The 59581-nt window shown below is 41.7% G+C and overlaps 1 protein-coding gene, 2 long non-coding RNA genes and 1 pseudogene across 5 annotated transcripts; 2 read left to right on the plus strand and 2 right to left on the minus strand.

The window, feature by feature from the left end:
• Positions 1 to 3623: 3623 nt before the first annotated feature.
• Positions 3624 to 36562, minus strand: NFE2L2 (NFE2 like bZIP transcription factor 2). Of its 3 annotated transcripts, none has more exons than XM_065931813.1 (5): positions 36390 to 36562; positions 7463 to 7729; positions 6791 to 6880; positions 5756 to 5947; positions 3624 to 5348 (listed from the first exon to the last, which is right to left on the minus strand). In XM_065931813.1, the coding sequence occupies exons 1-5, from the start codon at positions 36432 to 36434 to the stop codon at positions 4119 to 4121; spliced, it is 1824 nt and encodes a 607-aa protein (XP_065787885.1). In that variant the 5' UTR covers positions 36435 to 36562; the 3' UTR covers positions 3624 to 4118. The 3 variants fall into 3 exon arrangements, with proteins under 3 accessions (XP_065787885.1, XP_065787886.1, XP_065787887.1); XM_065931814.1 differs by lacking the exon at positions 36390 to 36562 and adding an exon at positions 35216 to 35368; XM_065931815.1 differs by lacking the exon at positions 36390 to 36562 and adding an exon at positions 22815 to 22950.
• On the minus strand, positions 30233 to 35208 carry LOC136165420 (uncharacterized). The gene is made up of 2 exons (XR_010662508.1): positions 31102 to 35208; positions 30233 to 30340 (listed from the first exon to the last, which is right to left on the minus strand). It is a non-coding gene; the product is annotated as an uncharacterized lncRNA (long non-coding RNA).
• Positions 35673 to 46017, plus strand: LOC136165417 (uncharacterized). The gene is made up of 5 exons (XR_010662506.1): positions 35673 to 35803; positions 37221 to 39635; positions 41532 to 41707; positions 42660 to 42783; positions 45934 to 46017. It is a non-coding gene; the product is annotated as an uncharacterized lncRNA (long non-coding RNA).
• Positions 43632 to 45020, plus strand: LOC136165415 (protein tyrosine phosphatase type IVA 1 pseudogene; annotated as a pseudogene).
• Positions 46018 to 59581: the final 13564 nt, after the last annotated feature.

The following is a 59581-nucleotide window of genomic DNA, read 5'->3' on the forward strand; positions in this document are numbered from 1 at the left end:
AATCTTGAAAACAGGCTCTTGGGCACAAGGGCTCAGTGGTGGCACACAGGCTTAGTTTCTCTGGCATGGGGATCTTCCTCCATCAGGGATCGAACCTGCGTGTCCCTCCCCCCATTACAAGGTGGATTCTTAACCACTGGACCACCAGGGAAGCCAAAAGTATTTGGTTTCTTAACCTGGAGAAAGGCAGTTGAGCATTTTTCATTGAAGGGTTGGGAAAAGAACACTTTAGTGTCTTTGCATTGATAGTTACTAACATGTTAAATGCTTTCTGAATTGACTCCCCCTTGAGGATTTTTGGCTGTTAACAGGATCTTGACACATTTTGCTTTTATTCAAGGCTGCTTTCATAGAATAATGCAGTGGTTTTGTATTCTGTGACGCTGTAGGTTATAAATTTGAGTTTAATGCTTGAGTTCAGTAAGCTATTTTCTCAGAATGAAAATGCAAAATGTTAAGACAAATTGGACTCTCCCATGTACTGGAATTCAAAGTGGGATCCAGTTAAAACATTAGGTTAATTGAACTTGGAACTGAGTATGAAGTACCAAGGGTTGGGGGGAGAGTAGTAGGTGTAAAATGCCGTTTTTGCTTACTGCTTTTTCAGTCAGGTAGGGGCAAGGGTGCATTAATCTGTTTGCCTGGTGGCACCACACTGGGATCTGCTTGGGAAATAACAGCTTTATCTGTCCTGTTTTTAAAATTGGTGATAAATGTGAATGATGTTACATACGAGGATGTGGACAGCTTAATGAGAAATGGTAGAATTGCAGCACATTCATGTATATAGACATTAAAGTTAACAGTTTGGGCTTATCACAAGGATTACATTCTATCATGTTACAGCTGCATCTGAAAAATAGGATACATGTCGTTTTTGAGTTAACTGCACCAGAAGTACTCTGACAGGTTATTTGCATTTAACCTCAGTTGTCTTAACACCCTTTATTAAGTATTGGAAAATACGCAGTCAGGAGTTTTCAAATAGTTTTGTGACCATGATCAAGTTATTAGGGGTTTCTTTATATGCCATGCTCCCTTAGGCAGTTTGGTGATGGTAGTGGACCCCTTAGAATGTTTTTTATATGCATTAACTATGTAGAATTAATTCTTACTTTGCAAATGGTTATCAAGGATTAGGTTTGACTCAGCAGTATGTGCCCTAGGCATCAAATAAGCCTAGTGCTGAGTTTAACCTTGAAGTTGTGGATAAGGGGCATTCTGAGATACTAGTCTACAGTAATCTAGTGACCTAGTAAGTCTGAAGGTTAAATCTGATAATGGATTTAAAGAGCTAAAGCCTAGTACCTGTTCCATGGTTCCTAAAGATAGTATTTTTTTTTTTTTAAGAGGGTGATGAAGCTAATGCTATCGGGAGGTTTTCCCCTCCGTGTAGACTCAAAGTTCTTGTGGTCTAAATTTTTCCCAGATCTCAGAGAAAAGCTGGAGTGACCTAGTAATATTTTGGGGAATATTTTGTGTATGTTCTGAGACTTAGAAGAATGGGTATGTAAGATTAAGGTACTTTGAGGGGCCACTCCACAGGCTTCAGGAGAAATCTTGCAAGAATTCTATACAACAAATGGATTATCATGAAATTAAGATTTCTAATAGAATGCTTGCTATACCGTGATGTGAAAGGCATTGATACACATTTTGAAATTAGGAACTGAGTTTAAGGCTTAACAATCGGATAGGCGAGTTTAAAAATCTGAGGAGTTAATGATAAATATATTTCAAATCTTGATCAAGAGATGAAATCTACTTTTAGTCACGGGTCACTTAGAATTTGTTAGGTTTTAAAATTCTGGTTCTATGTAATGCAGTATGTATAGTACTTCAGAATAATTTTTGGGCACTGAGATGTGATTGGTTGTCTTAAAAGTATTTCTGGATATGACTTAAAGAATGAATGGGAGTGAAAGTATCTGCTGTCATGCTGGTGGAGTGTTCTTCCCCTGTGGGGGTGAGGGGTGGGGATGGTGGTTAGCAGATGCTAAAGTTAATTCCAGGTGCTCCAGGTGGTGGCTACTGATAAGATTGTTTGCCATCACCCTCACCCAATATTTTATATAAGTGCAATTTATTCAAGATGAGATTGTCTTGAGGTGGGGAAAGGGGTATCTTACAGGGATCTATCTCAATACCATTGTGGGAAGGAGTTTTTGGTCACATAGTCACTAAGTTGTGTCGACTTCTTTGTGATCCCATGGACTACACCCCACCAGGCTCCTATTTATAGGTATTCCCAGGCAAGGATACTGGAGTGGGTAGCGAATCCCTTCTCCAGGGGATCTTCGTGACCCAGAGATTGAACCCCAAGTGTTTTACATTGCAAGTGGATTCTTTATCATCTGGGCTGCCAGGGAAGCCCACAGCTGAGTCTACATTTGAATGCCTAGATTAACCCTCAGTCGTTTTCCATCTCTGAACTTTCGCATCATCTGAGTCAAATTCTTACTAAGCTAGTTTGACTTTAATTCTTTTCTCTTGCTAGTGTAGGGCCAAAGAAAATATCATTAATAGAGTGCTTGCTATTAGCTAGGCTCTGTATTTATTTTTTGGAGTAATTCACTGCATGTTTATCCCCAATTTACGGATGAGTAAGCAGCGTGCTTTGCCTCACTGGAAGTCATTCTTGGAAAATGGCAGCAGCCCAGGCAACCTGGCTCTAGGGCATGTAGACCTGTCTTGCTCCCAGCAGATTGATAGGACTCTGAATAACCTGCCCGTTGTGTGTTCTAAATATGCTTAACCCTCAGATAACTTCTATTTTCCCACTTGAATTTAAACATGACTTGAGTCAGACATTTGATTAGATGAAGTGATGAGTGCTGTGAATGGCGCTGTATGGGTGGCTTGCAGATTCTCAAAATTTTAAAGGTCTTTAATTTTGTACCTGCTATTTATATGTTTAATCATAGAATATGTCCCAAAGTGAACTGATTTTCCCACCTAGACTTCTTAGCCACAGTCTTAGCCATGTCTGGGCAACTCTGTTCTTTCAGATGTTCAAGTACTTGAGTCACCTTCACCCTGCACCCATTCTGTTGGAAACTCCTTTTAGTTCTTAGAAACATGCAGAATCCACTGCCTCCTCACTACTGTAACCCCAGACAGACACCATGCCCCATGTGAGCATTTCAGAGCCTCCCCATTGATCTGCTCCTACCTTTCCTCTTCAGACTATTATGGACACAAGGCAGAGGAAACCTGTTAACTCTGATGTTACTCCTACTTAACACCTCCAGTAGTTCTCTAGTAGGCAAAAGCCAAGGTATGAAGGCTTAGCAAGGATCTGTGCCGTGTCCTAATGTACCAACCTGCCCTTTTCCTCCCACTCCACGTTCGGCCATACAGGGCTTCAGACAGACCCCCAGCCTCACAGCTTCCTGTGTTTAATACTTGTTGCTAATAGAATGCTTCTCCCACACCTTCATGTGTATGGCATCTACCTATTGATATGAATAAAAGAACCAGTGTTTCCATGTCGAGGTATATACAGCATTTTTCTTCACTGAAATATACTTGAATAGAAAAATCTGATAATACACTGGTGCCAATTTAGTGTGATGCTAGATACTGTCATGTAAGATTGTGAATGAACTTCAAGGAAATAATAGAACGGTCCTGATATTCCTTTATTAGTACCAGTTTTTCAACTAAATTGTCTTTCGCCAGAGCTAAACAATTTAATATAAAAAAAATGCCATTTTTTTTGTTCATATGGTATTTATAAAAAAAAAAAGTACATAGTGGTTAGTTTTGCAACAATTTGCTTTTTAGCCAGATGTATCATATAAATCTATGAAGGTAACAAATGAGATAAGAACAGTATAAATAAGGAGTTTTTGTAGTATTTACAGTGTATAGAAACTAGCCCAAATGGTGTTCTAAGAAATTTTAAGTTTACAAAGTTAAAGTGAAACTACTGATTCAGCATACTGATAACTTATTTTAATGCTTCTTAAAAGTTTTATATTTTCTACACTAGTTGAGTATAATTTTGCATAGAATTACTTATAAAGTATATTTCTGCATTTCACATCACAGTAGGAGCTTTTTTAGTATAACAGTACAAAAAAACCCAAAATCACTAGATCAGAAAAGGTCAAAATCTAGTTTTTCTTAATATCTGGCCTCTTGCTTTTGGGAACAAGGAATACATTGCCATCTCTTGTTTGCTGCAAGGAGTATTCACTTGGAGAGTAAGGCTTTCCATCTTCATCACGTAGCATGCTGAAGACTTCAAGATACAAGGTGCTGAGTTGTTTTTTCAGTAGATGGAGGCTTTTGTCATTTTCTCCTCTTTCTTTGAGCAATTTTTCTTTTTCATCTTTTAAATGATCTAAATCTTGCTCCAGTTCCACTATATTTTCCAGTTTTCTTTTTCTGCAATTCTGAGCAGCCACTTTATTCTTACCCCTCCTACGTATATCTCTAATTAATGCAAGTTGAGCCTCATTGAATTGCTCCTTGGACATCATTTCATTGAAGTCCTCAACTGGGAGGTTAATGATCTTTTCTACAGGGAATGGGATATGGAGAGCTTTTGCCCGTAGCTCATCTCTTGTGAGGTGAGCCTCCAAGCGGCTTGAATGTTTGTCTTTTGTGAATGGGGTTTTTCGATGACCAGGACTTACAGGCACTTCTTTCTTTGGTGCATTTGCACACTGGGAATCACGTGCTGGAGCGCTCTTCCCCTGTGATGATGACAAAGGTTGGACTGGGTCCCCAGAAGGCCACACTGACTGTGTTTTGGGACCCTTCTGTTTGACATTTCCAGGGGCACTGTCTGTCTCTTCCATTTCAGAATCACTGAAGCCAAGCAGTGTGTCTCCGTAGATAGAAGATCCCACTGAGTGGTCTGGTGATGCCATGCTTGGACTTGTGTTCAGTGAAATGCCAGAGTCAGAATCATTGAATTCTGCTGTTGTGCTTTCAGGGTGGTTTTGATTGAAGGCTTTACACAGTGATAGATCAGAGAGGTCAATGGGCCCGTTTAGAAGTTCAGAGAGTGACTGGCTTAAAGTAGCAGAGGAGGGCATGCCGTTGCTGGTACTGGGCTCTGCTACAAAAGCAGAATAAAATTCATCACCAAAATCTGTATTTACTGTGGCACTTGAATTTAATGAGTTCACTGTCAACTGGCTGGAGTCTTCAGTGGAGAGGATGCTGCTGAAGGAATCCTCAAAAGCGTTGAGAAAATGTGGGCTGCAGTTACCTACTTCTTTATCCAGTGAGGGCATTGATGAATAGAAATGGTAATTGTCAATTTCTGTCAGTTTGGTTTCTGGACTTGGAACTGTACTAGTCTCAGCCAGCTTGTCATTTTGAATATTAAGACACTGTGGAAAAGAAGTTTATACTATGTAAATCAAGGTTAGGCTATTTTTGATACTCGGTATCTGATGGTTCTCTCTCCCCACCCACATTTTTCACCAGGCTCTTCCAGAATTGAGAGATAATTCCCACTTCCAACAGATCGTTACACCTAAGCATATGTAACATTTTCAGAGTTCCCAGATCAGACTTCAGGTTTATAACCTGATTGATCCTCAAGACATCCCGTCCATTTAACTAACAAAAGTTCACTGAAGTGAGCATGGTGCCCAGGCTATCCTAACTAATTTAAAAGCACCTTCCAATTCTTCCTATAAGTAGGTGGCATATAAATAATAACTGGAATGACTAATTTAAAGGGACTGAATATAAAATAGCATCTTTGGTATTCATTATACTAGATCTTAGTTACCTGTAATTCTGGAATGGATAACAGTTCCTCCCAAACTTGCTCAATCTCCTGCTGCATATCGTCTAAATCTGCAGTGGCTACCTGAACGACCAAAGTTTCAGGTGACTGAGCCTGATGAGGAGCAGTGAAGACTGGGCTCTCGGTGTGGCTGGGAATATCAGGAACAAGTGATTGAAACGTAGCCGAAGAAACCTAAAATTGAGAAGGCATTTGTATATGAATCTGCCACCAACAGTGGGTGGGTACAGTCCAAGGCCATCACAACATCTGAAGTTGGAATTGGCTGCAGTTACATATTTGTCATAACTGCTATTTCTATATGATGAAACAAATCTTTGTCTTGCCCAATTGACTCCAAGTTTATTCCTTAGCTTAACTGCTTTGCCCTGTGCATTTGAAGGTAAACTTCAAAATGCATAAGAACAATCTTTAGAATTTAATTTGTATCTATGTAACACCTAGTACAGTGATTCAGAAAATAAATTATTAAAATTGTTAACCGAACAAGTCTTGGTTTTACTACCCAGCTTGCTTTCTACTCAAAGAAATCCGTTTCTAAGTACCTGTAACAAATGAGTTATTTGCTTCCATGGTTTTGCTGATGCATGCGTGCTTCTGTCTATGCAGGAGTAAACATTTCTTGTGGTTCTGCATTATATGGACAGAGGAAGGTGGTTTTTTTTGGCACCAAATGGTTACCTATAGGCTGAGGTTTCTGCAATAAATATTTGCTACTAAAATGCTGTTTTATCTTTTTAATGGAGACTCATCAAGGCAGGGGTCCCCAACCTCTGGGACCTAATGCCTGATGATCTGAGGTAGAACTGATGTAATAATAGAAATAAAGTGCACAATAAATGTAATGCCCTTGAAATCATCTTGGAACCATCCCCACCTCCCCAGTCCATGGAAGAATTGTCTTCCACAAAACTGATCCCTGCTGCCAAAAAGGCTGGGGACCACTGCACCAAAGTGATCAATGTAGGTTATATTAGACCCAGTTGTAGAGGTCTGCTGTCAATCAGACGTTAATACCTCATTGTCATCTACAAACGGGAATGTCTCTGCCAAAAGCTGCATGCAGTCATCGAAGTACAAATCATCTGCTTTGGGAATGTGGGCTACCTGCACAAAAGGGAAAGACATAGACGAGGAAAAAACTGTTCAGTGTTCATAAAATGTTTACAATCTAGTTAATCAAATACCTCTCTTCAGAAGTCAATTTAGTAAAAAGAGCACAGAATCAAAGCAGACTATCTGATTTCAAATCGTGGCCCCTTCAATTTATTGCCCAGTTTCTGGGCAAGTTATTTAACCTCTTTGAGCTGCAGTTGCTCATCTGTAAAGCAGAATAATGGTAATTCATATAATTGTTGTGTTCATTAAATCAATCAATATTAAAACAGTGCTTGTCCCAGTACCATGAGTAATCCCTACTACAACAGTTCTACTACTGTCAGTACTGTTGCAGCTTCTTGATCCTTAAAATAACAATTTTTTATAGCTTATAAAGCTCTTCCCTGTAATATATATGTCCTAATTGTTATACTCTGAGGTAAGTCAGTCAGGCATTGAATTCATCAAGAGGCTGAGGTTGGGAAGTTTACTTAATAAGTAAAAGGCAAACCTGGAACTCAGATTAACCCCTGGGTCCATGTCCTTTGGGTCCTGCCCCACACCTTCCCGAGAACTGAGTGCCCCCTGTACCTGGGAGTAGTTGGCAGACCCACTGGTTTCTGATGGTATGTGTTGTGCTGGCTGAATGGGGAGGAATTCACCGGTCTCTTCATCTAGTTGTAACTGAGCAAAAAAGGCTTTCTCTTGCTCCTTTTGGAGTTGTTCTTGTCTTTCCTTTTCAAGCTTTTTCTGTTTTTCCAGCTCATGCTCCTTCTGTCGTTGACTGAAGTCAAAAACTTCTCGACTTACCCCGAGATCTATATCTTGCCTCCAAAGTATGTCAATCAAATCCATGTCCTATGTTTAAAACAAAAAAGGAAGGAGAGAGACCATGGTTAAAATGGTTTTAAAATAGTAGATAACACATAATTTATACCACTGCTGATAGTAGGGGCTAGGGAGATTACAAATAAAATCTGAATGGGAACATAAGTCCAGTGTTCTGGAAGGACACAGTAATTCTATCCAGTGTTTGCATGTATTCATTTTTCTTTTTTTTTTTTTAATTTTTAATTTTTTATTTTTATTTTTCAGTGGGTTTTGTCATACATTGATGTGAATCAGCCATAGAGTTACACGAATTCCCCATCCCAGTCTCCCATCCCACCTCCCTCTCCACCCGACTCCCCCGGATCCTCCCAGCCCAACAGGCCCGAGCACTTGACTCATGCCTCCCACCTGGGCTGGTGGTCCGTTTCACCACAGATAATATACATGCTGTTCTTTCGAAACATCCCACCCTCCCCTTCTCCCACAGAGTTCAAAAGTCTGTTCTGTTCTTCTGCGTCTCTTCTTCTGCCCTGCATATAGGGCCATCGTTACCATCTTTCTAAATTCCGTATATATCATTTTTCTTAAAAAAAATCACCTTCAAACACAGCTATCCATTCTTAACATTTATTACTTGGATTTATTAATGAATTGGGAGATGGGAGAGGTCACTAAAAGCAAAGTAACAGATGTTGCACGTTAATGTTCTTGAATCAAAAGAAACCGCACACTTGTTTAATGGATCAGTAAAATTAGAGCAAGCACCCTGAGCCAATGGTTTATCATGAGAAATGGAGTTTGAAGAACATGACTGAATATGTGGAATTTCCTCCTAAACTTGCTTGCCAGTTTACAGAGGAGGAAAAAACTGCAAGTTAAACTCTTGCAGTTGTGAGAAACCACTTTTCTTTTGGTCTTTGCCTACAGTGGATTATCTTCTGCTTAGCACTTCTTGCTACATTTGTCTCCATGGTTACTTATTAAAAACAATTTCCTCTTGATCTGAGTTTTAACTCCTGAGGTACGACCATGTTGGTAAGGTCAAGTCCTAGTAACTGTAATCTTGTGACTGTGGTAAAGCAAGGGGCTGTCAGAAGAATTGCCAAAGGAGTATTGCCCAGTAGGCTCACTCCTGATAAATAACCCTCTGAATAACACAAGCCCAAAAAAAAAAAAATGGCTCCAGGGAACAATGGACGGTAACGCGTTCTAACATAAGGGGAGAATCTTACAATGAGGGATTGGTTATTCTGATTTATATAACAAGGCTAGGCTTAGGCACCATGGCCAAATTTTCTAACTAAATATGTCAAAAAAATTTTTCTGATTCAAAATTTAAGTTTTTGTTAAATAATCTGAATAGGAAATTTAAATCTTTCTATTTAATAGATCATTTACATTGAAGACAATGAGATGGAGATTGGAAAAATCAAGACAGAGAAAGGGAATTGGGGCTGAAGGCCAGCAGACTCAGTGTGCAAACATCGAACTGTGTATTGCAATTCAGACAACAGCTGGCAGCACTGGGCTGCCCAGTGCATTTACAGCTCTATTACCTTCAGCCGCCAAAGGACAGGAACAAGGTGGTTCCTTAGCTGAGCAATCAGGCTATTTCACCCAACCAAGTCCAAGCACAGATCACCCAACCTAGAGGCAGCCCAGCTACTGGAGAGTAGAGGCCACCTCCAGCCGTGATTGAAAGTTGGCATTCGAGTCTTAGACGCTGTGAAATCCTAGCTTTAAACAGTATAACTTAAAAGAGTACAAACCGCACACAGCAGGTATAGTTAAAGCAGTATCTGTAGCTCTTGAGAACTGGCTAGGGTATACCTATTTTTAAGGCAACATCTATTAAGATCTTTCCATATATGCCAAGCGATGTTTTAAGTACTTCAGATATATACAAACCAAGTCTCAAAACCACATGAAAAAAACATGTATCCCTATTTTACAGGTAAGTTTATTGAGGCTTAGATACTACTGGAAAGTGCCAGAACAGATATCTCAGGGGCTTCTCACACGGCGCTAGTGGTAAAAAACCCACCTGCCAATGCAGGACATGTAAGAGACATGGGTTCAGTCCCTGAGTCGGGAAGATCCCCTGCAGGAGGAAATGGCAAGCCACTCCAGTGTTGCCTGGAGAATCCCATGGGCAGAAGAGCTTGGTGGGCTACAGTCCATGGGGTCGCAAAGAGTTGGACACGACTGAGCCACTCTTTCTTTTCACCTGGATTATGTTCCTGACCACAAGCAACAAAATAGAAATTGTGTAAAATTCAGTCATACATGACTTTTCTCAGGAGGATCCCCACTAAAACAATTTCCATTCTAAAAATTGTTTTGCCTTCAATGGGCATGTCTACACAAAGGTCATGTGAAAGAGAAAGGCCCAAGGTATAGAGAAACCTACCCTAAAGTTGTAATTAGGTTGGGCCATATCTTCTTGGGGCAATCTAAATACAGCTGAGTATCCTGTCTGGGCCATTCTCCAAACCGGAGCTAACAAGGTGGTAAGGAGACGTTTGGCACGTTCACACCTACTAAAGGCTCGTACTAAAAATTAAAGAAATGTGTGCTCATACAGTTTCAACTGAACTCTATAGTTTCCTACCCTTCTCAAGAGCGGAACATGGAAAGCACACTGAACTCTTCAGAAGAGTCACAACAGAGAAACCCCAATACTTGTCTCTGTATTGGGGGGCCACGGACCACATCCCGCCCTCACGTTCCTCAGCCTGCCTGGGCCTGGGGCTTCTTGTTAAGAGGTCCCAGGATAAAAACCAGTACCCAGTTTTGGCTTTCCCATGAAAAGCACTGAAGAATTTATGTTGGAAACACCTCACAAATATGAGTCCAAAGTATCCCTAGAACCCAGAACTATATGGGAGGAAAATTTCTAATTTATTCTAAAACTATCAGTGGCAATCACACCAAGAGTTGATGTAACTTCTTTCCCTTTCCCGGCTCTCATCAGATGAGATGTCTTGAATGGGTTCAGATAGTTACGCTGTACATTATTAACTATTCCATCCTACCCCTATAATACAGATTTTGGTGGATCAAATGAAACATGTGGAGGAACTTTCTCTGTAAATGTAAAGTATATGCAAGTACTGATATGCCTCCCAACGGGAATGGGTCCTACTGCTTGCTCTAAGTGAGTGACACCAAACTCCAGGCCAAAGGAGAAGAATGGAGTTGCAGACCTAACCGGAGTGGGAGCCTTGAAACAACACTCGGGTCTTGAAGCTACTTGGTTCCTTTTCAAAGAAGGTCGGAAATTGACCACTGGGCATATGTAATGGGTGTTGTAAATAAATGTAAACAACACACTTTTATGTAAACTTGTATGTACCCAAGTAACACCCTCTCAATTGCTGCTCAATTTCTGATATGACTGCCCTTCAATGCACAGCTCGAAACCAGTTCAGTGTTTTAAAACTCCCCATAACAATTAGGCAAGGGCACCTTGCTAGATCCTTTATCAACAAACAGGAAACATAAAACACAAAATATCATTTCCAGCGATAACATCAAATTGCTCAATGCAGGTTGGGCAGCCTTCATGGAGATTATCACAGACCAAAACAGGTTTCAAAGTGTTCTCAGAGGTTTTGCTCTGTATTTTTAAGTGTATATGTTTGTTCTTGCCATGAGAGCTCTCTGAAAGAAAACATCTGCTTGGAAAAAAAAAGCTGAGTTTTAACCACTTTGAATTCCTAAAACAAGTGTTCTGATGGTTGCTTGTCATAGCCTTGATATATCATACATCGTGTTGTTCAGATTTTCACCTCAGTTTCAGAGGGAAAAAAATCTGTGGGCATTTGTTATTGTACGAAACATTCAAATAATTAAGAACAGCAGAAGTTTGTCCACACACATCTCACTGGCAGGGAGCCCCTCAGCCCCAGGACTGTAGTAAGCTGTCCTGAAAGAGCCCTGTGACTGGGCACGTGACTGACTCCACAAATGACCGATCTCTCTGCAAAGCTCTCAGACTGTCTAAGGGGAGACAGTTGGGATGGTGCCTGTAGCAGACAAGAGCATGACCACGGACAGGGTGGAAGGAAAATGGCTGAGGAGGAAGAAACTGCTCTTGCACACTTCACCCTGAGGCACCGAGGAAGCACAGCTGCCCTTCAACAGGGCGGAGAAGGAGGGTCTGGGGAGGGAGGGGGAATGTATGGCTTTTCAACAGGCATCTCCTTAAGCTTCAAGGTGTTCCTGAGGGCGTTCCGCACTGGGTGTAGCCTTCACGTGCCACAGGGAGCAAATGCCATGCACCACACTTGGTGTCTGAATTTTTGTTGCTATTTTTCTTTTGTGATCCCTGAGTTATGTTGCTAGCTTGGCTTTGACAAAATAAGACAATGTATTAATACTAAGAAATGTTTGACAGTTCACATTAAATCACCATCTGGCCCAGTGGAAATAGTCATATTGGAAAATGTATATATATCATCATTTGCCATCTGGGTAATCTGTTATTCGTTTTATGGGAAACCTGAAGTTGGACTATTAACTTGGGCCACTTTAAAACAAACATCTTTGTTCCAGGATAAACAAAGAAGAAAGCCCTTGAACATAGAATCCCAGAATAATGTCTTTTGCAAGCTAATTTTAGTGCTCTGAATAAACTAGCATTTTATCATGCTCAGATGATTCCCCCCAAATCAGAAAAGATAAAGCAAAGGTATTATGAACTCCTAAATTAAAGCAATTCCGTAAACCAAGGCTTTAGAAAAGCATCTAAAATGAAATGGTTTCTATCACATACATTCACACATATAAATGAAACCTGTACCCACAACCCTTTCCCTCTTTCCCCTCTCCCATTCTCTGTTTTGTCCACAGGATGAAGGGAAGGTGATGGAAGGTTTCCTTCTAAACATAAGTTTCTCTAATAAAGTATTTTTTAAAAATTGCAAGGAAAACTCTATAAACAATAAAACCTGATCCTCACTTCCAGTCACATGGTATAAGTGTTAAGACAATGTCCCAGGTGATTCCTTCTTAAAATCATGTAATTCCACTAAGAAGACAGTAAATCTTTTAAAGTTTATTCTCCTGATATTGATCCCTCCACCCAAATATTAACAACTAGCATTCAGAGTCTAAATTACACCCAGTAATACTTTTCTTTCAGACATTTCAGTCTTTATATCATACCCAGATAGTTATATTATTAACCTAAAAGCCAAATCTGGTTTAATATTTTTTTCCATAGAAGCTACACAAATATTTTGGGCAAAACCAGATGGAACATTAATCACATCCTACCATCCCTTAAGAACACAGGTCAAATTAACAGCTATAGGAAGGTACAGAAACAAGTGAGGGTGTGCTCAGATCCTGAAGAACTGATTAAACAATATAAAAGGTCTTGATTTACAAGCCTCTCCTCTGCAGTATGGATCCTTACCACTAAAGGAAAAGAACACCAAGCAGGTGTGTTTTTAAAATACATCTCGCTGATGACTGTTCTCTTTGATAATATTTATCTGCCTATTTACTTCTTTCCTGCTTCATCACAAGAAGATACAACACAACGAGGTCAATAGTTTTCTCAGAATTCTAGAGAAGGCAGATGACAGGTTATTCTTTATAGTCTGCCCACATTCAGGTACTTTTGATTCTACTGATCTGATTTGCTAATTTCTGAACACATTGCTATAATAATTGTGAAGTAAGTGGTTAAAGACAAAGGTAAAAAAAACATTTATACAGAATCATAGAATGTTACAGGTGGAAGAGGCCTTACAGACACTGAGGTCAAGTGTAAATGTCACTGGGTTAATTTCTGTGTAACTACAGCTCCATTTAAACAAATAACTGGCCTTGCAACCAGTTTATACGTCAGCAGAGACCCCTAATAGGTAATAATAGTTACCACTAATCCGAGTTTTCCTTCTAGAGTAAATTTACTAAGGATTATTTCCTCAGTCTTCAATAACTAGCAGTTTTTAACAGCATTAAAAAAAAAATCTCAAACACACCAAACATGAATTATTCAATGACTTAAAATCCTAGATCACATATTTGCTAGTCCATGAGTTGCAGACACATCCTCCTACGCTTGTGTCTTTCAGCTAGAAAATGGTCCCATTTCCTCACAGTCCAGCTTGTTACTGTGTACATTTTCATGTGCTCCTTCCTGCTCACAAGTTTCTCAGCAGTGATTCAACCTAAGAAACATGATCAAGCCAGTTTACTGGAACTTTCATCCATTTCACTTGTCTGTACACTGCAAAGTGTGATGCAAAGATAAAGCAAGGCCCGAAAGTGAACAGAGGAAGAATTTGGACTGTTTATTTTCCTAAGAGGCATATACGTGTTTGGCCAAAAAGAAACCAGAAAGGACAGTTAATTTCCAAAACAGCAGGTGATCCCACTGCTACTGATTCCAAAAGTGAATCTGAGTTTTCTATGGGAAGTTTCACACCTGGATGCCAGCGGAGTTAATTTCTGCTCGTTTGTAGTATTTTTGCAGGACGCTGCTGTTGGGCCTCAAATGGCCTATGCAAAGGTAAGTCACTATGTCGAGCGGCTTTGTTTGATAAGCAAACTTCAGGACCCATTTTTTTCACCTCCATTTTTGAACAAGCCATGAAGGTATTCAGCTCTGGATGCTGCACTCTACACATGAAAGTAATTTTGTGAATAGGTCTGTTATCACTACTAGAATGATAGAGGAAAACACACACACCTTTGCTTACCAAGAAAACCTTCAGGAGCATTGGCTCTAACTCTAATAACTTCACTCAGCAAACACGCTGACATTTACCAAGTGTGAACTGACCAGGTCATCAGATACCCACCTTGGGTGGCATCAAACAGACCTGCTTGCTCAGCCCCCTGCCCCTGCCCCCACGACAGAGGGCAGAGCCCCAGCATGCTCGGACCCCTGGAACTCTTTTAGCTACTCCTGCCACTTCTAAACCCCCTAATGATACTTCACCCTCTCTGGATCCTGCATTTGTAAACAAATTATTTATTTTAATCTTAAAGCTCCTTTTCAGATTTAACTGCTTACAATTAGCTCTAAAAGGTAAGAACTGGGCCAGGGATTCAGGCCTGCTGTTACTTGCTGCCAGCTCAAGACCTGTGTGCCTGTGGAAGTGACAGTGATGAATCTTAGATACGCATGTATTGTAATATACAGAGACTATCTAAAATACTTAGCTTTTTTTGTACATCCTGTTAAAACAACATTACAAAGGGGGGGGGTCTGCTTAATTATTTCTTAGTGTTAACTTTATTGAGTATGAAATATTTCTCAAAATAATAAGCTACTAGTGGCTAAAATGTCACTTTACCAGAATGGTGATAGTTATAATAAATAGGTAGTCAAAATTAATAAGATTAGTGTACATAAATGGATCATTAATCCAGCTACCCACTGAATACACACACACAGCTCACCTCTCAGGTACCTGGAACTACGCTAGGTGCTGGGGACACAGAGGTCAAGAGGACAGTCTCTGATCTCAGTTTAGAGACATGAGGAGAAAAGCATGTAGGGGCCAAGACAGCACCGAGGAAGTGTCACTAAACTGCAGAGACTTCGCAGGAGTCAAAAGCTCACCGGTCACAAGCACATGAACATCCCACCCACTTAAACAAGGGGCAAAGCTGGGTTTTTCCAAACGTCTAGTCTGTATGAATACTGGAAAGCAAAGGAGGTTTTGGAGGTGGAGAAGACAACCCGTCTCCACTCACCCTGCCTTTCTGGTCTCCCCTCTTCGTGGCAGCAATCCCGCCCCCACCTCCAGTTTCTCCCGAGGCTCAGATTCTCCAGCACAAGGAAAATTCTCAGAGACGTCCTCCTTGCATGTGGACTTCTCAGTCAGTATGACTCATCTCAGATGCCACACTGTCACGGAACGTGGTGACGGGAGGCGCCCAGAGGACGCACATAGCCCCTTTCATTTTTCAAACAGGGAAACTGGTTTAAAGGGTGAAATGACCGTCCCGAGATCAAAGGTCAAGGGTTCCAAAGCTACAATGGTTTACTTTTCTAATTTAACATCTAATTTTATGACTCCTGCCCAGTTATTTGGCAGAGATGGGGGGAAAAATATATTTTTGCTATATCCAGGTCAGGAAGCAACAGAACTGGACATGGAACAACAGACTGGTTCCAAATAGGAAAAGGAGTACATCAAGGCTGTATACTGTCACCCTGCTTATTTAACTTATATGCAGAGTACATCATGAGAAACACTGGGCTGGAAGAAACACAAGCTGGAATCAAGATTGCCAGGAGAAATATAAATAACCTCAGATATGCAGATGACACCACCCTTATGGCAGAGATTGAAGAGGAACTAAAAAACCTCTTGATGAAAATGAAAGAGGAGAGTGAAAAAGTTGGCTTAAAGCTCAACATTCAGAAAACTAAGATCATGGCATCTGGTCCCATCACTTCATGGGAAATAGATGGGGAAACAGTGTCAGACTTTATTTTTCTGGGCTCCAGAATCACTGCAGATGGTGATTGCAGTCATGAAATTAAAAGACACTTACTCCTTAGAAGGAAAATTATGACCAACCTAGATGGCATATTAAAAAGCAGAGACATTACTTTGCCAACAAAGGTGCATTTAGTCAAGGCTATGGTTTTTCCAGTGGTCATGTATGGATGTGAGAGTTGGACTGTGAAGAAAGCTAAGTGCCGAAGAATTGATGCTTTTGAACTGTGGTGTTGGAGAAGACTCTTGAGAGTCCCTTGGACTGCAAGGAGATCCAACCAGTCCATCATAAAGGAGATCAGTCCTGGGTGTTCATTGGAGGGATTGATGCTAAAGCTGAAACTCCAATACTTTGGCCACATTATACGAAGAGTTGACTCATTTGAGAAGACCCTGATGCTGGAAGGGGTTGGGGGTGGGAGGAGAAGGGGACAACAGAGGATGAGATGGCTGGATGGCATCGATGGACATGAGTTTGAGCAAACTCCGGAAGTTGGTGAGGGACAGGGAGGTCTGGCGTGCTGCAATTCATGGGGTCGCAAAGAGTCGGACACGACTGAGTGACTGAACTGAATTGAATTTTTTAATTTGCACCTCTGGTCCCAGCTTGCCAGTCAGCAGATTCCTCTCAGCTTCTATCTCAGCTGGTGTTCGCAAAGTACTTCATGGTTTGCAGGACTGGTCACTGCACAGCATGAGGAGGTAGTTTATCTTCATCTATGGATGAGCACAATTAGGCTCTGGGTCTCCAGCATCCCTGCCCCAAACTGCAAGTTGGCAAGTGGCAGAGCCAGAACCCCAATCCAGATCTGATGTCCAGCCTATGGGTGCTTCCCACCACCGCAGGACAAAGGCTGCAAACTGCTTCAGCCCCGTGCCCCCTGCCGGGTGGGATGCTAAAGCTGGAAGCCAGCTTATTGACGCTCAGCCCACCCGTCCTGACAACTAGGCAAGTCCAGTCAACCTGCACAAGCAGAGTTTAGCATTTAGATCTTCCCATAAAGTCAATACTCACCCCCAGTACTTTCTCTGTATATCTTATGTGGGCTTTCTTACAATGGCCCAACTAAACTGCAAACTCTTTCAGGGCATGACAATGTCTTTTTTAATAGACGGCATGTGTATACAGGATAACTTTAAAAGCTACAAAAGTAATCTGCCAGTTATCTTTCCCCAAGGCAACCACTGGCATCAGTTTTTTGTGTCCTTAGGAAGATATTCTATTAAATACACACCCACAGGCACATATTTCCCAGGTGGTGCTAGTGGTAAAGAATTTGCCCACAATACAGGAGACCTGGGTTCCATCCCTGGGTTGGGAAGATCTCCTGGAGAAGGGAAAGGCCACCTGCTCCAGTATTCTTGCCTGGAGATAGAAGAGCCTGGTGGGCTACAGTCCATGGGTTGCAAAGAGTTGGACACGACAGGGACTAACACATTTCACAGACACACACACAAGTAGTATATAATCATAACATTCTACACTTATTTCTTATTTAATATACTTTAGCGATGGTTCTACATCAGGGCATAAAGTTGTTTCATTATTTTTAATGGCCGAGCAGTATTTTAAGAATAGACTTTTAATATAACAATCTTAATCAGTCCCTCATTGGGCTTTTAAGTTATTCCTAATCTTTTGCTAGGGCAAGCGATGCTACCATGGCTATCTTTGTACATAAATCATTTCAACAATGTGTGAGGATCACCTATGAGACAGACACTCAGAACTGCTGGTCAAGGAGTATACACATTTTTATTTATTATACAATGAGAAATGCCAATTTCCCCCACTCTTTTCCCCAATCATGTGTCCTTCACACCTTGCAGCACATTGGCACATGGTGCTCACCCAATAAATACATAGTAATTGTTGATACAAGGTCTCCTATATTAATTTCAAACTCATTTCAAAATTAGCCCTCTCAGTATTTTTAAAGATAAGACAATAAAACTAAGACTAAAGAGAATATACTGTACATAGTCAGTTGTCCAGCCAACATTTCTTTAATCACCAGTCTATGTCCAGCCAAGGTTATCTTGGTTGGTGCCTTTGGAGCTGGTAAAACAATCTGCAGGGGCAAGAAACATAAAGGCCACCGTAGACACAGGTAGAGGTCAGGCAGTCTCAACAGGTGAAACGAGCAAAGTTGGCAACCTCAGTCCTTCTACCAGACAAGGTGAGTTCCCAAGAAAAAACCAAGTCAAATAAAAATGGAACTACCATATGATCCAGCAATTCCATAGCTGAGTATACATCTGAAGAAAACAAAAACCACTTGAAATAATTTGAAAAGAAAGATATGCACCCCAATGTTCACCACAGCATTGTTTACAACAGCCTAGATATGGAAACAACTGAAGTGTCCATGAAGAGATGAAGGGATACAGAAGATACGCTGTAAATATACACAATGGAATACCACTCAGCCAAAAAAGGAGAAAATTCTGCCATTTGCAACAACATGGATGGACCTGGAAGGTATTATACTTGGTGAAATAAGTCAAGTAGAGGAAGACAAATTCTGTTTTCACCTCTGTATGGACTCTAAAAAATAAAACATACAACTGAATATAACAAAACACAGATACAGAGAACAAACGAGTGGTTTCCAGTGAAAGAGGGTTGGAAGAGAGGGGCAAGATAGGGGAAGAGGATTAAGAAGTACAAACTACTAGTGGTATAAAATAAATAAGATACCAAGATGTAGTGTACAGCACAAGCAATATCATCAATATTTTATAATAACTTTAAATGGAGTATAATCTATAAAAGAGAAAGCAAGTCCAACCAGGCTGACTATATGTACTAGCTCTTTGAAGACCAGGAAAAGGTCTAGGGATGTGTCTCTCAAAAACATGTAAGTTGGCTATTAAATTACACTGAACACACAAGTAACTAAGAAGAGCCGATGGTGATCTTGCAGAACACAGACCAAACACCAAATTTATAAATAAGTATCCCAAAGCCCAGAGATACTAAATGGGTAACTGACACTAGATCTCATCTGACTGAGCTGAACCCAGGAAGGGTCATCTGGTCAACTCACAGAAATTAGATTTCAAACTAGACCTTCCTATTGCAATTTCTAGTCCTTAAATTTCTGAAATGCTAGGAATTACTTTGAAAACAGAAGTGTACAAAACTGTCATGTGGCATTTGACCCTGCAACCAAATAGAACCCTGGCCTATAGAACCCTGTTATCTGACCAAACTATGACTTGCACTTTTATGCAAAGAACTTTCCTTTCCCTACTCCTAATCTCTAAATCCTCAGTGGTATCTAAAGATTGTGCCCATATTCAACACAATAGGACTAAAGGGCTTCCAGTTCTAACCCTGACTTCAGGCAGACCATCTCTGCTACCAAGAGCAAGAAGTGCTTTAAATTAACGCGGAAGCTGAGAAGTCCCAAATCATGGGGTCAAGGCCATGGGCCCACCAAATGCACATTCCAAACTTGACTGACTCATCCATGGGCTCACGAAGACCAAGGGTGACCCCAGAAATAGTTCTACATCTTCTTGGAGAAAGGAAGCCCTTCGAGACATCAGCCCTTCCATTTTTAATGCTTACAGAGCACAAACCACTTTCACTTACATGACTGTGTCAATTAATCCTCACACTACTCTGTGTGAAGATTAGCAAGATGAAGAAATAGGTTCAGAAAGGTTAAATATCAAAGGTCGTCTGACTTGTCAACTGTATCTGTAGCGGAAGCAGCCCTCGCTAAACCTGATGGACAGACCCATAAATCAAATCACCATTTAGTGACTCATCATGGCTCCCTTTCCTCCTCGATTCCTCAAAATAGACAAAAAATTCTGGTTTGCTCTAAGGGTGTTCATTTTAATTGTCGGTGGCTTCTTCCTTAAGTCAGTTTTGCCACGAAGAAAACAATACCATAAAACAGGCCTAAACTTTTACCAAAGGATCTCAGGCTACCTACCTAAATAACAAACACCTGAAGTCAAGCTCTCAGTCTTTTTCTCAAGGACAAAAGCTGTGGGTCTGGTTTAAAATCTCTGGTTTTGGGAAAAGAACTCCTTAAATGAAAATATGAAAGCCAGATGTATGGAGTTTTCCAAAGTAAGTGCTCACACAAAGTGTGGGAATTATTTGTACCTTATTACTACTATTCTCCACAGATGTATCATTATACTGCCCAACAAAAATTTACACGTCAAACATGGAATCGATCATCCTGTCCACAGGAGACACAGTACAAAAATTCTTTCTCTCATTGCCTAAAATAATTGCTTTTTAAATCCTTCTATCTGGAACTGGTGGAAGTTCTTTGCAGCCCTGACGCCCACCATGTTTCCAATACCAAGGAAGCCCAGGATGGAAAGCAATAGGCTCTGAAGCACATTAAGTTCCACGCCCATCCACGGTCATGTTACAGTAACATGTTACAGTAACTTTGAACCTCAGTCTCTCCATCTGCAGAAGGACAGGGTTGGGTTGGGTGAGTCCAAAGATCCCTTCATCTAAACAACTCTGATTCCATAAAGTCAAAATGTAAGCCCGGAACCTAATTTTGAACTTTAGAACAAGCTAATTTCAGCAACCTGTAATAGAGGCTCTAAGGCAGTACTTTCCAGTATAAATTTAATGCAAGCCAAATGTGTGATTTAAACAACTTTAGAGAAAAGGGAAAGTGTTAGTCACTCCGACTAATGTAGTTTAACACTACATTAAAGTGTTAGTCGTGTCCGACTCTGAGACCCCGTGGCCTAGAGCCCACAAGGCACCTCTGTCCACAAAATTCTCCAGGCAAGAATACTGGAGTGGGTTACCATTCCCTTCTCCAGGGAATCTCCCCAACCCAGGGATCAAACCCAGGTTTGCTAAACTGCAGGAGGATTATTTACGGAGTCACCAGGGAAGCCCAAAACGATTTTAGTAGCCTTACAAAAAAAGAAAAAAGTTAATTTGATTTAATCAGTATTATTTATTTCACCCAATATATCAAAACATCATTTTACTTTGTCACTAAAAATTTTAAATTAATGAGCAAGTGACAAAACACTCAACGAATGTAACAAAGACCAAATGACATGATCACATAAAATGTGGTCCCACCAAAATAGTTATATTCAACAGAAAAATATCTCATCCTTCTTCTGTTTAAAATTTTAAATCATAATTCATTAAAATTAAAAAATGCACACCCTCAGTCACACCCGTCCCATTTCAAGTGCTCAAAAGTGACCAGTGGCAAGTGACGGGGCAGCTCTGGGCACCTACAGGGTGGGCCCCCCACATTTCTTAGCGGGGGAATTCTAATGAACCAAACCCCTCTGTACTGCAAATTATTTCCCGAGAATAATGGGAACAGGACACCAGGTCATTGCTCACCATTGTTTGCAAAAAGCTACTTCAACGACCTGAGAGTAGAAGTCTGAGTGTGAGTTTCTAACAGAGCACTGTTAAGGTCCAGAGGCCACATGATCACCAGACTGCTGCAAAGGTCATCCAGGAGAATGGGCAGAAATGAGGGGTTTAGGTAATAGCAAAGTACCACTCTCGCCATGAAAGACAGGAAAAAAGAGTTTTTTAATTTCCCTTTCCCAGAGAACAAAGAGGATAAAGAGAACAGTGAGCAGGCCTGATCATTTCTAGCTCTTTTTTTTTTTAAAAACTGTTCCTAACTCTGCATGTCTTGTAACTAAGTTTGCTTTCCTTCCCCCTGACTTTGCAGGAGCTACACTTCCGCACCTATTTTCCTTTGACTCTATATGCTAAATACATCCTGCATCTGGTGTTTACCCTTAGAACAGCCTGCCCCAGCAGTGACATATCAGAAAGAAGGCAGAGCCACTGAACTGCCAGACTCAATTACTGGGTTACTGATGCCAGCCTATGACTGTTTTTGGACAAGTCCTAACGCCTTTGTTCCTCATCACCTACTCCAGACTGCGAGACCTCATCTTATACAAGCCCCTAGACTCCTCTTGGAGACACAGTTCTTGAGGCATGAGCCTACTGTGTTCCCCTCTCTGCTGGCTGAGAATTAAAGCCACCTTTCCATTTCCTCCAAATTCTGTCTCTGTACTTTTTAATTGGCTTTGGTGGACAAAGAAAGCCAAGATTTTGGCCAGCAACACTATCTGTTCCAACCAAGGATATGAATTAGTCCTAAGTTTGGAAATTACATTTCAACTGCTTCCAATGTATACATTTGCACATGCACAAAATCCACTGTTGCTGTCAACTGTTAGGCAGCAGTTTGGGCCTCTTAAAAAGGAAATGATAATTAGTATATATATCCCATTTCATTCTCTTAAAATCAGTACAGGAGTCTTTAACTTTCTTTAAGGTCAATTTTTTCAGTTAACTTGCTAAATAAATACATAAGGACATCGGCTACCTAGAGAGCCTTCACGTTAAGATGTGAGAAGGGAAGATCACAGTGCCAATATTCTAAAGCTGGGTAAAGGAAAGTGCGACACAATCTAATAACAGTAAGTGCATTTATCGTGCGCTTTCTATGTGTTCAGTCCCTTCCAAGCACTCATCTCCATGACCTCACTGGTACTCAAACCAATTGGCAAGGAAGGTGGTATTATTATCATCTCCTTTTGGGGCAAGGAAACTGAAGCATGGAGACGTTAAGTAATCCTGCCTGAAGACCTACCTCTAGAACCAGTCACTGCGAGATCCACCCCCGGCGGGTGCTACAGGATCACTCACAGGACACAGGCCCTCTTCATACCCAAGGCCTCTTCAAGGAGGTCGCACGCAGCGGTCCTGCTGGGGTCAACTGTACAGGGAGCTCTGGCTGCAAGAGAAAACCCAGAGCAACACCTGTCCTCCCAGAACTGTTTTCCATGTGGGGAAAAGGTGTGTGAGCGCCCCCTGGAAATACAGACATGTCAGGGGTGAAGCAGTAACACTCCCAATACATTCAACTCCTGCTGCATGGGTCAGATGAACATGGGCGGGGCTCAGTCGCTCAGTCCCAGGCTCCTGTCCATGGGATGGGATTTTCCAGGCAAGAATACTGGAGTGGTTCCCACACCCTCTTCCAGGGGATCTTTCTGATCTAGGGATCGAACCTGAGCCTCCTGCATTGCAGTGGGATTCTTTACCACTGACCCACCAGAAATCCCACAGCTGGGTTTAACCTTCCATTTATGCACTCCTACCCCCCAACTCTTTCCGTCTGTATAACTTGCCTATGGAGACTGCTCCATTTCTAGGCTCAGAACCCAGAGTAAGAAATTCTACAACCAGTGAAGGAGTGAGTCTGTGATGGAGTTCACCGAGACGGCTGACCAGTCCCTTAAGCAGGGCGTCCAGTGGATAGGCTAGCGGGCCCCACGGAGGAGACAGGGCAGTGTGGGCCCCTCTGTGTCCCAGGGCACACGGAAGGCCTGGCCATGGACTGGTCTTCCGTCTCTGCAACAATCAGGCCCTGACGTGAGACCAGGACAAGCCATAGGGGAATGAGACGCTTACAGCAAAGAATGACAAGGGGCATGGATTCAGGGAGGGATTTTTCTTCAAGTGGGCCAAGGAAACCTCAGATCCCACACATTCAAACATCCCCGATGAAGATGTATACTTATGATAACAATCTCAGGGCTGCCGTGTGTATACTGTGTGCCACATCCTCATGCCCAGTTCTCTTCTCACCTAATTCTACACTGTACGTAGGTTCAGCCACATCTAATGACGACAAAACTGAGGCACATCCCCCGTACTATCTCTCCAGCTCTCTGGACCCTGGTTCTCTCCCCACATATCAGGGATAAGGCTCCTTAACTCACAGGGGGGAGTAAGGAGTCCACAGGACAAAATTAGTGTGTGAAAGCACACAGCACCTGGCTGGTGGTGGGAAGAGCCCCAGAGACTGCAGCTGCCTTCGCCAACATTGCAAGATGCCCACCTCTCTTAACTCAGGGGGACGCAGAAGCAGAGCCCATGGAAGAGAAAAGACAGAACACTGTCTTGTGTTTTCATTCTTGGGTGAGTACTGCTACTCCCTGGGGCTGGAAGGCAAGGATGATGCTCTTCCCTCTGAATGAAGATGATGAGGGCAAATGGATCGTGGGAACGGGCAAGAAGAGAGAAACTCCCCGGTGTTACCAGGGAAGAAAACAATCCATCCTAAAGGCAAACCGGCAACTTCTGACTCCTCCTTCCTCTCCTTTCATCAATGGAGTGATGGATACGTTGGTGATGAGTTTCTGTTAAAACCCAGGAACAGCAGGGTGTGCAAACTTGAGCACAAATGGTTTCATGATGGAGCTAATGGAAAGAGAAAACTCTACTCCCTTCTTTAAAATGGGGGGGGGGGGGGGCGGTTTAGAAAATTTCTTCTTAAAAGGCTAACAAAGGAGGCACAAACTGGAGTATTAATTACAGATCCTCAGTGCTGGGCTGATGCCAACGCATCGGCATCTCTCTGCCCCTAACCTGCCCAAGCAGAGGCCATAATAAACTTCCTGCCACACCCAGCTCATGTGTCTCACCCTTTCCAAAACCTCCTGTGATTTCCAGATGCCTCATATAAGTCTGAAACACCACACTTGGGCCCCGAAGGCCCTCTGCAGCCAGCCCCATGCTCACCTTTTTAGCCCTGGTGACCCCACACACGGACACAGGCCAGTTCACGCCCGCACGCTTCCTCCGGCTTCCAACGGCAGTTTGAACCAAAACAAATCTTACCAGCTTAAAAAAAAGAAAGCAAAAAACAAACTAGATATACTGCTACCTCCTCCAGGATGTCCTCTCTGAGCATCTCAGTTGGAAATGACATTTTCTCCTCTGTCCTTTCATCTACCCCAGGTTAAAAATACCGAGTTCCGAGAGGGCAGTAACAGACACGGCCTCACATTTGCTGAGCAGCTACTATTAAATAAGCACTGGGCATGGTGCCAGCCACCAGAGTTACGAAAATGACTCTGACACAATCCCTACCCTACAGGAGGTCATACCTTAGTCAGGAGAGATAGATTAATTTATACTCATTAAGTATTGAAACATGCCCCGCCCTAAAATCCAGGTGTACAAAGAACAAAGGGACTGATTAATTAGGAGGAGAGGCAGTTTGAGAAGCAAATGTCCTTCAAGGAGGACAATATATTTGCTACATTATCTTGGACGATTAAAACAACTTCATGCCCTGAAAGTTCCCTAGGGTGTGTTACCACCTAGTAAATATTTGTGGAATGAGTAAGTTAGAGTTAGGCTTAGAATTCAGTATTTTCATTGTGTATCTAAGGTGTCTGGGGTTAAAGAATTACTTATGTTCACAAAGGTTTCATATTTAATATCACTTATAACCACAACTACTAGTCACAGAAAAATCAACTTCAAATTATTCTTTGGGTATTTGATTAAAAACAAAAATATTATGCCTCAAGAATCTGAAAAACACACTCCTTCAAGTTAGCAATAAAACTGAGTTTGAGAGAACAGATACGATAGTATTCTCCAATATGCATTAAGGAATTTTGTCAATTGGATAACATAACAATTAATTCAATATAAATGCAGATTAAGTGTATTTTCTGAGAGGACACTAAGCTGTTTTCCCTCAAGCTGATGGCCAGGAAAAGGATTAGAAAGTGGGCAACCTTGCCTCCCTCCCTATTCTAGACTTTGTTTCTAAACCATCAATCTATCACCACAATAACTCAACCTCTTCAGCTGTTCTATAGCTTCCTTTACTATCTTCCCAAGCTACTTCAAAAAGTACTGGGCAGAAAACACAGTCAAGACCCAGAGAGACATGGCATATGACTTTTAATGTCACCGTGAAATTTTTAAAAACGTTTAGCTTATCTTTTAGGACCAGCCCCTGCAGCCATGGGCTGGAGAAAGGGTAAATATCAGTGGTAACCATCAATGGTTCAAATAAAACTGTTCTGTTTTAAAGGAGCTGGTACAGACACTGAGTAAATCAAATATACTTGGTCCCTCTGGTTTCTAGAACTTTCCTCACTTTCTGCATTCTCTCTCCCACTAACCCCTTCCAGCTCAGAAAAGGAAGTGTGAACAGGCTGCCATCTGAGGAGGCAGTGGGCCTCCCTGCAAAGAACAAGGAATATCCTGAGGTTTCCTGAGAACAAACTAATCAATCTTTGTAGAGAAGCCCCTCATGCTTTAGCATCTAACAAAACACCCAGAATCATGAGACAAGAAAGCAAAGAAACAAAGGAGGGATGGCAGTGATTACACTTTCCAAATCCCTGTGCTGCCAGCAAGAGTAACATGGCCTTGGACAAGTTACCTTACCTCTTTGAATAGGCTTCCTTGTCTGTAAAAAAGGGGTTAACAGCCCATCCACACAGATTTATCGTCAAGACCCAGTAAGAGAGAACGCGTCCAGGACCGAGTACAGTACTAACAGCTGTTCAGTAAATGTTCATTTTCTTTTCTCCTTTTCTTCCTCCTGAAATTGCCAGTTGCCTGTATTCTGATGTCTTCATACATCTAAAGGCTGGTTCTCTTCACGACGCTGCAAGTGCACTATGACTTGAAGCGAACAGAAAGACTGCCCCCTCGGTCTCCATTATCATCTTGGCCAGCACCCACACCATCACTGCAGCCTGAATGGAGACCCCAGCTCAGCGCAAGCGCCACGCCCTGCGGGGCCACAGGCTTCCCAGTCCCACGGGGCAGAGGAAAGGGGGACCATATCCACCCACATCTCTCTGGGGAGAAAAGGCTTCATTTATCAGGAACTATGGAGGAGATGCGAGGTTCCCTCCGCTCTTCTTAGATACTTTCCCTCTTTTCTGAACCTCCTCCCCCCAAGTTCAAGACCTGGAGGCCCAAGTCCTTCAGCAACACCAAAAACTTGTACATATAATCAATCCTGCCGTGGCATCTCGGAGGCACCCCATGGGGGCAGGGGCACAGAAACGACAATAGCGGGAATGCTTATGGAGTCTGGGAACTCCCGGACTGGAGCCTCCATCTGTGCTCCGGAGAGGAGTTTCTAACATTCCACTTTCTCGAGTTACTCTGTGGTCACACGTGGTGCGCTCCACTCACAGCAGGAACACACAGCACAGACGCACTGCGGGCTATGGGATGCCCACGCCACGCGCCCCTAAGCAGGTGTGACCCGTGCCCCAAAGGCAAAGCACTAGGTCTGGTCTAAGCTTTCTGAAAAGAAGATGGTTTGGAGAGAAGTCCAAGGACTTTGCCAGCAAAGAGTGTTCCCGTCCCGGCTCCAGTTCTTATCAGCTACGTGACTGCTTGGGTCATTTGCCTGTGGCCTCATGGCAGCCCACTCCAGGATTCTAGCCTGGAGAGTTCCATGGACAGAAGAGCCTGGTGGGCTACGATCTATGGGGTCACAAAGAGTAGGACATGACTGAGCGACTAACACTTTCCAGATCCCTTCCCCATCCTGCCACTGCTCCGTCCCCAGGCTCCCTTCCCAACGACATCCCACCAAGGCTCTGGGAGAGGGAGAGAGGCTGAGGATGGGAGGCAGAGCCCCTCTCGCCGTGGTCCCAGCTCCTGGAGTTCCACTTGTTCTCTCTGCTCCTCCAGCCCCGGGACTGGCAGGTGGCTTCCTGAGGCTGGCTGGCTGGTTTCTCGGCTCACCTATATAATTAATTTCTTATATAAAATCCTTCTGCTTGAAGTACTTGTGCTGTCTAGTTCTTAAACCAAGCTCTGGACTGCTTCTTAGCCTCTCCAAAGAATTTTCTCAGTAGCGACAAACCTACCTTAACAGGGTGGTTTCAAGAACTAAAGATAATGAACGTAAACACAGCAGAATGTCCCCAGTGCTTTTCCCTTTTCTCACGTGAAGGACCCAGGCACCAGATGCGCACTGAAGAGCAAATCAAAGAGTTACAGAAGAGACCAAAAAGCCGAATCCCGCCTGGGTTCACTACAAGGAATCTTTTAAACTAGTTTTCCTCCCCACCTCTCCCCTTTACTTCCAGAACCTTTTTTCCAACTGAAAGGTAACCTGGGATCTCCACTGCCCCAAGGATTCTCCCAAACATGCAGCTTGGTAAAGAAGTTTCTAGCACATGGTGAACCTTTGTCTCTGCAGGGAAAGAAAGAACCTGAACCCACAGTTTGGTTCTTACTCTCCGCCTGGCCTCAGCTCGGGAACCAAAGGAGGAAGAACACAGGAGCTGGGGGTAGGAGAGCAGCCAGGCCAGCACTAAATTCACTGCCCTGGTTGGTTCTTGTCCTCTGGAGTTGGTTTCTCAATGTCCATTTTAATCATGTCTCATGGAGAAGCCCCAAGAGCAAAATGACGTCTTCCAAAACTGACAATTTTTCCTAGTGCAAGAAAAAAAAAAAATGACAGTTTTGATTTTTGGTGGTTTTCATTACCAGGATTGTAATGATTAAAAAAATTCTTTTTTTGGCTAGGTCAAAGAAATTCAGGGTTCTTCAATACTCTCTAGCCATAGTACCAAGACTCCCTTGCTCTAGGACTATAAAGGCAAGCAGCAAAACGCACATGTTCTTAAGCTGACCCTGGGACAAGCACAGTCAGTCCACCAGGGTTACACCTCTGTTCCTAGGCTGTTCACAGAAGGCCAGAGAACCGGATCAATCCTTGCTCCCTGCAGTCTGATCCCTCAGAATTCCCTGGGAATAGGCGGGGCTCTACCTCCACGGGTGATACTACAATTCTGTGCTGAAGTCGAGCAGACAAAAGGCTGTCAAATCTGAAGTAAAGCAAATTTCTATACTGTTTATCAGCAGGCCACCTCCACACAGTTAACAGTGTCTGTGCCTCCCACACAAATACGCAGGGTGGAGTGGTATTACCCACCCTGAACATCGGTTCCATCCTGCAAAGGAGGGAAATGGCATTTAATAGGAAGGATCACTCACTGAAATACAAGTATGCACTGCAGACAGCCTAAGTGTTAACACCAAAACTCTTCCATTTTAAGGTATCAATACTTTAAACACATATGTATATCATTCAGCACAAAATAAGTGAAAGAACAGTACAGCTTTTTCAATCTTAAAGCAATAATAGGAGGGACATATTAAAAGAATTTCAAACTACTGATGAGTAGAGTTAGAAAAGCAGACAGCTCTCAAAGGAAGACTAAATGTACCCCCCCACTGGGTGATGGCCTGGGAAAGACTGGATCTGGGCCGCACAAAAGAGGAGCCTAAAGACTGAAAGAAATGGGTGCTGGCTTGGAGCTCCCTGCTGGGCCTGTTCCCACTCGGTCCCAAGGCAGAGCTGAGACAGTGTCAGAGGCCCTGAACCATACCCTCGAGTGTGATGCACAACACACACACATACACAAACACACACAAACTCGAGAACAATTCAGAAGTTAGCCCCAGTTTCCAAATGTGTAAACCAGAAACCATCCAGGTAAGTACAAATGGTAGCCACTGTGGTCAGAATATAAAGTTGACTTTATGAAGTATACACAGAGAATCAAAAAGCTGAGTTGCTAAAAGTGGCCTTGTAGATTGTTAAGTTTTTGCTTTTAAATATTTATTTATTTGGCCACGCTGGGTCTTAGTTCTAGCACAGAGAAATCTTTTAGCTGTAGCATGCAGATTCTTCGTTGTGGCAGGTGAGATCTAGCTCCCTGACCAAGGACTGACCCCAGGCCCCCTGCACCGGGAGCTTGGAGCCTTTGCCTCTGGACTGGCAGGGGAGTCCCAGATTGAAGCTTTTGGTTTTTTACTGGAGGAAGATAAGGAGGCCCAGGAATGCAGAGCTCGGAGCTTTGTGGGGGGAGGCAGTACTGCACCCCGGCTTCCAGGCTCTCCATCCTCCCCAGTGCCTCGCACTGGTCCTCACTGTCTTCTCTACATGATTCCCAAATAATCTACTGTGGGTTATCAGTCACCACACTCCTGACCAAACAGAGGAATTCTACTAAAATTATCACTCAAATCTCCATGAGGGATTACAGAGCTCAATTTATATTTACTGAATTTCAAACATTCACCAGGTGCCTTAAACACAGTTCTCAGATGTAGGTTATTAATCTTAAGGCTGTGAAGGTCGGGGATCAAACATAAAAACACTTCCTTTCATGAATTAAGCAACATCCTAACCAGATTTTCTAAATCCCTATAGACATACCTGCCACGGGTACCAAGCACCGTGCCAACTCCTCCAGAACACTGGTTCTCAGTCTACTTGCATGATGGAATTCCTTCAGAGGTTTGAAAAAGATACTGATGCCCCACCTGCAGACATTTTAATCTAATGAGACATATGGCCTGGGCATCAGTATTTTAAATACAAGTGGCAACTCTAACACACAGCACATTTTAAGAACCACTGCTATCAGGAGTAAAAATATAAAGTAGAAACATCCCAAATGTCCATGAACTGAGGAGGGGACAAATAAAATGCAGTGTATCCACATAATGGAACAGTATGCAGCAATAAAATGTACAAAGTCCTGATATATGATACAATTTGGTCAAACTATGTAAACATGAGAAGTTAAAGAAGCCAGTCACACAGAACCACCCAGGCTATGAGTCCATTTATATGAAATATCCAGGAGACAAATCCATAGAGATAAGAGTATAATGAGTGGTTACTAGGAACTAAGGGAGCTGAAGGGAAATGGGGGGTGACTGCTAATGGGTATGAGGTTTCCTCCTGGGGTGATGAAAACGTTCTAAAATTGACTGTGGTGATGGCTGTACCAATCTGAATACACCCAGTCACCTAATTGTCCACTTTAAATGGGTGGACTATATAGTATGGGGCTTATATCTCTTAAATCTATTTAAAGAAGAGACAAATATAAATTCTATGCCCAGCTCTCAAGGAACTTATAAGCGAATTGTAGAGGAAAAGAACAGATACATACATAAAGACAGGTATTGGAGATTTTAAAAAGTGATTAAGGAGAACTGTCTAATGCAGAAAATAAACTCTTAAGTTTGGAAGAAGGCTTCAAAGCCAAAGTGACCTGACAGTTTTCTTTTCTTACCCAATTATTCTTCTCTGATTTGAAGAAAAGCAACGGAGAGGCTGGATCTCATCAGTATGCTGTCGACATCACAGGGCTGGGAGTCTCAATTATCCAAGTTTGTGAGAAAAAGCATGACTAACTTAGTACTGCCAGGGGTTTTTTTTTTAATCCTTCAGGATACAGGCTGCTGGGAACCCCCTGGTGGCCTGAGTGGCTAGGATTCAGGGCTTTCGCTGCTTGCCTGGGTTCAATCTCTGGTCAGGGAAGATCCCCGCAAGCCATTCAGAGCTCCAAAACACCCAAGCAACAACAACAACAGCAAAAGCAAAATACAGGCTGCTGATGAAAGATAGTGACTTTCAATTATCAACAAGCTCTTTGAAGGATGGATTTGGTACTCTAAGTATCTCTTACGTCCTGGCTTTGTCTTCACTTATACCACAGTTTGGGCCAAATAAACTTAAATGCTCACGCACAGAGAAAGGTATTAAAAGGCTCTGAAGGTGTCATAGGACATATGCCAGCAAGCTCAGCGTGGCGCTCTGGGATGACCTGGGGTGAGACGGGAGGGAGGCCCAAGAGGCAGGGGACATGTGTATACTTACAGCTGATTCACACTGCTGAAACTAACACAATATTGTAAAGCAATTATACTCCAATTTAACAAAAAGTGCTTCCAACCCTCAGTGTTCCTAAAATTCTTCATAACAATAGTTAAAAAGTGTTTCCTGTGGCAGGGGCTGACACAGAGAAAACCCCAACTTTAGGCAAGACAGGATTTTGTTTAGCAATCTTGCTTTGTCTTGGCGGGGAAAGTTAGCTTAAGAACACTTGTATTTTTCCAATAATACTTTTGGGGAATGTTATACACATGAACGTATTTTTTGCTTTCATTTCCAGAAAACATACCATTATTAACGAAAGAAGTCTTGGTCTGTATCTTAGAGCCCCTTTAATAAATGTCTGTTAGGGCATATTTAAAAGCAGCTGGCAATAACATTTTTAAAACTCACAGAAATCTTATTACCAAAATGTAAACTCTATTCTCCATTCTCCAGTAAACTTAGAAACATATAGCCACTGGTGAAGGAAGCTGGCTGAATATCGCCTTTAGCACATTTATCCTCCGATACCCTGCTGTGTGGGCTTCCCCGGCGGCTCAGTGGGAAAGAATGCGCCTGCCAATGCAGGAGACAGGGGTTTGATCCCTGAATCAAGAAGGAAATGGCAACCCACTTCAGTATTCTTGCCTGGGAAATCCCATGGAGAGAGGACCCTGCTGGGCTACAGTCCATGGGGTCACAAAGTCGGACACAGCTTAGCAACTAAAGAACGACAACCCTGCCGTGAAACAAGAGATTCCTGCAAACTCTCAGAAGTGGCCGGGCCAAGCTTTTAAATATACTGGGAGTTGTCAGATTAATTTTTAGGCAAATTATCCACTGAATCCTAAAAACCCTGCAGCATCCTTAACTCAGACAAACAAGACGATAATAATTCCGAGAACAATCTGTTTAAAGATAAGGACTAAGAAATAAAGTATTTAATTTTGAAATGTACTATTCACAAAACCCCAAGAAAGCTTCAATTAGACAGATTTGAGCCCTTATGCCTGCTTCAATTCAGAAATGCCAAAACAGGAGATTAGTGTTTAATTTGAACCAACAGGTTTCCACTAGTTGTTTTCAACTCAACTTCTCCCCATTCTCTCCACTTTCCTTCAACCAGGTTTAACCCTGTCTGTCCCACTCTTCACCATATTCACTACCAAACATCTTCACTACCAAACTTATTTTTGACGACTGTTTCCAGATAAAAAGAGCCAGTGGAATAGGAGAATGTACCAACTAACAAGGCAAGTAAAATTCAAGTCACCAGGAGCTAAGAGATTTAATAAAGAAAAACAGTCTCTGAAAAATGTAAGGCAGAATCTCAGATACTGCTGAAATATCAGAAATTTTAAAAACTATTATTAAATTAAGAAATGGTCCTGCCTCTCTAAATTTAACCCCACTAGTCTCTTAGTCTTCCTTAAAAGTTTCCCATGGTAGTTCCAATGACAGGTTGTATTTATGTTCACTGTATTCAGGGTCGACTTCACTCCTCACAAACACAGTTATTAAATTTCTTGGTAACTGGAAAAAGTGTAAAGATTAATCTTTTAAATTCCTACTGGTCCTTCTCGTAGTTTTTCTCGATTTGTCCATTTTTTCAAGTGTAAGAGTTTCCTTCTGTTTCAAGTTAACTAGTCTTTGGTCCACTTCGGAAGTGGGGTCTTTCTACCAGGGTTTGAATCCCACCTCTGCCACTCAACAGTTGAGTCACTTTAACCACCAGGCTGCTTTACGCCTCTTTCCTCACCTAGAAACTGGAGACGGTATTTCCTACAGGCTGACTGTGAAATTATGCATGTGAAGCAATTATCATACTGCCTGGCACACAAGTGTCCAATAACTCATCTGCGATTATCTTAGTGCCAAACTCCTCCTGAATCCAAGAGTTTGCACTGACGAGTTAACCCCGGATCAAGAAAAAATCAAAGAGGAAATATTATTTATCCAAAACCCCCTTTAAATGTGTTTCCACCAGTAGAGAGAAAATTCCCAAGGGAAAAAAAGTGCTTCTAGCCCACAGAGGTTTCTTTTTCACATGCAGCTCTGTAAGTATATAATTCGTCCTGAATAAAAATAAAGACAAATAATGTATTTGGCTTTCAATTCTTCCTGGTTATCCTAAAGAAAGTCAGATTTTGGGGTTTCCCCTCCCAGCACTGTTTATAAAAAAACCCAAGTTGACAAGAAAGAGTCCAAAATGACCCAAGTTACTTTTAATGCAGAAAGACTGATGTGAGTTACGTTTTTACCCTCCTACAATCTTTAACAACCTCTCAAGAGGTTTTTTCCAAATATCTAAAAAGTCAAGTTGTTCTTTGCTCAACCTTCTGGAGCTGAGAGGGATGCCCCATTTTTCTTTAAAAGTTACCTCCCAAGATCAACTTCATTCCTCATATGCAAAAATACTTTCTCCCAAGACAGCTTTCAAAAGGTTAATGAATGGTTCTTTCCAGCTAATGGAAATTCAGAATGTAAAACTCTACTGTTCTTCATCAACACCTCCTCTGCACAAAGGGGGAAGAAATTTACCCCTGTACCACCTCTCACCCTGTGTTTCTTTGACAAAAGGTTAGAATCCACTTCTGACTCTGTCCAAATCTCCTTGGACTACAAAGATTTAATATGAATCTTAGTTACAGACATGACATTAACTCTAAATTTTATTCCATTTTCTTTTATAGTCTTCACATAAGCAAACTGAGGTCTGATTACAAAGGGTGGAAAGGGAGTTACCTTAAAAAACATAATTGGAAAGTTCACATTTAAAAGAAAAAGCAGTAAAGATGCTTTACCCCACTTTTGTATACGTAATGTTAAATTATATAGTTAAGAAAAAAAAAAAAAAACTTCAGTAATATAAAACTCTAGGCTACACTCCTGAATCTAGGAAAGCTAAAGTCCATTAGCATAATATATCCTTTGGTCATACAGATTATTAAAGAAATGGCTATAGGGATTGAACAGGAGCTAAATCGGAAAGCACAATTTACTTCTTCATATCGTGGGGAGGAAGGAATACAATGTTAATCATTACTGGGGGAAAGTTCAAGACAAACTGCTTCAAAGGGAAAAAAAAGGCACAATCAGTACATTGTCAATAACTCAAAACCTTACTTCAGGATTAGTCTAAAACTTCATGTTTAAGAGCATAAATATATTTACCGTTCCTATTAGGTTACACATTTCCTTGAACTAAGTATCTTTCCAAAGAACCCATTCACACACACAAATTGGAAATAAAACTAGCTACTCCTTGAAAAAGTCCCTACAAAATATATACAGAAACTTGTTTTCACATTTGCGACATTTACAGAACTTGTTAGCAAAGCTTTATGAGACACAGCTGTCCCACCCTCTGCCCTCTCAAAAGAAGCAACATACTAGAAAAGCAATTGAGGTAAATTCTCAAACAGAAAATGAAAACTACATAAAGCACCCAAAAGAGAAACAATGTATGCACAAAATTCAGTAACAGCCTAAAAACAACACAAATGCTAATCTACACTCGAAACTCTTACCCTTGACAGCAGAGAACAGAATATCCTGCCTTACACATTTTGGAACTGCAATTCCGAAACGCTAAATCCAAAGACAAAGCCGCTCTGGGGAAAATAACAATTGCGCAACAGATCAACAGCTCCAACTTGTCCCTTGGCCCCGGCGCCGCAAGGTTTGCACGCTACAAAGCAGGAAAGGGCCCACTGAGGGCCGCCGTGACAACCAACCGGCCACTGTCACGGCGCCGGGACCACGCTCGCGGCGTGCGCCAGCCGGAGGCACCGCGCGGGGACCGAGAAGCCGCGGGGAGCTGGGGTGGGGTTGGGGGCGCAGCCGCGTCGGCCTTCAGAGTCCACCGCCCCGCCCGTCCTTGCCGGCTTCTTGCTCGGGGCCGACTCAGAGTTCTACGAGCCCGAACCTTCCCCTCGGGGCGAGGCGGTGCGCAGGGCAGGGTTCGATCGCCGTACGTCGGGGAAACCGAGTGCGCTGGGCACTTGGTGACCTCCTCCTGCCCCCACCCTGGGAGCTGGGCATTTTCGCCAAGTGGCCTAAGGGAGATCGCAAGGCTGGCCTGATTGATCACTCTGCCTAGGAGAACCCTCAGCGGGGTAAGAGCGCCGCGACTCGCGCCCGCGGAGGTCGTGGGCAGAGGGGCAGCGGCAGAGGAGGGGTTACAGGTCCCAGCCCGGAGACCTCAGTTCCCCCGAGAGCGGCCCCGTGACTAGGCACATTTTTGCCGGCTCCGAGGCGGGGGAGCCGCGCAGCCCCGGAAGGGCCGGGCCGCGCCGGCTCAGACCGCCAGCGTCCGCCCTCTCCTGCCCGGTTGCCTCCCGGCCGCTCAAACTCGGAAAAGGGGGCCGGCCGCGGCTCCAGCGTCTCAGCTCCGGCGGCCGGGGACCGGGTTAGAGACGCCCTTCGCCCCCACGCGCGCTGGCGTTGCCCCCCACCTCCAACCCTATCGCCCTTGGGGGCTGCGGGCGCGTTGTCAGTCACACCATTCGGCCGCGCCCCCAGGCCCCTCGCAACCCTTCGGGTCGCCACTCCCCCCGCCCCCGGCCCCAGCTCAAGCGCGGCGGCTCCGGCGTGCGCGCGGCCGCTGCAGTCCGAGCTCCGGCCACAGACGGGTAGAGGCCGGTGCGGCTGTCCCCCCCGGGCCGCGGCTCCCTCGCGCCCCTGCTCCCGTCCTGGCACCACCTGCTGGGACGGCAGTCCCGGCGGCGGCAGCTCCAAGTCCATCATGCTGAGCTGGGGACGCTGCTTTGAGGCTCCCCGACGGCTGCCCTGTTCCGGCTGCCGAGGCTTGGTGCGGACACGGCGGCTCTTTGGGGATCCTAGGAACTCGCTTCTCCCTGACTTGGCCGGAGTCGCCGACCCGGCTCTCGCCCCGCTCCGCCTCCCGCCCCCCGAAGGCGGGGCAAGAGCCCGGGCCCTTCCTTCCCCAGCCGGCCGCGCGGGCAGGGCTTCCGAAAATCCCCCACCCTCGCCGGGGCTGACGCAAGAAGTTGGCCGTCCTGGGGCTGGAAAGAGTTGCGGGCGGGGGTCCCAGGGGGCGGCTGCGGGCGGGCGGAGTGCCGGGAGGAGGGCCCCCGTAGCTCCCCGGTCTGCGCTCTCACTTTGCCCTTCCGGCGAATGCAGCCGTCGCTCCCCGCCCGCGGGATTAAGAGTTGTTTGCCGAAGGTCGCTGGGGTTCGGGTGCTTTGAAACAGTTTAAACAGTTGAAACAAACACGCCTTGGAGACCCGGCAAAGGCGCTGGTATCGGAGCTGCGCCTCCCTGCTTTGGGTTGGCAGAACCTTGCCCGGCTTTATCTCTCCCCACCGCCCGAGAGAGGCGCCAGCCCCGGGGGTGGGGGCCGGAAGCCGGGACCCGGGCCCGGCGCACCGCGAGCTGCCCTCTCGCTCCAGCTGACTTCGGGGCTGGGGCCAGTGGGACTGGCCGGGGGGGAAAGTGGACTGTGCGGGGAGCTCGTGCTCGCAGTCACCCTGATCGCCCTCCACTTACTCCCACGCCTTGCACTCTCGCCAGGCTTCAGTCGCCAAGGGCAAACGGAGACGTCTCTTTGGATCGGAGAGTGGTCGATGTTGCCCACCGGGAGCGTTCTCTTCCCACCAGACTGCCCATGCCACACCACATATTGCGATTTTTAACCCCGTTCGATACTACAAACGTGTCATAACCTCTAGAAGTTTTCACGTACTCAAGATACGATTTTAAAAATAAAAACGCAAAAAACAAGTTACAAAACTGTGTAGCGTGGACCCGTTCTGTGAAAACATGTACCTAGGGGAAAAAAAAGTCGTTCTTCAAAATATTACTAGTAATATTAATAATTGCAGGACCTTGAATGATTTTTTTCTCTTTGTTACTTTAAGTATGTTTTAAATCTACAATGAATGTGTATTATTCACTGCACATTAAAAGCAATTATTTAAAAAGTAATTAGTGCCCAGAGCAAACTTCAAGTACTTGAAAACAGGAATGTTGTGAAATCTTATGATTTTAAAAAGAATAGAGAAATGGTTTTGTTTTGCTTTCTCTTATGCAATAGCACTCTTTCTAGCTCTTTAACAAGCCTGTTTTTCAGTTTCTGACTTCTTAGAATTATGCAAAACCAGGTGGAGTAGACAGTGCCTGGCACTGGTTTTAGTATTTCATTCAAAAACCTGACGCCAAAAAAATTAAAAGAAAACCATAAAAGCCTGACTACAGCAGACCGACGCCCCCAAAACTGCAAAGAACCTACTTTCTCTCCGTTGCATAATTTGACACTCCCAGGATTTATCTGTTGATTTATATGTTCGAATATTTCTTAAGGTAAGTGAAGCCTAAATTAACTGCTTGTAATTGAAGTAAGTTTCTTCAATTTGAATTAAACTTTCAGCTGTTAAGTAAGAAGCTTGCAAAATGATCTGCACACTAACAGCAAACTCAGGAGAAATGATTTACAGTGAACCTGACATGGAACATGCAGAGACATTATGAAATGACATTTCTGCATCAAAGAATGGCACCAGAGTATGTTGTTAACAATTCAAGTTACCTATTAAAATTAGTACATGGAGAAGGTAGACAATGAGCCCAGGAGGCAGGTGATAACAAAGTCATGACATGATGGCTGCCCTCCAGGGGTTTATAAAATTTGGTATTTCCTTGTTGGGCAACCAATTCCCGTTGAGTTTAGACTGAATAAAATAAACTTTACTTTTGCAAAACTGCAATTACTGGGAGTATATTATTTCAGGCACCTGCAGAGTACATATTTCAAAGGGAGGAGGACAATACGATGAGTCTGAACATGTTTAAGAAAAATTAAGCAAACAGTTAAGAAAAAGCTGTTTGGCATTAAATGGCGATTCAGCACAAGAGGAGGGAACCCCAGTCTCGGACCACCCACATCAATGAGGTTCCTGGTCTTTGCAGAACTCTGATGCAAGATCATATCCATGTGAGAAACTAGGCCTTGCCCTCTAAACTTAAATATAGTGCCACAAAAGCACAGTTACTATGCACTGAGAAGTTCCAGGATGCTGATTTTTCCCTCTATCCTGTTGCCATGGGAGTTATTTTACTGTCAGACTCTCCTTGCTATTTTATTTTCCCCCTCAATTGGCTCCACATTCTACTAACCTCTGTATGTTTCTGTTTATATCTGAGTTCTTTGCCATCATTAGAAAGAGAACCCTCCAGGTACGCTTGAGATGTGTGACCAGGTTGTAATACTTTGTTCCAGATTTGTTGTAAAAAACAAGCATCATCAGGTAAGCCTTCCAAGTATGCAAAGTTTGGATAATAGTGATGCAATGACCCATTTATTTCACCTTCTCCATGATCTAATCTGCCAAATTTGCAAGACCCAAGAAAGTACGTACTATTTTCAAAGTCCTCCATCACCTTGAGGCTTCTTCCCTCTGCTTATTCCTTTTCATTGTACTCCATGTTTCACCAAGAAAGTATCCAAACTCCCTTGGCATTATTGTTAAAATTCTAAATTGGAGCAGATCCAGGAGCTAGTTTCCCGAGATGGCACTGAGTGAACTACCCTCCTGACGTGTTTCTCTGCTTGTGTAGTCCCCACGTTGCATCAAGGCTGGCCCTGAGACTTGCTGTAACTTACAGGAGGCTGGAAGTGACACTAGGCCAAGTCCCCACCTAAGCTTTAAAAGGTCCTGACAGCTTTTAATTTTACAGTCTTAGAAGCCAGCCATCATGTAAGAAGTCTGACTATCTTTGTGTGAAGAGAAGGCTGTGGGAAAAAGCCCTGGGGGCTGAGACTTCAAGTGGAAAGAGCAGCTATGTGAACCAAGGCACCAGACATGTGAGTGAAGAAACCAGACTAGATCTAGCCACCCAGTTGAACCGCAGGAGACCTCAGCCCCAGCTGCTATCTGACTGCAACCATATATGAGAGACTCTAAGCAAGACCCACAGAAGATTGCCTGGGTGAGCCCAGTCAGCCCAAAGAATTGTGAGAGATTATAATAAATTGTTTTTAGCCACTACATTTTGGGGTGGTCTGTTTCATAGCAATAGATAACCAAACAGCATATACTGAATATCAAAGACAAGGTTTCTCCTTTGCAGTTTAATAAGAGTCTCAAACCCTCGGGAGCAATTGACCTCCCTGTGAATGAAGAAGGTATTTTTCCTATGTTATACCTTCTTCACTGCTACGTGCAAAGTAAATCACCTCATCACAGTATGTATCAGTATCACACCATTAGACAGATGATGGTGAGATATTCTCTTTATGCAAATACACTTAAGGAACACAGATATTCCATCAGTTAAGTAGATTGAGGTATAAATGCATACAGAGATTTTGGCCCTAACATGACCTCATTTATACCAGTCATGTAACATCCTTGCTGAATATCTGCTGAGGGAATTTGAACTTCAGGAGCATCATGCTCAGTGGATAAACTAAACTCCAGTACAGCAGTGTTCCAAATGATAGGCGTATTAGTTTAAAAACACACCCATAACATTGGTTGCTCGGTGAGCACACCTCACTGTGCAAACTGTGGACACAAAGAGCTGTATGTTACCAAAGCCGGTGTTAACTCGTGTCGCTTCCTGCTCACAATAGAATGGGTGCTCTACAGGAACTTCAATGCTGTGTGTAAAGAGAAAAACCTGGAAGTTTAAAAGAGTGCTTTTGAATTATGTATGTTGATACCTACATAAAAATGTATGCATAGGAAAAAAAAGAAAAACATACACATTCCAAAATGTTAACCACAATTATTCTGATTAGATTACAAATGCTTTTTATTTTTTCTCATTTTTGCCTGCCTGTATTTTCCTAAATAAACATATATTACTTTTATAGTAATAAGCAGAAAAAAAAGTGGTATTGGGGTACAAGGGTAAAGGAGGAACACTTGCTTTTCTCCTAAGACACTGGGTCCATTTCATTTTCAAATTGAATTTTAACCACAAGATTTACAAATGTTTCTGTTCTGTGTTTACTAGAGAGGAGCCTGGAGAATTTGACCACATCTTTAAGTGTAGTTGTAGTAAGGGTCTAAAGATCCTTTGTTCTTTCAATCTGCTGCTCTATTTGCAAAGTTTTGCTCTGCAGAATAGGAGCCCCCAGATAAAGATGGAATGTTAAGAGTACATAGAGAACATCCAAGTGATGTGCAAAGTTGTCCATACATAATGTTGCTGTATGGGGAAATTAGAGTACAGAAAAACACACCTAGAGCTATGACAGGAAGACTGGTTACCAAATAATAATGGATTTTGAATATCAGATACTTCTCACTTTCATCTTCGTACTTTTCTGGATTTTTCAAATATTTACAGTATGTATTTTCAGAATTGGGGAGAAATCCACTAACCTGTTTTCATTTTGGACAAATAAAAGGCAAAATGCAATAGTGTAAGAGCAGAGTACCTCATGGACAGGCCTTGCAAACACTCAGAGGCTGGAATGTGAAAAAGGGAAGTAAGATTTGCCAGCATACTTCTTTCTGGCGCAGACTCTCATTTTGACCTTTGAGTAGTATTGGAATTAAAAGAACCCTTAGAGATACTCTGTCTCAAAGATGGCAAGTATGTTTTTCCGCAGACTCTCATTTTGACCTTTGAGTAGTATTGGAATTAAAATGACCCTTAGAGATACTCTGTCTCAAAGATGGCAAGTATGTTTTACTTTGGTTGCTAACTCTAATTGATGGGTAGTGACTGCCTACGATGTTTTGCTGAAAAGAATTCAGAAGCAGCTACCTAAGTTGGGTAGAAACATTTCAGTGATTGACTAATAATGTCTGCCATGGGCACAGACAGATAGGAATATCAACATATATCATGTGTTTTCCCTCCCTGATCTAGTCCAGCTCTCTACTTTTACATTTGAAGAAATTGAGGAGGTGAAGTGGTTACCAGTGAGCACAGAACTAGCTTTTGGCAGAGCCAGGAGTAGAAGAACACTTATGTTCTTCCAGCAAGACAAATTGATTTGGACTTTTGAAGGCATATCTAGCACTGGACCAGAACTAAAGCATCAGGTACAAATGTTATTTACATGTCAGCACCTTATTTTTGGAAGAGGTTAATAACCTAGTTTATTAATAATTATTCCATATGTTTTATAAACATTCCCTATAAATCATGACTATGTGATTAGTCCCCATATTATAAATCAAAAGACTGCAAAACAATGAAATGAATTGCTCAAGGCCAAAGAAAATTATTTTATTTCAAACCGGCTGGACCTAAAGCCCAAAACTCCGTCCACTCTAGGTCAGATCTCTGCAGAGTCCCTTGGCTGTGCTGTATTTACTGAGAGTACCCACAGCAGAGGTCCCTGAAGATTACATTTTTCCACATTCCATTTAATTAATTCCCCATAGGCTGAATGATAAAGTATTTTTCACTAGAGGGAAAGCTTGCAAACAAATATGATAACAGGATTTCCACATGTAAGAACCTCAATGTGAAGTGTAAGAAGAAACTAAATGGGCTATTTGGAACTTCAGCCTCTCTGTGTAATGACAAGGTTTTAATTTTTCTGTTTTAATGGAAAGGTCTAAGAACAAGGTATAAAATGTACTGACAAGACTGCTAGCTATTGTAACCCTTCTACTTCTTCTAACAAATTAAATTTCTCTGGTTGTATGCTTCTTAAAAAGCCTAACATGCCGGTAACTTTAATGTCAGTTTAGAGCTCTCTCTCCTCAAAAGATTCAGGTACTAGTTCATTACATTTTCTTTCTTCTGATGAAAAATAAATTATTTCAGTATTTGGAGTTTATAAACTTTTTCAAAAGTCTGTGATGGTAAATGTACAAATTCACTTGCCTTTTTGAGTTGACACTATGGGCCATGCACTTTATATGGACTGTTTCATTTAATCCTTTCAGAAAACCAATGACATAGGTATATTATTGTGCTCATGCTCAGCCCTGTCTGACTGTTCGATCCCATAGACTATAACCCACCAGGCTCCTTTGTCCACAGGCTTTTACGAGCAAGAATACTGGAGTGGGTTGCCATTTCCTCCTCCAGAGGATCTTCTGCACCCAGGGATCCACCATGTTACCAGGCGGATTCTTTACCACTGAGCTACCTTGGAAGCCCATAGGTATATTACTATCCTCTTTAGAAATGAGGAAAAGGAGGCTTAGAGAGGCTAGCTAATTTTATTTATGATCAAGCAGTTAGCAAGTAGCTGAGCAGGTCACTCTGGCTCTAAAGTTTTTAAGTGTGCAGATTTGCTGTCTGATGGGTGTTTAAAAGAATGGCAAGGGTTAATTAGGGAACACAGGAAAAAATGTTTTCTGAGGTGTTTTGCCAAATATTATCCAGATAATTCACTCATTTAAAAAATAACAGTTGATGAAGGGTACCATGCTGGGGGTTAGAGGGAAGACTAAGATGAGTTAAACTTGGATTCTACTCTCAAACTCCTTATAATCCAGTAATAAAACTTTACAATTGACCATAGCCAGTAAGTGGTGAATGCCACAAAAGGGTAGTCTATCCAACTTAATGGCAGAGGGACACAGTTGATTCTTCATTTTTAAGAAAAATCAGGACTTAGGTGCCTCCGCCGCCACCCTACAATGACCGCCGCCACCCCTGCCCTGCCGCTGCCGGTGCCCTCAGACCGGCTGTATGATTAGGCCACAATTTTCAATGAGTAGATATATTCCTCAGTTCTGTGATGTTCTTGGTCACACATTTATGGAGTTTCTGAAGGACAGTGGAGATTACTGCCAGGCACAGCACAACCTCTGTGCAGACAGGTGAACTGCAGAAGTTCATTACTGCTCCACCAAGGGAGCCCCCAGAAGACTGGTTAACCTGGACACAGAAGTGTTGAATTGAAATCCACAGAGCATTTTTTACAAGAGTTTTGACCTAGATGGGGTAGACCTCAGTCAGTACTCTTCCTTTCTGTTGCCTCAGTATTACTGGACTGAAGAATTGCTGCTTCTTGTTAAGAGGTTCATTCATTCATTACTCCCAACTTCCTACTCAAAAGCACTGAGAATTTCAAGTGGAGTATATTGAAGGTGACTCCGTTTCTTTGCATCGTTTCTGTATTCAATTTTTAAAATTGTTTCATATCCCTACTGAGTTAACTAAATTAACATGGCTCGAATGAACCCCCCAGCTCCTGTAGAAGTTACATACAAGAACATGAGATTTCTTATTACACACAACCCAACTAATGTGACCTTAAACAAATTTGGAAAGGAACTTAAGAAGTTCCACAATAGTAAGAGTATGTGGAGCAACTTATGACACTACTCCTTGTGGAGAAAGAAGGCGTCCGTGTGCTCAATTGGCCTTTTGATGATGGCGCACCACCATCTAACCAGATTGTTGACGACTGGTTAAGTCTTGTGAAAACCAAGTTTCGTGAAGACCTTGGTGGTTGTATTGCTGTTCCCTGTGTTGCAGTATTTGGCAGAGCTCCAGAGCCTGTCACCTAGCATTAACTGAAGGTGGAATGAAGTATGAAGATGCAGTACAGTTTGTAAGACAAAAGTGGCAAGGAACTTTTAACAGCAAGCAAGTTTTGAATTTGGAGAAGTATCATCCTAAAATGCGGCTGCGCTACAAAGACTCCATTGGGCATAGAAACAACTGTTGCATTCAGTAAAACCAGGGTGTGTGATGCCATTGCTTAGAAGTGGAACCTGAGACAGGATGGAATTTGTTGTACATAGTAGATAGCCTGTTGACTTGGTGAATAAGACTAATGAAGCTTCCACAGGTGTGTTGAAGAGCAGTTTTACCAGGCCACAAGCCTGGCAGAATTGCATATTCTGTTCAGGTTATGATCAACCTATTTGGATACAAGTAAAGAATTCATGCTGTTCTGCATTTAAAATGTGCTTGTCATTTGTACCAGTTGACCTTTCCTGAAATCATGCAGTATTGAGTTGTATCTTTAAATCTGTTTCCATGCCAGAATCTTATCAATATGTAAGAAATTTAGAAAGCCTAGGTGCCAAAATACCCGGCACAATACTTGTATATTTTTAGTATCATATAGAACAAATCCCAGGAACTATGAACACTCTCAACCTTACATGGTTTATTCCTTGCATCATTTCAGACATAGAAAGTAGGGCCTATGAGGTTTGCTCACAATATATTTACATCTCCCACACTCATACCAGTATATATCAGATTTGCTCCCTTTTTAATTAACCAAGTCTTACAGTGATTATTTAATATTTTCCTATAAATCTCATTTTGCGTTGTAGAAGGCCTCCATTTTGAAAATCTACATTGTACAGAAGCACATGTCTTTAATGTCTCCAGACAAAAGCCTTACAGTTCATTTTAATGTTTGCACTTTGGGGTACAGCTTACAGGGAGGACCTGAGAAAAAAATGAGAGGGGTCTATTAAGTTTTTTAGTAAAACATTGCCTTTGTCTTGTGCAGAACATGCAGAATATGCACTTTAATTTAGTAAGTATTTCTTAAAAGGTAGAAATAGTTTGTTATTGTAACTAAAACAATTCTTAATCAAAATTTCTGAAATTATTGTAATTTTTTCCATTTACCTGAAGTTATTTACCAACTTAGTTTTGTTTGAAATGTGATTCCCAGCCTCTCTTGCAAAAAAAAAAAAAGTGGGTTTCTGCTAATGAATTGAGCAGACATTTAATATTTTATATACCTTTTGAGCTGTGTAACTTAATATTTGGATACTTGACAATTTGTTTTATTAAGTAATTGATAAAATGGTGATGTATATTAACGTTAGCTCAACCATTTATTTATACTGTCCAGGAACATGTGGTTATAGTACTGTGGAGAAATAATTTGTCAGTGTTCACCAACCTGTAAAAATCTAGTGCAAGAGCTTAAACATTAAATAAATAATGAAATGCAAAACAAAAGAAAAATCAACACAATGATTTTTTTGTAAGACAGTTTTATTGAGGTATAATCAACATGTAGTAAGTGGCATAAATTTAAAGTATACAACTTGGTAAGTTTATATATATATATGAAGCCATCAACACAATTAAAATAATGAATGTAAGTATTATCCCCCCAAATTTGCTCATGTCTCCCTTAATTCCTGCTTCTCTCTGTTCCCCCATCCCACCTCTAGGCAACCAGTGATCTACTTTCTGCAACTATTAATTAGTTTGCATGTTCTAGAATATTATCAATGGAATTATACAATATGTACTCTTTTTTTAAATCTAGCTTAATTTGCTCTGCATAATTGAGGTTCATATATATTGTTTCATGTATCCATAGCTGCTACTACTGCTGCTGCTGCTAAGTCACTTCAGTCACGTCCGACTCTGTGCTACCCCATAGATGGCAGCCCACCAGGCTCCCCCGTCCCTGGGATTCTCCAGGCAAGAACACTGGAGTGGGTTGCCATTTCCTTCTCCAATGCATAAAAGTGAAAAGGGAAAGTGAAGTCACTCAGTCGTGTCTGACTCCTAGCGACCGCATGGACTGCAGCCTACCAGGCTCCTCCGCCCATGGGATTTTCCAGCAAGAGTCTGGAGTGGGTGCCATTGCCTTCTCTGGTATCCATAACTAGTTCCTTTTTATTGTAGAGTAATATTCATTGTGAGGATATACTTCTGTTTGTCCATCTGCTCACGTGTTGATACTATACTGGGTTATTTGCATTTTTAAAGTTGTGAAACATCCATGTGTAAGTCTTTGTGTAGATATACATTTCATTTCTTTTGGGTACATACTTAGGAGTAGAATAGCTAAGTCATATGGTAGGAGCATGATTAACTTTTATAAGAAATGCTAGACCTTTTCCTAAGTGTTTATACCATTTTACATTTCCACTGGCAACTTAATAAGAGTCTCAGTTCCTCCATATCCCTTCCAAGATTACTTGGTATTATTAAATATATATTATAATTAATATATAATGTATTTAATGTATAGAATATTTTTATATGCACACATGTTTATGTGACACCTGTAATTATTAATAAATATGTGCATATGTATAAAATTTTTATTAAATTCACATCTCCCAATGACTAAAGATGATGACTATCTTTTCGTGGCACAATAATTTTAATGTGTAATATAATGTTTTTTATATGTTGACTGAAAGGAAGGGATGTATCCCTACAATATGCTTCATTATTAGAAACTTTACTGTTAGGTAAATCAAACAGTTATGGTATGAAAATATCTTGACTGTTGATTTACATGACATATAAAATCCAGAAAATATAAAATATGAACCTTAGTGCAAATCTGAGTTATTAAAAAAAAAAAAAACTACAGAATACTAAGATTTTACTTTCAGCTGGTACCTCTGAATTTCTCCTATTCACCATGCATTGATGGACCCACTCGTGGTTCCTGCGCCATACTGAGAAGCAATAAATATTATCAATCTCTTTTTTTCCCTCTCCTTTTGAAACCCTATTTGTTACCAGGTACAATTTTAATCAAATTGGTTAAAATCATCTACTAACTACTATTCTGAAAAGGCACTGCAATTTTATTGTTTTTTTAAATGGGGTCCTAAACACCAAATAAATAGATTTTTTTTGTGTGTGAAAATACTGATTTATAAAATAGAGGAAGTTTTTTTCTGCACACTATAGACTTCTCCATAAAGGAACATTACAGAGACATTTCTTGTTAAAGTGTGCCCATTCTAGTATGTTGGGGAAGTAATTACTGTACAGTCAGCAGCAAAAAATAGGTCCTTTCAATTTCAATTGTCCACTCCAGGAAGAAGGTCATATAATACTAACATTTAATCTCCTAATAGTCTATTCAATTTAATAAAAAAAAAAATCATTGGGTGTACTATTCAAGGTGCCCATGTGAGTGAGACTTGACTGAGCACAGACTATGTATAAGGCTCTGCTTCCAGACACCTTACATGTTTTATTACTAATCTTTACAACAACCATTTTACAGGTGATAAATCTGAACACAATCAAGTATAGTAACTTGGCTAAGACACACAGTTCCATGATTCAGTAGCTTGGCTAAGGTTCCACACCAGAGTTCAGCTGAAATCCTAGGAGCTTTTTTGTTTGTTTTGGTTTGGGTTTTTTGGCCACTCCACAAGGCGTGAGAGATCTTAGCTTCCCAATCAGGGATCGAAGCCCTGTCTCTTGCAGTGGAAGCAAGGAATCCTAACCACTGGCCCATCAGGGGATTCCCTGAAATCCTAGGTTTAATTCATTCCAAACCTGTATCTTTTTCACTAAGCCAAGCTAGTCCCAAGACACCAATCAATTCTTTGTGAATAGTCAAACGATGTAGGAACTCTGAGCTATCCTACAATTTTTGCCAAGCACCTCATTTAACTTCAAAGGGTGAACCATAATTTTATGCTATTGGGATACATTAAGCCTTGCCATAATTTTCACATTGAAATTCAATTTAATATTTCCATGTATTTGTTTTTCTTTCTTGATTGTTGTTTACCAACTCTCTCCTATTGATCTAAATCTATAAATACATAAAAAGAAATTATAAGGGCCCCTAGAAACCTGTATTTGATTGTTAGTGGCTCATAGGTGAAGAATATTACTCTAAGGAATACAATTCAGATTTCATGGCCCAAGATCTTCAAAGAAAACTGTCCATCAATGTCAGATTTGATCACTGAACTTTATCAAAATTATCATTTTTTCTACAGATCACCTTTATGATTGCAACAGTCTATATCCTGTTCTGAGTGAGTTATTCATTAATCACTTACTATAGTGTGAATCTGTTACCTCTTAGAAAGCTTAATTTGAGGAGAGCAAATATGAGGAAAGGATTGACATCAACATGGCTAACAGAAGAAAAGTCAGATACCTCGTAATAAATGTAATAATAATATAATATAAAAATATTATAAGATCATTAAAGATATAGTAGATTTCATATGGGCATTCAAAAGATGGAGAGAAAAGCAGTTCAAATAAATGAAAGATAAGGCTATAGGAAAGTTCAAGGATTAAAAGGTAAAAGGATATGAAGACATCCCTAGTGGTCCAGTGGTTAGCAATCCTCCTTCCAATGCAGGGCATGTGAGTTCAATCCCTGGTGGGGGAACTAAGATTCCATATGTTGTGGGACAGCTAAGCCTGAACGCTGTAGCAAAGACCCAGTGCAGCCAAACAAACAAACAAAAACAAGGAATATAATAGGAAAGGACTAACTTTATTTAAACAGTGATCATTTTACTGCTGAGTATTATAATGACCAAAACTAACAATGATGCGGTGTAATTTTATGGTCCTACACTCAGAAGTACATTGTGTTTACCATTATAGAGTACTTTTTTTCAACAAATTATATATAAAGCCTCAGAGAATTTAAAAATCAAATAACATTGTGTACTTTAAAAAAAAATTGAAGTATAGTTGATATACAATATTATACAAGTTACAGGTATACAATATAGTGATTCTCAATTTTTAAAGGTTATAGTCTATAAGTGAAAATGTTAGTTACTCAGTTGTGTCCAACCCTTAGCCCGCCAGGCTCCTCTGTCCATGGAATTCTCCAGGTAAGAATACTGGAGTGGGTCACCATTCCCTTCTCCAGAGGGTCTTCCTGACCCAGGAATTGAACCTGGATCTCCTGCATTGCAGGCAGATTCTTTGCCCTCTGAGGCCCCAGTCCATAAATATAGCTATTACAGTTATTAAATATTGACTATATCCATAGTGTTGTACAATATACCCTGAAGCTTATTTTCTACATAATAGTTTGTACCTAATCCCTTACCCCTATTTAGCCCCATCCCATTCCATGTCCCTGATGATAACAGTAGTTTGTTCTCTATATCTGTGAATCTGCTTCCTTTTTTGTTATATTCACTAGTTTGTTGTATTTCTCAGATTATACATATCAGTGATAGCATATAGTATTTGTCTTTCTCTGACTTATTTCACTTAACGTAATACCATCCAAGTCCATCCATGTTGCTGCAAATGGCAAAATTTTCATTCTTTTTTGTGGCTGAGCAGTATTCCATTGTGGGTATATGTATCTGTGTGTGTATATATATATATTTCTTGTTGTTCAGTTGCTTACTCTTTGCCACCCCATGGACAGCAGCACACCAGGATTCCCTGTCCTTCATTATCACCTGGAGTTTGCTCAAACTCATGTCCATTGAGTTGGGATGCCATTCAACCATCTCATCCTCTGTTACACCCTTCTCCTCCTGCCCTCAGTCTTTCCCAGCGTTTGGATCTTTTCTAATAAGTCAACTCTTTGCATCAGGTGGCCAAAGTATTGGGGCTTCAGCTTCAGCATCAGTCCTTCCAGTGAATATTCAGGGTTGATTTCCTTTAGGATTGACTGGTTTGATCTTCTTGCAGTCCAAGGGACTCTCAAGAGTCTTCTCCAGCACCACAGTCCAAAAGCATCAATTCTTCAGTGCTCAGCCTTCTTTATGGTCCAACTTTCACATCCATACATGACTGGAAAAACTATAGCTTTGACTATGTGGACATTTGTTGGCAAAGTGATGTCTCTGTTTTTTAAAATCTGTCTAGGTTCATCATAGCTTTTCTTTCAAGGAGCAAGTGTCTTTTAATTTCATGGCTGCAGTCAACGTCCCCAGTGGTTTTGAAGCCCAAGAAAATAGTCTGTCACTGTTTCCATTGTTTCTCCATCTATTTGCCATGAAGTGATGGGACTGGATGCCATATCTTACTTTCATGAATGTTGAGTTTAACAGTCATATGCTCTGAAAGCCTTAGTACTTGTAATGCTTTCTCTAGAATTTAAAAAATTCTCCTGGGTACTATGACAGGCAATATAAACACTAGAGACAGATAGATCTGGGTTCACTTACTTAACTTGCTTTGTGATTCTGGAAAAGTTGATTTATCTTACTAAATCTGTTTTTCTCATCTGTGAAATGAAGGTTGTGAAATTCACTGGCATAATGTATATATTTAAAGTTACTTGTGAAGATGAAATGATAACCCTAAACCAAAAAATTAGGATGTGAAAAACTTTGAAGTAATAATAGACCACTGCTAATTTATAAACATAAACTATTAAGTTCTTTTCATAAATGTTTGATATTTGGGCATAATAAAAAAGAACTGGTCTGAACTTGGAAGACCTAGAGATTCTTCAAAATGAAAATAAAGGAGCTGGCTTAGACTTAAGCTTTTCAAGGGCTAGAGACTTTGCTATTTTGTTTTATCCCTAGTGTATTTTATTTAACTTGATATGGGAGACTCTTGATAAATATTTGTTAAATGAATGAATGATTGCATGAATAGACTTGTTGATTTCTAAATTTTCTTCCAACATCAAAGCATTGCCTTTATAAGAAGATGACAGGAAAGACAGTACATTGTATACAAGTATTTTGTAGAAAATATTTTGTTGTGTTGGAGCATATGAATTAAAAATATCAACTGCTGGTTTGGCTAAGACCTTGGTATTTATGTTGAAATAGGGAGGCTGTATAAGTCATTTTTGTACATTTTTTGTTAGATACTTGTAACATTCATTTTCTACTCATCATGGAATTTTCTGAGTCAAACAAACATGACCTTGAAGGAGACTGTAACATGAGCTTTGCTTTATTATAAGGGGATTATAAGATTCCAGTTAGAAAATATTATAAATAATTTTTAATAATGGCAGTGGAAAATAAGGAAGACTTCTTAGTGTTCTTTGCAACTCTTTATGTTTGTAACTTAGGAGTCCTTGTTGGCTAAATTCTCTGGTACTACTGCCAAGAATTTGAAGACTGCATAAACATTTTCATTTGCTGAAATATTAATGTTGTAATTTCAAAACCACATAACACTTGGTCCAATAGCTAATGATCTCTACCATTCACTTTTACATTGCCCTTAATTCAGAAATATTTTCCAACCTCAATTCTACATATGGGATTGAATACTCTATATAAGGCCAGTGACTCACTCTGAGCTGGTAAAAGGAGATCAACATTGATCTTAGCTACTTATATTTGGTATAAGCAGACTGGCACTGTCACAACTACATGATTTCAGGGACTCAAAAAATAATGCTTTCCTTGCTTAATACATGCTTTTATGTTTTTTTCCCCCAATTATTTTTATTAGTTGGAGGCTAATTACTTTACAATATTGTAGTAGTTTTTGCCAAACGTTGACATGAATCAGCCATGGATTTACATGTAAATACATGCTTTAAAAAAAACTTTCCTACCTGCTTCTCAATGACTAACTTGTTGGCACTGGTTTTTCTCTGAGTGGTAGGTATAGGAGTAGGGGGACGTTTACTTCCTACCTTGTGTATTTCTGAATTGTTTGATATTTTAAAGCAAGCACTGTATGCTCAGTTGCTTCAGTCATGTCCGACTCTCTGTGACCCCACGGACAGTAGCCCGTCAGGCCCCTCTGTCTATGGGATTTCCCAGGCAAGAAAACTGAAGTGGGTTGCCACGCCCTCCTCCAGGGGATCTTCCCAACCCAGGGATCAAACCCACATCTTTTGTGTCTCCTGCATTGGCAGGCAAGTTTTTTACCACTGCGTCACCACAGGAAAGGCTTATTTACATATTAATATTTGAATAAGTAATATATATTCATAACTCAAATATTTAAAAACTATAAATGTGAAAGTCTCTTCCTTCCTTATCTCCCATTCATTAGATCTCCTCCCCTTTTCTCCTCCCAATCTACTATTACTGGTCTCTTGGATATTATTTCACAGTAGCTTATGTATATATCAGCATATACTTAAATGTATTTTTTTCTTTTTATCACATAAAATGTAGTGGATAGTGCATACTGCTCTGTATCTTACATTTTTCCTTAAATATATCTTGGAGATTTTTCTGTATCAGTACAATATAGAGCACATTCTCATTATCTTTCTTTTTTATTTCTATCTTTTTATAGCTGTATAATTTTCCATTAGTATGGTGTGCTTAATTGCTCAGTCATGTCCGACTCTTTGCGAGTCTATGCACTGTAGCCCACTAGGCTCCTCTGCCCATGGGGATTCTCCAGGCAAAAAATCTGGAGTGAGTGTCCATGCCCTCCTCCAGGGGATCTTCCCAATCCAGAGATCGAACCCAGGTCTACCGCATTGCAGGTGGATTCTTTACCATCTGAACCATCAGGGAAGCCCAAGAAGACTGGAGCAGGTAGCCTATTCCTTCTCCAGGAGATCTCCCTGACCCAGAAACTGAACTGAGGTCTCCTGCATTGCCAGTGGATTCTTTACCAGCTGCTACCAGGAAGTCACTTAGTATACTGAGTGCTAAGTTGCTTCAGTCAAGTCTGACTCTTTATGATCCCATGGATTGTAGCCCACCAGGCTCTTCTGTCCATGGGATTTCCCAGGCAAAAATATTGGAGTGGGTTGCCATTTCCTTCTCCAGGAGAACTTCCTGACCCAGGGATTGAACTTGAGTCTCCTATATTGGCAAGTGGGCTCTTTACCAATAGCACCACCTGGGAAGCCCTTATACTGAGTGGTCAAAAAGTTCATTCAGATTTTCCTATAACATCTTATGGAAAGAAAACTGAGCAAAATTTTTTGCCAACTCAAGATATGAATGTATCATGATTTATTTAACAGGTATTGTATTGATGGGCATTGGACTGTTTCTAATCTTGGTATTACAAGTAATGCTTCAATTAATAACCTGTACCTCCATCATTTTATGTGTCAAATCTATTCATAGAATATACTTGATTAGAAGAGATTGTTGAGTCAAAGGGTATATGTGCTTATAAGACTGATTGATCTTGCCAAATTAACCTCCATGGACTTATTACAATTTACAATCATACAAAGACAATCAGACTAAAGGAGATCAGTCCTGGGTGTTCATTGGAAGGACTGATGTTGAAGCTGAAACTCTAATACTTTGGCCACCTGATGCGAAGAGCTGACTCATTTGAAAAGACCCTGATGCTGGGAAAGATCGAGGGTCGGAAGAGAAGGGGACAACAGAGGATGAGGTTGTTGGATGGCATCACCGATTCGATGGACATGAGTTTGAGTGGACTCCAGGAGTTGGTGATGGACAAGGAGGCCTGGTGTGCTGTGGTTCATGGGGTCACAAAGAGTTGGACAAGACTGAACAACTGAACTGAACTGATATGTGAAAAATTATATATCAGCATAGCTTTAATTTGCATTTATCTTATGTAAGAATTTGAATATCTTTTCATATATTTATGAACATCTCTATGAGTTGTTATGATATTGTGATTTATAATGAGAAATATATATTTGTTTTTCTGGCACAGAGCTCCTAAAACCCTTGGAATTCCCTAAGTGGTGATAGCAGTAAATGTGTATCATGCTATGTTAACAAGACAACTTTTAGAAAGCACCTAAGATTGAGGGCTGGTTGACAGGAGAGCCAATGATGTGATTAGAGGGTTGGAACTTGTTTCTCCATGTCCTGGGAGGGGAAAGCGGCTGGAGATCAAGTTCAATCACCAGTGGAAAATAATTTAGTCAGTTATGTCCATGTAATGAAGCCTCCATACAAACCCAAAAGAAGAGATTCAGAGATCTTTTGGGATTGGTGACACATGGAGATTTAGGGACAGTAGTGAGCCTAGAGAGGGCTTGGAAGCTCCTCAACCTTTCCCCATACTTTACCCTATGCATCTCTTCCATCTGGCTGTTCCTGAGTTATCTTCTTTTACAGTAAACCAGAAATCCAATTTATCTGAATTCTGTAAGCTACTCTACCAAATGAGTCAAATCCAAAGAGGGGAGCATTGGAAATTCCAATCTATAGCCCTTCTTTAGAAGCACAAGTGACAAATTGGACTTGCTGCTGATCTCTGAAGTGGAAAATGAACCGTCTTGGATTAAACCCTTAACCACCAGGATCTAATGTTACCTCTGGGTAGGTAGTGTCAGAACTGAGCTGAATGGTAGGACAGTCAGTTTGTTGATATAAGAATCTGCCCCCTACACACACACACATACACACACACACACACACACACACACACACATTGGAATTGGTACCAGAACTCTTTAGTTATTTATTGATTTCCATTCCCCATGTTTCTATTGAGTTGTTGATTTTTTTGTTCTTATTATTTCTAGTAGTGCTCTGTATTTAAGGGATATTAGTATTTTGTAATATGACTTGAAAATACTTTTTCCTGGTTTGTTTAATTATGGTGCTATATATATGTGTGTGTATATATATATATATATATCCACACAGAATTTTTTAAAAAATTTTACATAATTGACTTTATAAATTTTTAAATGGCTTCTGGATTTTGAGTCACATTTATCAAGACCTTCCAAGTTTATAAAGAAATTCTTTCATAGTTTTCTTTTAGTAATTTTAATATGATTTTTTTACACTGAAATATATTATTTCTTTGTATTTTATTGTACCATGTGAAGTGTAGATCCAGTTTTATTGCAGATGACTATTCAGTTATACCAATACCATTTATTGAACAGTTGCTCTTTCTCCTGGTGATTTATCATATACTACTTCCTTTATCTGTCTGGGTCTGTATCAGAACACTCTTGGGGCTTCTCAGGTGGCACTACTGGTAAAGAACCCGCTGATTAATGCAGGAGACATAAGAGACGTTGATTTGATCCTTGGATTGGGAAGATCCACTGGAGGAGGTCATGGCAGCCCACTCCAGTATACTTGCCTAGAGCATCCCCATGGACAGAGGAGCCTGGTGGGCTACAGTCCATAGAGTCACACAGGGTCAGACACTCCTGAAGCAACTTAGCATGCACGCATGCAGAACACTCTCATCTGTTCCATTCATCTGTATATTCATTTATGGACTAGTCCCACAGTGTTTTAATTACTGAGGCTTTATAATGTGTTCTCATATCTGAGCTTTTCTCACACACAGATGAACATATTTCTCTTCTTTTCAGAATTTTCCTTGTTATCCTACCCCTGTCTCCAATATAAATTTGAAGATTATTTTGTCAACTTCAAAAGGAAAAAAAATTGGCATTTTATTGGAACTGTGTTAAAATTTTAAAGTAGCTCTGAGATAAATAATACTTTAACAATTTTTTATTTTCCTATCCAGTTATGTCTTCTACTTGCTCAAATCTTTTTTTGGAGTCCCTGATCCCTTTTTTTTCTTTTAAGTTTTCTACATATAGGTCTTGTGCATATTTGTTAAATTTATTCCTAGGTATTTTCTCTTTTTTTGTTGCTACTTTAAATATTGTCCTTTATCCTTCTATCTTCTAATAGGTTATTGTTTGTATATGTGAGATCAGTTGGTTTCTATATATTATTTTGCATCCTTCTAATTTACTGAATTCTCTTATTATTTATAATAGTTTTTATTGGGCTTATCAAGATAAAATCTTATCATCTGCACATAGCAAGTATTTTTTTTTCTTTCCCAGTTTTTTTATATTTGAAGTCTTTATTTTGTCTATGATTGCTAGTATCTTATGGAAAATTTTAACTAATAATGGTTGTAGCTAGCTCTTCTGTCTTATTCCTACCTCTAGCATTTCCCCATCAAGCAGAAAGCTTATCTTGGGAATGACATAGATATATTCTATCATATTAAAGAAATATTCATCTCTTCCTATTTCAAGTGCTTTTTATCAAGTGGTTCAAATCATGAGCATTTTAATAAACCCAAATACAAAGAAGCTATTCTTCTGACCATCTGTCCTTCAACCTCCAATCTCCTACTGATGTCTTCCACTTGGCTGGTCCTAAAAGAAGACAGAAGGGGAGGGAGTCCTCAGGGTCAGCTTCCGAGAGCGCAGAGCAGGGTAGAGAAGGAGGACTGAGGTTGGGTCTGGAAGATCAGACAGCGTATATCCTGTACGGAAACCAACAGTGGGTAACAAAACAGCCTCTCTCTTCGTTAACTGATGATGTTTATAGGTGGCTGGAGCAATTTTCTTGAAGCCAGTAGCATCACCTTTGCCTTTTAAAAAAAAGTGAAAGGGGACTTCCATGGTGGACCAGTGGTTCAGACTCTGAGTTCCCAGTGAAGGGGGCCTGGGTTTGATCCCTGGTCGGGGAACTGAGATCCCACATGCCACACGGCACAGCCTAAAACAGAAAGGGTGGGGTCTCAGTCATAGGCAATTTTATGTGGAAAGCTGCTGCTACTAACCTTTTCTAGATCTAATATTAGCAAGCCCAGGTCTGCATTTCATCATCAGGACTGATTGAGCTTCTCTTTTTTTCCACATTTACTATTAGGATTGAGCTTCTTGAATACAGTTCCCCCCTATATCTAATACCTTATTTTTAAAACCTTGTCGCTCCTTCCCCAGATCTAAAAATAATATTCTAGTGTGATGGGGATCAGATGGGTCAGTTGTCAGCACCGGAACTAGACACTGTATCTTCTGGGAAGGACCCAGCAGAACACGCCCTTTTTTTTTACCAGCACCTTGGCCAGTCTCCAGGGCTGTTCCGTTCAGGCCTACCTCAGATGCCCCACACATCAGCAGGCCTGGCACTGGGGGCAGCAGTTTCACCTGACTGTGCCACATGATGCCCTCTCTGACAGGCTGCTTCCCTTCTGCCAGACGTTTGGAAACTGTTCCAAACTCTGCAGCAATCCCAGCCTCCTACTGCACAGGCTGCATGTTCAGGAGACTTCGTGGCTCAGAGGGTTGCCAGATATAGGACAAGGCACCCAGTTAAATTTGAATTTCAGATAAACAGTGAATAATTTTTAGTATATCATAAATATCACAAGGGACATCCTTATACTAAAAAATTATTCTCTGTTTATGTGAAATTCAGACTCAGCTGGGTGCCCTGTATTTTGCTCTACTAAATCTGGCAACTCTCATCACGGCTAATCCTCCACTTGTGCTTCCCCTCCTCCTCTAGTATGCCTGCCTGGAGAATCCCATGACAGAGGAGCCTGGGTGGGCTACAGTCCATGGAGTCGCAAAGAGTCGGACACGACTGAGCAACAAAAACAACAGGAGTACTTCCCATCTTCTCCCCCAATTTCAAAATCCCTCCACTGGCATCAAGTTCACTAAAGTGTTAAGACAACTCAAAAGGGGTATTAACTATACAGATCATAGTTAGGAGTCACTTTTGTGGCCTTGGCCTCTGACTTCAACTTCTGTTTACAGTGACTAGTTTTTCCTATCGGTAAATTTGTTCTGTGGCACCAAGAAAGACATTTCAATGGCAATGGAGAACAAGAGTGGGGGAAAAAAAAAGTAGATCTCAGCAGGTGTCTGTAGGAATGGGGGGTGGGGTATCCAGGAGTAACTTAAAGGAACGCCGGCTGGAAAGAGAATGTTGAAGCTAACTTGGACCATCTGACAATTTTGCCTGACTTGGATCTGTGCCTTACTCCTTCCTTGCCTCCCCCTTTCCTTCTCCTTTTTGTCTAACATGCACTCAGCCCCAGGTGCTCCGACAGTAAAGAATCTGCCTGCATTGTGGGAGAGCAAGGTTCGATCCCTGGGTGGGAAAGATCCCATGGAGGAGGTCATGGCAACCCACTCCAGTATTCTTGCCTGGAGAATCCCATGGATTGCAGAGCCTGGCAGACTACAGTCCATGGGGTCACAAAGCGTCAGACATGACTGAGCGACTTCCAGTCACATCCTCAGCGGCAGGGCATGAGCTGTGTGCCAGCAGAATAGAAAGCAGGAGACCTGGTGAAGGAAACAGCTATCAAGCAACCAAGGGCTGGGGGCAAAATAGGCCAGGAGAAGTAAAACCAAGAAATATTTAAAAATTAGGGGCTTGACATTTAAGAAAAAAGTCCAAAGTTAGCCAAGAATAACTGATTATTGCAGGATTCAAAACCTCTGAGTGACACAAGTCCTGAAAGCGGAAGCGGTGGTAGCACGGGGCACCCTGCTGACCCATCTCGCTTCCCCGCGCACTTCTCCATTCCACCCTCCAGGCAGCCACCCAGAGCACGGACGAAACGCAGTGGCCCTCTCCTGCCGGCGCTGTGGACCGCACGGCTGAGGCCGACCCAGTGGCCCTCTATGAAGTCAATAAACTGAACCACAGCCTTATTTTCTGAGACTGACTCAACCCGACCGGCCTTCCCAAACGCAGCGGCCCAAGAGGTTAAGAGTTCAGTCAGTCATGAGGCAGACACCACCTTACCTCACAGGACCGCTCCCATGTGGTGTCCAAGTTCATGGCGACAGCAGACTGACTCTTCAGGGGAGCCGGCTTGGGTCAAACTGTGCCCTGTGGGGTTGTGTTGGCTGTCACGACCCCCCACCCCAGGCTTTTTGAGCTGAACCAAGCAACGGTGCAACCCTCGCTGGAAGGCCCTCTGCACACGTCTGACTTGCCCAGAGAAGCTGAAGAGTTTGGGGCTTCCAAGTGAGGAGAGTGGCCCATCTCATCATGGCTTGTCCAGGACTTGCCCTGTTTAAGCAGAGCAAGTCTCACACTCCAGCAAACCCCTCAGTCTGAGGCAAAATGTGGCCACTCTGCAACCAAGACCGCCAAAGCTTGGGTACCTGTATATCAGTTACCATGGCTGTAAAAGGCTGGGGTTGGCCAATACAGCTTCTAATGTTTCCGTTGCATCTAATAGTCCATGATTCACCCTCAGGCTCCTGACCTTATGCATCAGCTCCAAACAAAATTTACTCGATCCAAGCCCTGAGTTTATGTAATCTGAAGATAAACTAGTCATCAGGGTGTTAACAGGAGAGGTTGAGCAGAATTTAACAATGGCTCTAGGAGGAAGGCATATAGTCGGAGCTGAGTGGTTCTAATGGTGGGAGTTCAGCTTGGGAGATGGGATATCCGGCTCTGTGCCATCCCGAGAGGAAGATATATTTAGGCAGGTAGTTTGGAGGCGCCGGCCTGACAGAGTTGATCTGATAGGCTGATTTCAGCTTCACAGTAAGAACAATAGCCACAGGCAGAGCAGTCTTGTCTGTCTCCAGCTAACTTTCACACTATGACATGAATTAGTCAGTAGTTGAAACC

The sequence above is a fragment of the Muntiacus reevesi genome, chromosome 3, assembly GCF_963930625.1.
Source record: "Muntiacus reevesi chromosome 3, mMunRee1.1, whole genome shotgun sequence".
Lineage (NCBI taxonomy): Eukaryota > Metazoa > Chordata > Mammalia > Artiodactyla > Cervidae > Muntiacus > Muntiacus reevesi.

What these genes read in the sequence shown, in the direction of transcription:
- NFE2L2 (XM_065931813.1), bottom strand. Translation starts at nt 36,434, where the DNA reads ATGATGGACTTGGAGCTGCCGCCGCCGGGACTGCCGTCCCAGCAG. An exon ending in CGGGACTGCCGTCCCAGCAG is followed by an intron (nt 7,730 to 36,389) that starts GTGGTGCCAGGA and finishes TTTTAAACATAG; the next exon opens with GACATGGATTTGATTGACAT. An exon ending in TATCCATTCCAGAATTACAG is followed by an intron (nt 5,349 to 5,755) that starts GTAACTAAGATC and finishes TCTTTTCCACAG; the next exon opens with TGTCTTAATATTCAAAATGA.